This window comes from Lissotriton vulgaris, chromosome 6 (assembly GCF_964263255.1).
Source record: "Lissotriton vulgaris chromosome 6, aLisVul1.2, whole genome shotgun sequence".
In the NCBI taxonomy this organism is placed as follows: Eukaryota; Metazoa; Chordata; class Amphibia; order Caudata; family Salamandridae; genus Lissotriton; species Lissotriton vulgaris.
In genome coordinates, this window is record NC_141694.1 from 154,353,551 (window position 1) to 154,425,639 (window position 72,089).

Below are 72,089 nucleotides of genomic sequence, written 5' to 3' on the forward strand. Positions count from 1 at the left end.
AAGAGTTAAGCCAAGACAGGGCGGCCCCTGAGATTCCCATCCCCTTAAGCCTGCGAACCAGTATAGAATGGTTCACGGTGTCAAAGGCCGCGCTGAGATCCAGGAGGATCACTGCCACTGACCCTCCTTCATCCATGATCTTTCTGGGTTCTTCGACCACGGCCATATTGCAGTCTCAGTACTTTGGCCTGGTCTAAAGCCCATCTGAGAAGATTTAAGTAGGCCGTTAGATTCCAGATAATCGGAAATCTGGTGATTGATTATCTTTTCTGCCATTTTACTGACACCTGGCAGTAGAGAGATTGAGCGGAAGTTATTCAATTCTAGGGGGTCCAGATTGGGTTTCTTGATCAAGGCTCTGACAATAGCCTTTTTCCAACTCGGTGGCACCATGCCCTGAGAGAGCGAGGCGTTAATCAGGTGGACCATGTAAGGCAATATGGTTGGAGTGACTAGTTTTAAGATATTTAAAGGCAAGGGATCTAATGGGGATCTGCTTTTAATTGATTGGAGGACCGGTAGAAGCTTCTCAGGGGTGGTGAAAGCAAATCAAACTAATTTAGGCTTCTGGGCCTGAGGAGGAAGTCCAGACAGCTCTTGAAAATTGGGGGTCTCAGGGGGAGGGTCAAGGGTCTCGGAGGGGGAGGATGGAAGAGAAATAAGATTTTTTTACATTTTGGCATCAAAGAAGTCGGCAAGTTCATTGCAGCGGCTGGTCGAGGGGCCCACAGGAGGGGGAGGGTTAGGGATTTTTAAAAGTTTCTTTACAATTTGGAATGTCTCCCTAGACGAATTAGCGGAGGAACTGATTTTTTCGTCAAAATACGTGGACTTTGCAGTTTTGAGAGCTTTTTTGTAAATATGCATTACGCGTTTATATTCAATCTTTTTTAAAGGGTTGAAGTCCTTCCTCCATGCCCTTTCAGATTTTTTACAGAGTTTTTTTTGGAGGCGTACATCCGTAGTGAACCAGGGTGCAGAGTGTTTACTTCGAGGTTTACATGAGGGTTTTTTTGGCAAAGTAATATCCAGTGTTTTTCTTATCCACGTGGAAAACTCGGAATCAGGTATGAAGGTGTCTGAGTCGCATAGTGGAGGAGAACACTCTAGATTGTGCCTCCATACTTCCAGGTCCAGTTTAGCCCAAGGGCATGTTAGTTTGCTCGGGGGGTGGGGACTGTGGCGTGGGGAGGTCAGGATCTGCCATCTAAGTAATATCAGATGGTGGTATGACCAGGGTAACGGGGAAGGACTGGAGATGGAGAGATTGGGAACGGTAGAAAAAACAGGATCTAGAAGGTGACCCATCTTATGTGTGGGGAGGTGATTTTCCAAACACAATTGATGGGTTGCAAGATCTAAGATGAGGTCCAATGCTAGCTTGATTCCTTCTTGTCAAAGTGGAGATTGAGATCTCCTAAAATCATAAAGTTGGACTGAGTGGTCGCAAGCAGTGATGAATGCTCCACAAGTGAACTGCAAAATTGACCTACTGAGCCCGGAGGGCGATATAAAAGGAGCCCGAGAGGGATTTACATGGAGATACTTGAATAGTAAAAAGAGCGTTTTCACAATCTGAGAGGGGGCTACCTTGAAAGCGGCAGGAGAGAGACTCCCTGTAGATTATGGCAATTCCCCCACCCTCGCCTTTGCAGCGATCTAAGTGCTGTATGAGGAAGCCTGGTGGGAGAGACCTGACGATGTCTGGATCAGAGTCAGGTCCTAGCCAGGTTTCTGTCAGGAATAGAATCTCCAACTGGAGATCTTCTAGCAAACTATGAATTTCTTCAGCATGTTTAGAAAGTGACCTACAATTGAGTAAGGCCATACAAATAGTTGTAGTAGAAGAGGGCTAGCAGTATTAGTAATGAATTTAAAAGGACAGTGAGGACAGTAGGTAGAGAAACCGTCAAGTGAGATGGCATGAGAGCAGGGTGATACTATCTGTTTTCTCATAAGAAGCAGATCTTCTTTTGAGTAGACGAGAGGTGGATGGTAAGTGGCGACCATAGTGCTGGGCTCTGGGCATTGCCTAGCGCGGACGAGCGCAGACGGGCTTACCTCTGGCGAACCTCCGGCGCGCCATCGTCGCGTCCGCTGCGCTCGTCCGCTGCTCTTCCGAGGTTGGAGGGACATTTTGTAGTGCTGGGCCTAATCGCCCTGAGCACTAGCCTGCTGACTTGCGGTACGCCCAATATGGCGCCTGCCTGGAATGAATTGCACCTAGTCCTGCATTCCAGGGCCCTTAATCGGCCGATCAAAGGGCGTGGACTTTCAGGGCAGTTGAAGAAGTAGGTAGGGGCAGGGCGCGAATAATAGTTAAGGCGCAGTGACACAGCGCTCAACGATAATTGCAACAACACAATTTAGATTACCGATCTTTACTCACGGTGCTAATTAAAATGGGGTAAAGGATTGTTTTAAATTAACACACTCAAAGTGAGACGATCGACTAAATGGTGCAAAATAAATTCAATAGCATTCAGTGCAAACAGTAGCTTTCCCTGACTCCGGGCTTCCGCCTCAAGAGTCTTCTAACATGTTCCGGTGGATCCAAGGGTGGATCTAAAGTGGTGAAGACCTGAAAGCAGAGGGGACAATGTTCAAAGTCACTAGCCAGTGACTTCCGTGGAACCAGGTTGTAACCAGGCGATGTCGGGTGCAAACAGGCGATGAGGTGTAGCTTGTCTCTGCAGCCACGTGGACACTAAGAGGTCGAGGACGTCCAGGAGTCGATCACGAGCTGTCCCACAAAGGCTCTAGCTGATGGCGGTGTCGGCAACTTGATTGGAGCAAACAGGCCTTGGCTAATGCAAGCCACGCAGGAAGTGAAGAAAGCTTATCACTCGGACCAGCAAGGTCAGAGGGGGTGCTCCTGTTTACAGGAGTGAGGGCAAGTCTGAAGCAACCAGACCCGCAGTGTTGATTGTAGGTTTCGTTGCCAAGATGGCCGCTAGCCACGTGGCAAGTGGCCGGGATGGCGCGTCAAGTGGCAAAGTGCAAAAGGGCCCCACGCAGATCGTGGAGATACTGGGGGGCTGATCTTCAGTGCAAATGCTGCTCGGTGGTGGGGCTTCCCAAACCCCAAAGCACAGCGTCGAGAGTGCCTCGAATGCTGCGCAGTCAGCTTCTCGGGGGTCTTTCGAGATGTCCGGTCCCATGTCTCTCGGTGCTTCCACGGGTCTCTTCTTTGCAGAGACTGTGGAGCGGGCTCTGCGATGTCTGGGAGTCTGGGTCTCGTCGAGCTCTGGGCTCGGGCTCTGGCAGGAGGTGGCGGCAAAGCAGATGTCGAGTTGCTGGATGGTGCCTGTGTTCACAGGGTGGGCACTCCTAGGCCACAAGGGAGATACTCTTCAGTCTTCTGTGCAGCAGAATGTCGAAGTCCAGTCTACTTCTTTGTTTCAAGTTGATTTCAGGATGATCTGAGGTGCTATGGCACTGCTCCCATTTTTATTCCCAATCTGAGGGGTGGATCACCTGCTAGGTCCCTCCTCTGGGTGGGACCAGGAAGGGGGGCGGTTACACCCCCTTTCCTTTGTCCAGCTTCGTGCCAGGACTGGGGCTGGAAAGCCCCAGCACCGGTTTGGACTGGCTTATGCACGGGGACACCTTGTGTGCCCCAGGCATGTCTCAATCTATTCAACCCTGTCCTACCCAATACACAAAATCCTGTCTGGGGTGGTGCTCGCACCTTCCAAGGCAGAAAACCCTTTGTCCAAGCCTCCCTCGCTGAAAGGACTCCCAGCAGCAGGAGGTCAGACTTGTGTCTGTGGTGGCAGCATCCATTTTGTGATGCTGAGGCTCGAGTTTAACTTTAACTGGGGTTCAGGTTATGTACATGTCGTGTCCCTCTAGAAGAGTGGAATGCTATCCCCGTCGACAGGACTGTCGAGGGGTTAGTATTCCAAATCGTATGACACCTTACTGAACATGTTTTGATAAAGAAATACCAAAGTTACCATATAACCGTGAGGATTATAATGCACTTAAGAGTATATGGTATGGCAATATCCCGGAACAGCTAAGGAAGTTGTACACGACAGCTGCAGACGGGCTCAGCTCGTGCCAGAGCACCATCTCACATGAAACCAAGCACTCTGTTTCCAGGACTGCTGAGGCCTTCCATAGGAGTGGCTTATAGGTTAACATGTGTCCAGTTAGGGTTAGATATAGGGATACTATATCTAAGTAAGAGGTGATTACACCAACTTACCCCAGCTGAGTGATCAGCCAGTTGTGTCAAATATGGAGGCCAGGCCAGGGGTGGCACAATACATTCTGCAGCCCCTGGTAGGCCTTGGATACACCTATGCCCTGGGTACCTGGAGTACACTGTTACAGGGGCCTATAAGGTGAACCAGTTCCAATTCGTATTTACCTAAGGTACATGGAGTCCATTTTAAGGAGAGAGCAATTAGCCTGGGGCCCTGAATAGCAGGATCCCAGGCCAACTAAGTCAAAAACCAGCTAAATACCAGGCAAAAAGTTTGGGGGTAACCATAGTCAGATATCCACCTTCCTACACCAATTATCTGTGTATTTTTATTAACTGTTTTAGCTGAGCTAACAGTTCTGGACCTGTCATCTGTTCAATGTCAGTATGTGGTGTATAGCTGGCTAGTACTGGCCATGTTGCTCCTGGTCTACCTAGTGGACCGAGCCTGGTAATGTGATTTTGATGTTGTAGGACGCCTTTAAACCAGAGCTGATGCTCTTGGTAAGTTAATGGAATTTCGATGTCCTCGAAAGGAATGTATTCCACCGAAGGTTCCTCCACTTTGTAGTAGTGGAACTCATGTGTTACTGGATTTGCTGCTGGAAACAGAATCCATGAATAGAATACCTCTGTCTGCTGATATTCATGTGCCTCTATTACAAATATTACTTTACCACCTCTCGATGATACTCCATTCTTTATAAGTTTGTAAGTTATGGTTTTTCTTACATTTGCCAGGTTTAGTATAGCACCCGGGTCATTCTCATTAAAACCTGTAGTGTCTAGGTTTTGTTCAATTGCTGCTGCTGCAGCTCTAGCCAATTCTTCGTCACTATCCGTTATTTTGTTTACCGAAAGTTTGCAGAGCAAGTTTCAAGGAAACAAAGATAAGGTGCACAATATTTTTGGAACACTGTATCCTTCAACGTTGAACTAATCAAAAAACTAATACATAGGATTTTTTTCGTCCTACTTAGTTTTGGTGGATATTTTATCCTTTTACCCACTCCAGATGTCTATTGGAGTATATTTACGGGAAAAAAGGGTCTCTGTGCAAAGCACGACTGAGTTACTCTAGTATCTAGCGTTAAATGATCGCCTTACCAAAGGTTGGGCGCCATGTAGTGTAGTTCTTATATTCCCAATAGGCTCTGCGCATTAGAATAATATATCCTTTAGAATTGACGTAGGACTTATGTCTACTAGGTCTCTATCGAATATATAAGACTTAATTGTGAGTGCCAGCTAGCTCAGAGGTCACTAGAAACTGTATTGAATACATAAGAAGGGATTAGGTTCTGACAACCGCATAAACATGACAACTTTGTTTCCCAAGAATAAGAAATATATTTCTAGAGTCGCAGAAACAATAGATAGATATTTCACTCTGCCAATCGTGCATGCTTCGTTTCACCAGAGGTGCAGAGAAATATAAAGACGGACGTTTTCAATAAAAGTATTTATTGAACAGTCTTCTTTCTCATGCAAAAGAAATGAACTGCTACAATTTTAATACTGTTTGTAAAGTACAATGCGTACAGTACGAAGAGTATTATAAGATAATACTGTAAAAGCATGATATGGTTTCTAAGCCATATAACATACCATACATAAATAACAAAGCCTAAAAGTACTCAACTGGTGCTTCTAAAATACGCCTACCCCAGTGTACCTTACCTAGGTCTAGCACAAGGGAAGAAGTAAGTGAGGTGTAGCTTAGTTTTAGAATTCTTTGCCAAAAAATCTATCCAAGAATTCTCTAAGGGTCTAATCAGCTCCTTACCTTGGTTCAGAATGTAGGAGGTCTGGTATCTCTCTCTCTCAGGACTTGATTTCCCAACAACCCACAATGGTAGCTTGGAAACACTGGAGCTGGATTTCTCGGCAAGAGAAAAGACAGTGTCTCTCTCAGTGCGTCTGCTGGAGGATCGGCTTCCTTCAGCACTTGCTGCGACGAGCTGTGTCATGTAGGTATATAGTCGAACTGCTCCAAATCACCGTGTGTTTGCCTGGGCAAGTGTGGGCATATTTATACCTTGAAGGTGCTGAGTTTGACGTAAGGTTGGACATAATAACGTCATCAAAGACTCAGTTCTTTGAAAACTCCATGAGTTCTTGGACTAATCAATATTCAAGCAAGGGGAAGTCCCTGACTGCTGAAGGCAGGTTTTCTAAGGAATTGTTGTGGATTTTCGGAACTAGTGGATGTAGCCATGCCTTATTTGTATTGCATGGGCTAAGTCTAAATATGGTTATGATTTCTATGCCTATATAAGGATAGGGTGATGTATACCTATATATGGGCATGAATCGGGAATTTTACACTAGGGTCCTAAAATGCTCTACAACACTACAAGGAACTGGAATAAAGTTGACAAAACCCAACTCCTCAACACGCTGGCTAACTCAGTGCCACCTAACCTCCCCTCTATTAACCACAGCATAGGAAATCTCACTACATGGCTATTAGATGCGAGCAACAAGCATGCTCCCCTTAGGAAAACTCACCTTGCCCGTCGCCACAAAGCGCAGAGATGGTTCTCCGCTGACTTAAAAGCCCAAAAATTAGTGCTTAGGCAACTCGAGAGAAAGTGGCGATACAACTACCTATCCGAGGACAAAAAGTCCTCCCTAGACGCTATGAAAATCTACAAAAAAAGCTATTTTGACTACCAGAGCTACCTACTTCTCTTCTAAAATCCTGACCGCAACTAAGAGGTCTAAGGAGATTTTTTCAATTGTCAATGAGTTGTCTAATCCTGACAGAATCACAATCAAACCCACTCCTTCTCAAACCTCCCTCAACTCATTTTTTATCGACAAAATTGCAAAAATCAAGGCCAGCATTCCGACATGCCCTATATCGGAGGCTAGCCTTATTATATCTAAAAATACCAGCACCTTTACTAATTTTCAGACTTTTAGTAACCAAACACTCTTGGATCTCCTCTCCAAAGTTAGATCAGGCTTACCAAGGGACTGCTGTCCTCCCGGCATTTTAAGAGAAATACTCACTGCTCTTCCCAGCCCTGTTCTATCTCTCATAAATGAGTCGTTGTCCCAGTGCCTTGTCCCTGAAACCTTCAAGAAGGACATTGTTGTCCCCCTCCTGAAGAAACCAGGGGCAGACTTCTCAAATATTGATGAATTATCGTCCAATTTCTCTTCTCCCATACATGCCAAAGTCTTGGAAGCCTACACCACTAGATGCCTCTCCAGTAACATCTCCCTGTTGGTTTGCAATGCCCAGTATACAGTGCCTAAAATGTGGTATCCCACAGGGCTTCTCACTTTCCCCCCTTCTGTTTAACCTATACCTCCTCCCACTGATCCGGGCTCTGAGAGAGAAGGAAGTTTGCACCTTCAATTACGCTGATGACTTCCAGCTAATATTCTCCATCAGCAATTCTCCCGGCTCAGTCAGCCATTTTCAGTCAACTATGCTATTTATTAGTGGGTGAATGAATCACCTAAAACTTAACCCTTATAAAACCAAGCTAGTTCTAACTGGGGGCACTCATAACCATGGGGCTCACATGTTTGGCCAAAGGAGCTGGGCCAACCTCACTCCCCATCTGCCTCAGCCAAAAGCCTCTGGGTAAAAATAAATTACGACCTCACCATGAAGTCCCAAATTGGGTCAGTGATATCCACATGTTTCTTCCAGCTGAGGAAAATAAAAAAGATTAGACGTTATCTCACCCAGGATGCTTTGATCCAGGTGGTGCTGCCATGGTTATGTCCCATGTTGACTACGCCAAATCGCTGTATTTTGGCATCCCACTCTATCTAATCAAAGTCTTGCAACTGGTTCAGAACCAAGCAGCAAGACTGATTTTTCAACAGCCTAGGCATCATCATGTCCCCCCCCCCCCCCCCGATGAGGAAGCTGCACTGGCTCCCCATCTCACAGTGTTGTGCCTTCAAGATATACTGTCTCATCTTCAAATTCCTGAATGGAAGGAGCCCAAAATTCCTGGACAGCCTAATTCATAGGCACATACCCACGCGCAACTTGCGCATAGCCCTTAAGCACCTTTTGTCAACCCCTGACTTCAAACTAAAGTGCCTGGGTGGTGCCAGGTTTGCCGTTCTCGCTCCCAGACTGTGGAACTCTCTCCCTCTCAAAATTCGATCATGCAACAAACTCCTAATCTTCAGGAGGCTCCTCAAGACCTGGCTATTCAGACAAGCTTATGAGGAACCCCCTAGGGTCAGGCATCTCTCAGAGTAGCGCCATGAAACCAGCCCGGTGTACACGCGCTTTACAAAATCTTTTAACATAACATAACATAACTTAACATAGCATAACATGTTAAGCATTTCAACAAGATCACAAGCCTTGGTCACACAATGAGCTGCACTATTCCTCTCCCTTTGTTGGGAGTGCCAGTCACATGATATAATGAACATAAACAACATACTTTCCAAATCAACATTTGTTGCATTATCTTCACTATTCAAACATCATAAGTGATACAAGATTAGAATCTAGTATTTAACACCTACCAAAAACTTAAATAATAATGATAAAGTTAAAATCTAATATCTTTCACATTCTGTTCACTTTATTCTTTTCTCCATGTACTCATTATTCTTTTTTTCTGTTTTTTGTTTCTATTTGTTATTTTCTCTTTTTTGCTAATTCATTTTTCATTGTGTTTGCAGAACATAAAAGGTGATTTTGTGCATTCCAACATTTTAATACATGTGTGTTCAATGTTTCACCAAAGAAGGTTTACTAAAGTGCAACCAAGCTGTGCCCCTAATTCATTGATTGGTCCTGAATATTTTTGGCATTGCACCCCAAGCTTCCTCTTTCCGCTTCATTGCACAAATGTAAGGCAATTACAGACATTAGTACAGTAATACATGAGACAGGAGAGTCTTACTTTGCAAGAGGACAGAATATTTTTGCAACTAGTCCATTAGAGTCATAGCTTTCCAGTAACTTCATTTGAAGTGCAGAATGGGGTAATTGAAGTGCAAGTGCATTAATACTTGGCAATCACCCTGGGTGATGTGTTTACACGATCCGATTGCGGTAGTTGTTTTGCTAAAGTGCAGGTGCAATTGTGAATTTTGTATGAGCCTGTCTTAGCCTACTCGGGTTTCAGTCAATTATGATAAAGTGCTGATATATGTCCTATAGGCTCAAAGTGCAAGTGTGCAATGTCGCATGAACCTTTCTCTCTCGATTTCATTCTAAGTCAATTCCAATAAAATGCTGATGTCTACCTCTAGCTTCAGAGTGCAAGTGCTTTATTTATATTCTCGCGTAGACATAACACTCACTGGTTATAACTCCTAATGCCTGGCAGCTGATGTTCATTCCTTCCAACATTATCTAAAGTTTAGAAATGTCAATAATACCCACTCATACTTATAAACCTGGTAATTGGCACTGACCCTTTAATAAACCCTGTCACACACCCTCTTAATCTTCCTTCATATCGATCTTATTCTGCACAATGCCAAGAGTGGGAGGGCAGCGGGCACAGACCTAAGACAAATTAAAATATGTCTTTTAATTTCACACAATTCCTAAAAAGCATCGATTCATCAATCAATCAATCAATCAATCAATCATAACATTTATAGAGCGCACTACATACCTGTGAGGGTCTCAAAGCACTAAGGGGGGGGGGCTGCTTCTGTTTGAAGAGCCAGGTCTTGAGAAGTCTCATGAAGGTTAAAAGGTCTTCGGTCTGCCGTAGGCGGGTGGGGAGGGTGTTCCATGGTTTTGCGGCAAGGTGGGAGAAGGATCTGCCAGGGGGGGAGGCGGACGCTCTGTGTTCTGCCGGAGAGGAAGGAGGTGGTCCAGTTCAGGGCCTTTTCTTGGATTCCGGCTTTGTAGAGGCGTGTTTGTAGTGTGCGGTGGCAAACTGTGTCGAAGGTGGCTGGCAGGTCCAGGAACTTGAGGGCACAGGTTTCTCTGTTGTCGAGCAGGGTCCTGATGTTATCATGGCGGCAATGAGGGCAGTTTCGGTGTTGTGGTTGCTGCGGAGCCCGGACTGGGACGGGTCCAGGATGTTGTTCTCCTCGAGGAAGCTGGTCAGTTGTTGGTTGATGGCCTTTTTGATGACCTTCGCCGGGAACGGGAGCAGGGAGATGGGTCGGAGGTTCTTCAGGTTCTTGGGGTCCGCCTTGGGTTTCTTGAGTAAGGCGTTGATCTCTGTGTGCTTCCAGCTATCTGGGAAGGTCGCTGTCTAGAAGGAGATGTTGATGGTTTTCCGGAGGAGGGGTGCGATGGTGCTGTTGGCTTTGTTGTAGATGTGGTGTGGACAGGGGTCTTCCGGGGATCCAGAGTGGATGGTGTTCATGATCTTGATGGTGTCGTTGTAGGTGATGTTGATCTAGGCGAGCAGGGGGTTGGTGCGGGTGGTGGTCATGGGAGCGGGGGTTTCAGCGGTTGCCGGGATGGTGGCGGCATCGAAGCTGTCGTGGATGTCTGCGATCTTGCGATGGAAGAAGGTGGCCAGCGAGTCGCACAGGTCTTGTGAAGGTGGGATGTCATTGGAGTTGGAGCTGGGGTTGGAGGGTTCCTTCACATGTTGAAGAGCTCTTTGCTGTTGTGTGCATTGTTGTCTAGGTGGTCTTTGAAGGAGGTCCTTTTGGCGGATCTGATGAGGTGGTGGAGTCTGTGGGTGGCGTTCTTGTGGGCTGTGTAGCTTTCCGGGGTGTTCGTTCACAGATCCAGTTTTTTTCGAGTTTTCGGCAGGATCGCTTGGTGGCTTAGAGGTGTTTGGTGAACCAGCTGGCTCTCTTGCTGATGTGGTTGCTAGTGGGCTTCTTGAGCGGCGTGAGGGTGTTGGCGCAGTCAGTGATCCACTGTCTGAGGCTACGGGCCATGGCGTCGGGGTCAGTCGGGTCAGTGGGTGGGCTCTGGGCGAGGGCGGTGGTTAGCTGATCCTCGGTGACCTTGATCCAGCAGCAGCGGGACATCTGCTGGGTGCGGAGATGTGTGGTAGGTTTCCAGAAAGGTGAAGTGGATGCAGTGGTGGTCGGTCCAGTGAAGTTCAGAGGTGCGGTTGAACAAGACGTGAGAGCTTGCTGAGAAGATGGGGTCAAGCATGTGGCCCGCGGAGTGGGTGGGTGCTGTGACGAGTTGTCTGAGTCCAAGGTTGTCGATCAGGGTGGAGGAGTTGGGGACGTTGTTGTTCTCAAAGTGGAAGTTCAGGTCCCCGAGGAGGCTGTAGCCCATGGAGGCGAGGGCGTGTGTGCTGATGAAGTCGGCGATGGAGTCGCTGAACTGTGGTCAGGGTCCGGGGGGTCTGTAGACGAGGGTCCCTCTGAGGGTGGTATTGGGATCAGTGTGGATTTGGAAGTGTAGGTTTTTGGCGGTGCTCAGGGTGTCATCGGTGTCTGTAGAGATTTTGAGAGTGTTCCTGTGGATGATGGCAAATCCTCCTCCTACTCTGTTGGTGCTGTCCTTGCAGGTGATCTTGTAGCCTTCCGGGATGGCCATAGCGATGTCGGGTGCCAAGGAGGGGTTAGGCCAGGTCTGTACCAGGAAGGTGACGTCTGGGGCATTGAAGTTGAGTAGGTCCCAGAGTTCGACGGCGTGTTTGCGGGCGGAGCAGGTGTTGAGCAGGATGCATATGAGAAAGTCGGGCTGTTCGGTAGGCGGGCTGGTGAGCTGGATGCTGGTGAGGTTGCAGTTCCAGTAGGAGAAGGGTCCTTGGGTGCGTTTCGTGGCGGCTGGGCAGCAGGTGCATGATCGTCCAGCGTTGAGTGTGTGGAGGGTGCTGGAGTCATTGCGGAGGTGGGTGTTGTGGCACTTGCGGGGGCCAGGGGTCCTAGCGCTGGGCACGGTCCAGGCGCAGTCGGGCACTGGCGGGCTTGCCTTAGGCGTGCCCCACTGCGCAACCTCCATATAAGGGTAGGTGGGAGGGAGAAGAAGCTGGGAGGGGGAGTGGGGTGGCAAATGGGAGTGTGGGGAGCGGGCCGCAGGGACGCAACGGAGGGAAAACGGGCGAGGGGCCCAAGAGAAGACAAAAAAAGAGAGAAGAACAGCAGGATGGCACATAAGAGAAAAGTTGTGCACCACAAATAACAGGGAGGCACAGAAGAAAGAAGTTTGGGCACAAAACAGAACAGCAGATATGAGCAAAACAGAGTGCACGGTTTAGTCATGCAGCAACACAGTTAGGCAGTAACGGCAGAACAATGCGGGCTGCGAGGCGAGGCAGGCACAGGTGGAGCCATGCAGAAGCGAGGGGAGCGAACTGCCTGTGAGCAGGGTCAGAGGTTGCTCCTTTTACCGCTGCTCGCCCTCCATATAAGGGTAGGTGGGAAGAAGGCTCTTTCCTTATCTAACTGATGACTGACAGTACCTGCTAATACTTTCATTACAGATGGACATACAGGTCTTCCCCTGAGTTCAGACCTCGGGGAGTCTTAGTGTCAGGCATTAACATATAACGCATTTCAAGTTGTTTAAGCTTCATTTCACGATTCCACCCTCGTCTATTCTTCGGAACTGAGTCTATCACATAGTAATAGATCTCATTAAAATTCCCTCCATGGACCTCATTATTGTCTCTGGCCACATGGTAAGTTCTATCTTTGTTATTTACCGCCCTCAGGTGTTGGAGGATTCTAACGTGCACCATATGGATCGTGCTGCCCACCTACACCTTTGGGCAAGCGCACTGGAGAATGTATACCACCTGGTCACTCCTGCCATTAAAAAAACAAGGAATTCTCCCAGGTTTCTTCAACAATGGTGATTGAATTTCTTTTCTATTTCTACAGTGTTGGCGTGCCTTGCATTTCTGGTATTTTTTTAAGCCTGGATTGGCTTTAAGCCACCCCTCTGTCTCAACAACCTGTGGGCCATTTACCGATTGCTGCCTCATGGATTTTGCCCTTCTGAAAGATAGGAGAGGCCTACTTGAGACCAAGTTACCAAGTGTGGGATCTTGTTTAACTAGATGCCAATGCCTATTTTTGCAATCTCTCACTTTTGAATGATAGGCATTATATCCCATTATCATTCTAGTTTCTTCCTTCTTCATGCCAGCCTGTCTATCTCCCGTCCAGTCCTTGAACAGGATTGAGTCTCTAGGGAGTCCCTTCACCTTACTAAGTGCCTGATTTAAAACCTGCTGGCTATATCCTCTCTCTCTGAATCTATGAGTCAGTTCAGTCTGAGCTTCTTTTATGGAGCACAGCTCACTACAGTTCCTCTTCATGCAAGGCTGTTCTGCATAAAATACTGTACTTTAGTTTTTGTGGATGGAAGCTGTTTGAATGCAAGATTTTGTTCCTGGCAGTGGGTTTTCTGAAAGTGCATGTGGGCATCGAGCGCCTTGTTCAAAAAACCTCTAAGTCTAAGAAATGTACTCGAGATTCACTGATGGTACTAATGAATCTCAAGTTCAGAAGATTTACATTCAAAGCAGAAATAAAGGCATTGGCTCTCTCCATGGAGCCCCCCAAATTATAAACACATCGTCTATAAAACGACACCAGACCACAATGTTTCCTTCCATTCTGTTGCAATTTCGACCTTAAGCACCTGCTCCTCCCACCAGCCCATGTGAAGGTTCGCATAACTCGAGGCAAAGCAGGTGCCCTTGGCCGTGCCCTTAAGCTGCCTGTAAATGTCCCTCCCAAACAGGAAAAAGTTGTTTCAAGGCAGTTTTGCCGTTGTTAGCAACATCTCAGAATGCTGATGCAAATGTATTGGTCTGGTGCCCCGGAAGTGACTCAGAGCTGTAGCAGGAATTTCTGCTCATATACAGAACTGCAAAAAACACATTTGATGGACAGAATGTAGAACAATGTCATACATTCACCCCAGTACAAGGATCTGGGCCTAAATCCATCTTTTTTTGCACTCCACACCACCCTGGGTTAGACACTGGCTATATGCAAATCAGCTCTGACCCTGTGCCTCATGGGAACAGTCCAGCCCGAACTACCCAGCCATGTCTTTCCCAGACCGGAATCAAGCATCCAAGGACCGGTTTCTGGCTATCAGCCTTCATTAGCCTGGATAGCTTGACTCCAGTGGTGTGGAGAGCCTAGGACTCACGTCTGAGTATACCCAGCACACTCGGGGTGAAAATTGCAAAAAACACATTTGATGGACAGAATGTAGAACAATGTCATACATTCACCCAGTACAAGGATCTGGGCCTCAATCCATCTTTTTTTGTACTCCACACCACCCTGGGTTAGACACTGGCTATATGCAAATCAGCTCTGACCCTGTGCCTCATGGAAGAGAATAGTCATGTTTCATGTTTATTTATTTGTTTGATTAATTAAAATCCTACAAAATATGGATAGAAAATGTATACACTACTTAAATATTAATGCATTGCTTATATACAAATACTTCTCATAAAACAATAAAAAGTACTCTGACCCATAAAATTATTCCATTAAGCAACTTGAGAGTGGTTACACAAAATCAAACACAAGCGTCCTACTTTTTCTTGGCTAATATAAGAAATTTCACAAATGCTGAGTTAATTGTTAGGTCTTTGGGATCTAAGCTTGCCATAAGAGCCTGTCTACAGGTTCTTATACCACGTTCATTAAATATTTTCTTAAGTACCTATTTTCTTTCGACTTCCAGGTTCGGCCAAAGGCACATTAGGTGTATGATGTTTTCTTGACCAGATTTACAAAGCGTACACGCCCGAATTCTTCAGGTCTTTTCCATGGTGCCAAATGACATGAGCCTGGAAAGATACCAAACCTAGCATTCATAAAGATTTGTTTATTTTTTTTGGTCCAAGATGTTTCCAAATAGGTTTGGATCTTCTTTTTCTTAAAACCATTTACTATTGGCCACGCATGGTGTCTTTTAGTGAAATTATCTTGTCCTTTATCAAAGAGAGATAATCCGTGATTTTGTTTACTGTCTTCTTGAAGCTCTCCTGTTTGACTGTGTTGTTCCAAATAGAGGCTAAACCATAGTCCTTGATTGCGGAGTTTAAATAGGCGGCAATAGTTAGGGAATGGTTGGTGCTTACTTCTTGCCAAAGAAGGCGGGACATTTCGTTGTCATAATCATTTTTTATTCTGTTCCACACCTTCATTATGTTTCCTTTTCTTGCACAAGATTGGTCATTCAGACCAAATTCCAACCTTACTTGTGATTGTGAGGCATTCTTAGGGAGTGAAAATAAATGGCGATAGGTTTTTGCTACCGAAATATTTATAATTTCTGCATCACTCACATTGAGCACCTCACTCCCATATGTTAAGGAAGGCAATAGTTTAGCTGATAATGATTTTAATAGAGGGCGATAAGACAAATCTCCAATGGATTTCTGGATAGATCTAAATGCGGAGGTAATGGAATTTGCTTTCCTTGTAATTTCATTTTTCTGATTAACGAATTTTCCATTATCACAGAAAGTTACTCCCAAGTATTCATAATCCTTTACTTGTTCCAGTTTTTTACCTTCCAAAAACCAGGTATGCGCATGCTTTAATCGAACATTTTTGGTGATTACCATCATTTTAGTCTTGGCGCCGTTAATGTGCATACCGTTTACCTTGGAGTATTTGGATATGCGTCGATCAGTCGTTGCATCCCCACCTTTTTATAGCTCATTAGAACAACATAATCCGCGTATAGCAGGTTTGATATCGGAGTTTGAGCCAGCCTTGGTGGGTGGGCGTTGATATCATTAAGGTCAGAAGTGAGATCAGATAAAAATAAGTTAAAAAGTAGGGGAGCTAACACACAGCCCTGTTTAAGCCCATTCGATGTTGGAATAATTTTAGTTACAGTTGAGCCATTACCCATCCTCACTCTAACCCAGGTATCAGAATGCAAAAGTTTAATCATTTTTAAAAGCTTGACTGTAATTCCTTGTTTTGCAAGCTTGGTCCAAAGAAGCTCGCGATCAACACAGTTGAAGGCAGATTTAAAATCTACAAAGCACAAATATAAAGGTAGATTTGCAATTATTGCCTTTTCAATTAATATTGCTAAGATTAAAAGATTTGTTGTTGTACCAAGGCCTTTGACAAAGCCTGTTTGGTTTGGGGGTATTACCTGCACTTCTTTTGCCTACTCAGTTAAATTCATTAAAAGAATATTGGCAAACAACTTTGCATCTGAATCCTGTAAGGTAATTAGACGGTAATTTTCTGGCTGTTGCCAGTTGCCTTTTTTAAATATTGGGATTATAAGCGAACCTGTCCACGAGGTTGGTACTTCCCCTCTCTTGACCACATCATTAAAAACAGCTGTAAGATGATCTGACCAGAAGTCGGGCGATTCTTTAAATAATGCAAAGGGAATGCCATTCGGCCCAGGGGCACCATCTTTTTGTTTTTTTATCAATCTTGCCACTTGGCTGGGTGTTATAGTCACGTCTTTCACTCCTTCTTTGCAATTTTTTGTTAGAGAACTTTCGACTTTAGGTTGTATCAAAGACCGTTGGTTTGGATTGAGATGAGTTTGTAGAAAAGTTACCCATTTTTCTTCGATAAACTTGATCCAATTCCCAGATTCTTTGGTCTAGATAAGCCATTAATAGGTCTCCAGAACTCCCTTGAATTTTCCATTGAGCTTGCATGAAATATCTTTGTCCATAGGTCCTGTCTTGCTTTATTCTTTTCATTCCATATCAGTTTCCCTAGTTTACAATTGATATCCGCCAATTTGGCTCGTATATCTTTGTTAGACGGAGTCTTCTTTAGGTGTCTTCTCAGTCTGTTTCGTTGACTTCTAAGTTTCCTTATAGCATAAGGTAAAAAGATAATATTAACTGCATCTTCCCCTATTTTGCAATATGAACTTTTCCTTTCTTCGGCGATTACAGATGGTATGTTTTCAGTGACTACTTTGTGTGTAAAGTTTTCCCATTGTTCAATGGGATTTAAACTTTTTTCGACCATGCATTCCATCACCAGCTGTTTTGCCCTTGCAGTGATCTTGTCCGTGTCTACAGTTTTCCATGTTAGTTTTGTATAATTAACAGAACAGATTTCTCCAGGTATTGTCAGGAAAGATTTAGATTTTGGACATATTATGTTGATGTCGATAATTTGCTGGCTGTGGTCACTTTCCATCACCTTGATTAAGGAATAGGATATCACCTTATGAAATATAGATAAAGACGTCAGGGTGTAATCAATTCGGGAAGAGCAATTTTTTTAATGAAATGAGCAGGCCGGTGGAGAATCAGTAGGAAATCTGCCATTCAATATTCTTAAACCTAACGCTTCCATATCCCTCACCAACTTTATCACAGTTTTATTAGATCGACTAATGTGATTAGGGTCCATTATTGGGTCAGGGATTGCCCATTGTTGATTTTGAGATTGCACAAATTCGCTCCGTGCTAGGGGTGTTAGCAAATTGGCGTTAAAATCTCCAGTAACAATATAGTCGGCTAGAGGCTCATCCAATATTTGCTGTAGTAATAGTTTATTTAAGGCACTGATCAGCGTATTCTTTAAAGACCTGTTCGGAGGTAAGTATACATTTACTAGTGTCAATACTTTATACGGAATATTTCTACCAGGTTTATAATGGATTTTTACTGCCAGAAAGTTGGGATTGTTCGTGAAAATTAGCTCATGTTTCGCTTTAAGGTCATTTGAAACGAAAATTGCTAATCCTCCACAGGGCCGGCCAAATTTCTGATGTTTTACAGCAGATTCAAAGTAACCCATATGATGTTTTAACATAAAGGGGTCTATTGCCCATGTTTCCTGCAATAGAATTATGTGAGTTTCCGTTGGGATACTTTGAATTTTTGCTTCCTTCCACTGACCGGAAATACCATTAATATTCCATGAGCATAACTTCAAGTTGGACACTACCCCGTAGTATTCTTGTGATTGAATTTGGGGTACGTTTTGTCAATGGTCCTTGGAGCCATGAAGGGATACCTTAATCCAGGAGTCATTTACTTCATTTCTGTCTGCTTTCTTCGTTATTACTGAAGAAGATTCCACTTCACGGTTTATTGACCCCTGGGGATTTTTTAATACGGAAAACACTGCTTTAGGTTCATCGGGCAGAGATTTTTTTGAATTACTTTCAGTATGTAGGAGAGGTGTTGGATAAACATTTGGAACGACTTGACTTATTATTATGCCCCAATCATGGAAACAACTGTGCTCCTTCATCATGGATTCTGCAATTGGGCCTATGGGTACTGTTATCAGAGTTATTGGCAAAGGGCCTTCAGAATTTGATTGAAAACCTACTGTTTCGATATCTTCTGTTGAAATATTATTTAGGCTTGGTAAGTTTTTCATAAGCCGGAGGATATTTCCTCGATTTAGAATGTCATGTGGACCTCTGGATTCATATACTGGTTTGAGGGCTATTTGTGTGCTCCCTTTGTTATTTGTACTTGTTACCCCAGTATTTTTCCTCGTTCTGCTGTTTTCCATGCAGGTGATCTGTCGGTTCTTGCCTCTTTTTACAATAACTAAGTTTTCTTGTGCTTTAATATAATTCAGATCTTTAAGCATTTCATCTTGTTTGGTGCGGTTTATCATTAGACCTTTACTTCCCATTTCCTTAACTACTGGCAAAACATCATGTATTTGACAGGATCTTAATAGATTGGATGGGTTGTTTTCTTTGCATTCAATTTGAATTTGGACAAGTTGACTCGAGTGGCTATGGGCGTCATTCTCCTTTGGGACTAAGGTTCCTAAGTCTCTTATGGGATTGACCCTATTATCTTTACTCATACTCTGGGTTTGATCGTGATCAATTCCAAAAAGGGTACAATCATTTATTATGCATCCATTTGAATTAATTTTATTTATTGTTGTTTGCACCTCCTGTAGTGACTTAAGTTTATCCTCACATACTCTAGAGAGTAGATCAGTGGTTATTTTGTCTTCATGCTCTCTTTGTTTTACCCTAGGAGCAAATGATTTTGCGAAAATGTCGTAATATGCGGTCACTTCGACTGTGTTCTTTGAGGTGTTAGCATGTGTCGACCTTGGATCCCCTCTATTTAAAGTTATTTGATCGACATTTGTGCTGTTAATAGTCATTATGTTCTCTTCTACGTTAATAGTAGTTTCTTTAGTTTCTTGCGTCCTAAACTCTCCTTCATTTGCTGATACTTTGTGTTCGGTTTTTTTGTTTGGATTCAAAGAAGGTCTGCTAATAGAGGGATCAGAAATTACAGTTTGTCCTTTGTTGGTTTTGGCTAATTCTATTTCGATAGATAGCCTATTTTCCTTGTTTTCCCTATTTCTTGCTTTCCTCAATTTCTTTTTTTGTCTTTTAGTTAGTTCAAAAGCTCCTATAACCTCTTCTCCGGTATGTTGGACACTTGACAAAACTCTGGGGCTGGGACTCACGTCTGAGCATACCCAGCCCACTCGGGGTGAAAATTGCAAAAACACAGTTGATGGACAGAATGTAGAACAATGTCATACATTCACCCCAGTACAAGGATCTGGGCCTAAATCCATCGTTTTTTTGCTCTCCACACCACCCTGGGTTAGACACTGGCTATATGCAAATCAGCTCTAACCCTGTGCCTCATGGGAACAGTCCAGTCCGAACTACCAAGCCATGTCTTTCCCAGACCGGAATCAAGCATCTAAGGACCGGTTTCTGGCTATCAGCCTTCATTCAGCCTGGATAGCTTGACTCCAGTGGTGTGGAGAGGCTGGGACTCACGTCTGAGCATACCCAGCCCACTCTGGGTGAAAATTGCAAAAACACAGTTGATGGACAGAATGTAGAACAATGTCATACATTCACCCCAGTACAAGGATCTGGGCCTAAATCCATCGTTTTTTTGCACTCCACACCACCCTGGGTTAGACACTGGCTATATGCAAATCAGCTCTGACCCTGTGCCTCATGGGAACAGTCCAGTCCGAACTACCAAGCCATGTCTTTCCCAGACCGAAATCAAGCATCCAAGGACCAGTTTCTGGCTCGCAGCCTTCATTCAGCCTGGATAGCTTGACTCCAGTGGTGTGGAGAGTCTGGGTCTCACGTCTGAGCATACCCAGCCCACTCGGGGTGAAAATTGCAAAAACACAATTGATGGACAGAATGTAGAACAATGTCATACATTCACCCCAGTACAAGGATCTGGGCCTACATCCATCGTTTTTTTGCACTCCACACCACCCTGGGTTAGACACTGGCTAATGCAAATCAGCTCTGACCCTGTGCCTCATGGGAACAGTCCAGTCCGAACTACCAAGCCATGTCTTTCCCAGACCGGAATCAAGCATCCAAGGACCGGTTTCTGGCTATCAGCCTTCATTCAGCCTGGATAGCTTGACTCCAGTGGTGTGGAGAGCCTGGGACTCACGTCTGAGCATACCAAGCCCACTCGGGGTGAAAATTGCAAAAACACAGTTGATGGACAGAATGTAGAACAATGTCATACATTCACCCCAGTACAAGGATCTGGGCCTAAACCCATCGATTTTTGCACTCCACACCACCCTGGGTTAGACACTGGCTATATGCAAATCAGCTCTGACCCTGTGCCTCATGGGAACAGTCCAGTCCGAACTACCAAGCCATGTCTTTCCCAGACCGAAATCAAGCATCCAAGGACCGGTTTCTGGCTATCAGCCTTCATTCAGCCTGGATAGCTTGACTCCAGTGGTGTGGAGAGTCTGGGACTCACGTCTGAGCATACCCAGCCCACTCGGGGTGAAAATTGCAAAAACACAATTGATGGACAGAATGTAGAACAATGTCATACATTCACCCCAGTACAAGGATCTGGGCCTAAATCCATAATGTTTTTGCACTCCACACCTCCCTGGGTTAGACACCGGCTATATGCAAATCAGCTCTGACCCTGTGCCTCATGGGAACAGTCCAGTCCGAACTACCAAGCCATGTCTTTCCCAGACCGAAATCAAGCATCCAAGGACCGTTTTCTGGCTATCAGCCTTCATTCAGCCTGGATAGCTTTACTCCAGTGGTGTGGAGAGCCTGGGACTCACGTCTGAGCATACCCAGCCCACTCGGGTGAAAATTGCAAAAACACAATTGATGGACAGAATGTAGAACAATGTCATACATTCACCCCAGTACAAGGATCTGGGCCTAAATCCATCGTTTTTTTGCACTCCACACCACCCTGGGTTAGACACTGGCTATATGCAAATCAGCTCTGACCCTGTGCCTCATGGGAACAGTCCAGTCCGAACTACCTAGCCATGTCTTTCCCAGACCGGAATCAAGCATCCAAGGACTGGTTTCTGGCTATCAGCCTTCATTCAGCCTGGATAGCTTGACTCCAGTGGTGTGGAGAGCCTGGGACTCACGTCTGAGCATACCCAGCCCACTCGGGGTGAAAATTGCAAAAACACAGTTCATGGACAGAATGTAGAACAATGTCATACATTCACCCCAGTACAAGGATCTGGGCCTAAATCCATAGTTTTTGCACTCCACACCACCCTGGGTTAGACACTGGCTATATGCAAATCAGCTCTGACCCTGTGCCTCATGGGAACAGTCCAGTCCGAACTACCAAGCCATGTCTTTCCCAGACCGGAATCAAGCATCCAAGGACCAGTTTCTGGCTATCAGCCTTCATTCAGCCTGGATAGCTTGACTCCAGTGGCGTGGAGAGCCTGGGACTCACGTCTGAGCATACCCAGCCCACTCGGGGTGAAAATTGCAAAAACGCAGTTGATGGACAGAATGTAGAACAATGTCATACATTCACCCCAGTACAAGGATCCGGGCCTAAATCCATCGTTTTTTTGGACTCCACACCACCCTGGGTCAGACACTGGCTATATGCAAATCAGCTCTGACCCTGTGCCTCATGGGAACAGTCCAGTCCGAACTACCAAGCCATGTCTTTCCCAGACCGGAATCAAGCATCCAAGGACTGGTTTTTGGCTATCAGCCTTCATTCAGCCTGGATAGCTTGACTCCAGTGGTGTGGAGAGCCTGGGACTCACGTCTGAGCATACCCAGCCCACTCGGGGTGAAAATTGCAAAAACACAGTTGATGGACAGAATGTAGAACAATGTCATACATTCATCCCAGTACAAGGATCTGGGCCCAAATCCATCGTTTGTTTGCACTCCACACCACCCTGGGTTAAACATTGGCTATATGCAAATCAGCTCTGACCCTGTGCCTCATGGGAACAGTCCAGTCCGAACTACCAAGCCATGTCTTTCCCAGACCGGAATCAATGGGGTGAATGTATGACATTGTTCTACATTCTGTCCATCAAATGTGTTTTTTGCAATTTTCACCCCGAGTGTGCTGGGTATACTCAGACGTGAGTCCCAGGCTCTCCACACCACTGGAGTCAAGCTACCCAGGCTGATGAAGGCTGATAGCCAGAAACCGGTCCTTGGATGCTTGATTCCGGTCTGGGAAAGACATGGCTAGGTAGTTCGGACTGGACTGTTCCCATGAGGCACAGGGTCAGAGCTGATTTGCATACAGCCAGTGTCTAACCCAGGGTGGTGTGGAGTGCAAAAAAACAATGGATTTAGGCCCAGATCCTTGTACTGGGGTGAATGTATGACATTGTTCTACATTCTGTCCATCAACTGTGTTTTTGCAATTTTCACCCCGAGTGGGCTGGGTATGCTCAGACGTGAGTCCCAGGCAATCCACACCACTGGAGTCAAGCTATCCAGGCTGAATGAAGGCTGATAGCCAGAAACCGGTCCTTGGATGCTTGATTTCGGTCTGGGAAAGACATGGCTTGGTAGTTCGGACTGGACTGTTCCCATGAGGCACAGGGTCAGAGCAGATTTGCATATAGCCAGTGTGAGAAGTTGGCCTGATATGTAGTGTTTCCAATTCTGGAACCACTGGGTATCAGTCCAAACAAACCCCAAAGATGTCAGGTTGTAAGTCAACCTTGTAGACAAGCTATCCTAGTGGTAGCATGGACTAAGCAGCCTTAAAGGCTTAACTTAAGAGGTCGTGTTAAGCGAGCTGTTTTACCACATACAATCCTGTAATCAAATGAAAGGACACCACACAAGTATATATTATAAAAATATATGTATTTATTTCTAAATTACTCCCCAGTACTCTTTATGAGGAAAGGGGCACAAGCGTTAAATCAAAAGCACTGTTACACATATAAAGTTGCACGTTTATGGATGAGGGCGGGTGGCCACTCAGACCATATATTAAAAAAGTGGTATAAGTAACACTTTACGAACAATGGTTAGGCCTAGGGCCTAGAGATTCGCTGGGAGCAGTCAGGACAAGCAATGAAGAAGTCGGGAGTAGCCCACAGGAGACGGGTGCAGCACGGAAAGTGCGGCGCGCACCAATGCACTGTCAATGGTGCGTAAAAGTCAATTAAAGTGAATTAAAAGATACTTCCGCTGAACCTAGGAACACAAAACTTTAGACACAGACCCTAGAGGTGTGTACCAGTGTAAAGACACCGGCGTTGCAAAGTTACCTCACCCACAGGCCGTGGGTGCACAGGGTCGAAGTGGCGTCGGGTTCTGTCACGCAGGTTCTTGGTGCTTGGAGCTGTTGCAGCTGCAGGCGCTGTGAAGCAGAAGTGTCCGGTGCGATCCAAGGGTGGATCGAAGTAGAAAAGTACCTGAAAGCAGAGGGGACAGAGTCTGGGTCACTCAGCAGTGACCAGGGTGGAACCAGGACGGAACCAGGCAATGTCGGGCGCAATCAGGCGGTTGTCGATAGGCTTCTCTCCGCTGTCACGTGGGCTCTGGGGCATCTGCGACGTCCAGGAGCAGGTCACGATCTGTCCCACGTAGGCTCTCGCCGTCAGCACCGTCGGCTTCAAGATTGTAGCAAACAGCACTTGGCAAAAGCAATCCACGCGGAACCGGGAGATTGCTTATCACTCGAACCAGGAGGGTCAGAGTGGGTGCTCCTTTTCACAGGAGCTGGTGCAGATCTGGAGCAACCAGAAAAGCAAGTCGGATTTCAAAGTTCGTCGGCACAGGGGCCACAAGCCAGCTGGCAAGTGACCGGGCCAACGCGTCGAGCGCACACAAGCAGAAGGGCCCCACGCAGCACTCGTCGAGTGTGGAGGGGTGAGCTTTGGTGCAAGTGGAGCTCGGGGCTGGGGCTTCTCAAACCCCGGTGTACAGCTTCGAGGGTCACTCGTGGGCCGCACGGTCAGCGTCTCGTGGCCTTTTCAAGATGGCGTGCCCCACGCTTCCGGTCGCCTCCACGGGTCTCAGCTCTGCAGGGACTGTGGATCGGGCAGGTAGAAGGCAGGCAAGCTTGATCTCGTCGATCTCTGTCGCTCGAGTTCCGGCGGGAACTGCAACAAAGCAAGGGTCGAGGGCTGGATGGTGCCTGTTTGCACAGGGTGGTCACTCCTTGACCACAAGGGAGATTCTTCAGTCTTCTCACGTCGTGTAGAAAGTCGAAGGGTCCAGATTTCGTTTCTTATGTTTCTTCAGGATGATCTGAGGTCCGTTGGGACTGCTCCCCCTCTTATTCGAATCTGGGGGGTTGGACATCCTGCTAGGTCCCCTCCTATGGGTGGGACCCAGGAAGGGGGTGGTTACACCCCTCTCCTTTGATCCTGGCCGCGCTGGGACAGGGGCTGGGAGGCCCCAGAACCGGTTTGGCCGGATCCTGCAAGGGGCAGCCTTGTGCTCCCCAGGCAGTGTCTGGTTTCATTGAAACCTCCCTACTCCAATCCACTATCTCCTGTCTGGGGTGGTTTGACACCGCCCTGTGACAGGAAACTCTTTGTCCAGGCCTCCTCTGCCGGGTTTCGGTCAGCAGCAGGAGGTCAGACCCGTGTCTGTGGCAGGGGCATCCATTTTGTGGATCTGAGGCTCATTTTAAATCAACCGCGTTTCAGCAAAGTAACATGTCTTCTCCCTCTAGAAGGGTGGAATGCTACCCCCGTCGCCAGAACTGGCGAGGGGGTAGTATTCCAATTCGTATGACACCTTACACGACATGTTTTGATAAAGCCAAACCAAAGTTGCTATATAACCGCGAGGATTATAATGCGCTTAAGAGTATATGGTATGGCATTATCCCGGATCAGCTTAGGGAGTTGTTCCCGACAGCTGCAGACAGGCTCAGCTCATGCCAGAGCACCATCTCACATAAAACCACGCACTCTGCCTCCAGGATTGATGAGGCCTTCCATAGGAGTGGCTTACAGGCTATATATGTGTCCAGATATAGGTTTAGATATAGGTATACTATATCTAAGCAAGGGGTGATTACACCCACTTGCCCCAGCTGAGTGATCAGCCAGTTGTGTCAATTTAAGAACCAGCCAGGGGTGGCAAAAGCTATGCTTCAGCCCCTGGTAGGCCTTGGTGGCACCTATGCCCTGGGCACCTATAGTGCATGGTACAGGGGCTGACAAGGAGTCCATTTCCAATTGTGGTATGTACCTATAGCACATGTATTATAAATTTAGAGAGAGAACAGCAGGCTGGGGGTATGATTAGCAGGCCCACAGCCTCAGTAAGTCGAAAACCAGTGAAGCAAAAAGCAAAAATTGGGGTGACCATAGGATAGCAGACCCTACTCTCCTACATAACCCCCCCCCAAACGCAGGGACATTAAACTTAACCTTGACCAGATAAGTCTTCATGTTCTAAGTGGAAGTACCTGGAGAGACCATCTGCATTACCATGGTCAGTCCCTGGGCGGTGCTCCACTGTAAAGTCCATCCCCTGTAGGGAAATGGACCACCTGAGCAGTTTGGGATTTTCACCCTTCATCTGATTTAGCCACAAGAGGGGCTTATGGTCTGTCTGAATTAGGAAGTGAGTGCCAAACAAGTATGGCCTCAACTTCTTCAGGGCCCAAACCACAGCAAAGGCCTCCCTCTCAATAGCTGACCAACGTTTCTCCCTGGGGGTCAGCCTTCTGCTAATAAAAGCAATGGGCTGGTCTTGACCATCTTGATTAAGTTGTGAAAGCACAGCTCCCACCCCCAACTCAGAAGCATCTGTCTGTACAATGAACTGTTTGGAGTAGTCAGGACTCTTCAGGATAGGTGCAGAGCACATGGCCTTCTTCAGGTCATCAAATGCCTTTTGACAGCTAACTGTCCACTGAACCTTTTTGGGCATCTTCTTGGATGTCAAGTCATTCAATGGTGTCACAATGGACCCATAGTTCTTTACAAATTTTCTGTAATACCCAGTCAGGCCCAAGAAGGCTCTGACTTGTGTCTGGGTAGTTGGAGGAGTCCAGTCCTGTATGGTCTGGATCTTGCTCTCCAGTGGTTGAACTTGACCCCCACCTACTAGGTGGCCCAAGTACACAACCTTGCTCTGCCCTATCTGGCACTTAGTAGCCTTGATAGTCAGGCCTGCCTTTTGCAGGGCCTCCAGAACCTTCTTCAGGTGGATCAGGTGATCCTCCCAGGTGGAGCTAAAGACAGCAATATCATCTAGATATGCTGCACAAAAGTCATCCAGCCCAGCAAGGACTTGGTTCACCAACCTTTGGAAAGTGGCAGGTGCATTCTTCAAGCCAAAGGGCATCACCACAAACTGATAATGCCCACTAGGGGTTGAGAATGCTGTTTTGGCTTTTGACTCTTCAGCTAGTCTGATTTGCCAGTAGCCAGCTGTCAAATCAAATGTGCTCAGAAACTTGGCAGAAGCCAATTTATCAATGAGCTCATCTGCTCTTGGAATGGGATGAGCATCTGTCCTAGTGACAGCATTGAGACCTCTGTAGTCCACACAAAACCTCATTTCTCTCTTCCCATCTTTGGTATGAGGTTTTGGCACAAGGACCACTGGGCTAGCCCATGGGCTCTCTGATGGCTCAATCACTCCAAGCTCCAACATCTTTTGCACCTCAGCCTTTATACAATCCCTGACGTGGTCAGGTTGCCTGTAGATCTTATTCTTCACAGGCAGATTGTCACCAGTATCCACCTCATGGGTGCACCAGTTAGTCTGACTGGGTGTGAGTGAAAACAATTGTCTGTGGGCCTGCAACACCTGTCTGCAGTCCACCTGTTGCTGCTCAGTGAGGCTGCCTGCCAAGGCTACTCCATCAACTGAACCATCATCAGGGTTCTGGGAAAGCAGGTCTGGGAGAGGGTCACTCTCTTCCTCCTGTTCCCCATCTGTGGCCATGAGGAGACTCATGTCCTCCCTGTCAACAAATGCTTTCAAACGATTGACATGGAGCACCCTGTGGGGGCTCCTAGGGGTGCCAAAGTCAACCAAGTAGGTGACTTCTCCCTTCTTTTCAATGATAGGGTAGGGTCCAGTCCATTGGTCCTGGAGAGCTGCTGGCCCCACTGGGTCCAACACCCACACCTTCTGCCCTGGCTGGTACTCAACCAGAACAGCCTTTTGGTCATGCCAGGCTTTCTGTAATTCCTGACTTGCCTCAAGGTTTTTGGATGCTCTCTCCATGTATTCAGCCATCCTGGAGCGGAGACCAAGTACATAGTCCACAATGTCTAGTTTAGGCTTTTTGAGAGGTAACTCCCATCCTTCCTTCACCAAACTCAATGGACCTCTTACAGGGTGGCCAAACAAAAGTTCAAAAGGGCTGTAGCCAACCCCCTTCTGAGGGACCTCTCTGTAAGCAAAGAGCAAGCAGGGTAAAAGGATGTCCCATTTCCGCCTAAGCTTCTCTGGTAAACCTTTTATCATTCCCTTTAGGGTCTTGTTGAACCTTTCCACAAGCCCATTGCACTGTGGATGGTAGGGTGTGGTAAACTTATAGTTTACTCCACACTCTTTCCACATTGCTTTTAAGTATCCAGACATGAAGTTGGTACCTCTGTCTGAAAGAACCTCCTTTGGAAAGCCCACTCTTGAGAAAACTGCAATGAGGGCTTTTGCCACCACAGGAGCTGTGGTGGTCCTCAGGGGAATTGCTTCTGGGTACCTGGTGGCATGATCCACTACCACCAGTATAAATCTGTGCCCAGATGCTGTTTGAGGATCCATGGGACCCACAATGTCTATTCCAACTCTTTCAAAGGGTACCCCCACCACAGGTAGTGGTATCAGGGGGGCCTTTGTTGTGCCACCTGACTTACCACTGGCTTGGCAAGTGACACAGGAGCGACAAAACTCCTTGACATTTTCTGACATGTGAGGCCAGTGAAAGTGTGGAACAAGCCTGTCCCAAGTCTTATTCTGGCCTAAGTGTCCTGCAAGGGGAATATCATGGGCCAAGGTAAGAAGGAAGCCCCTAAACTTCAAAGGTATAACCAACCTCCTGGTTGTGCCAGGCTTGGGGTCTCTAGCCTCTGAATAAAGGAGTCCTTCATCCCAATACACTTTATGGGTACCTTGAGCATTCCCTGCAGCCTCAGCAGCAGCTTGCTGTCTGAGGGGTTCAAGTGAAGGGCAATCTAATTGGGCCTGCCCCAGGTCTGCCCTTGAGGGTCCCCCTGTCCCCAGAAACTCAACATGATCAGGTTCAAGCTCCTCTGAGACAGTCTCCTCTTGGACTGCAGAATCAGTTTCCTGTGAAACTTGATCCTCAACCTGGGGCAAGTGGGAAGGCACAGCCTTAACCCTCTTGCTCCTTCTCTTGGGTTGTGGTTGGTCTATTGTTTCAAGATCCACCACTGGTTCAGGAAGGCACTTCTTAGCCTGAGACCTTGTCACTGCAAGGACATGAGCTGAAATCCCTAGCATTTCTGCATGAGTCCTGTACTCCACTTCTGACCAAACTGAGCTTTCAAGATCATTGCCTAACAGACAGTCTACTGGGAGGTCTGCACTCACAACAACTTTCTTTAGGCCATCTACCCCTCCCCAGGAGAAGTTCACAACAGCCACACTATGGGAAGTAGTGGAGTTGCTTGCATTGGTCACTAGGTAACTTTCACCTAGTACAATTTGTCCAGGGTCCACAAAGCCAGGTGCCACCATTGTGACACTGGCACAAGTGTCCCTGTAGGCCTGAGCCAGTTTCTCATTAATTAAGGGAGTCTGCCTATATTTGCCCAGGTTACTGGGGCTTACTGCAGTGGGCAAAGATAAGTCCACATCATATAGGAGAACTGCCTGTGTGGGGATTCTGACTAGGCCAGATTCCACCTCAGTACCCAGGGTCAACCCTACTAAACCCTTTGGCTGTGTACCACCACTGCTGACTGTACTAGGGGGTGCAGTTGCTTTAGGAGCTGCAGTGGTGGGGACTGGATTTTTCTTAGTGCATTCACTGCCCCAGTGTGAAACTGATTTGCAGGTATTACACCAAGGTTTCTTTGGGCCATCGTTCTTCTTTTTCTTGTTTCCATTTTGGGAACCCCCCTCCTTATTGCTAGTTTGGGGGCCTGAAGACTTCTGGTCCTTTTCTTTATCTTTCTGATTCCCACCCTTCTGGTCTGTTTTCTTCTGGTCACCTTGGTTCTGGTTTTTCTGCTTAATCCTTGTTCTGACCCATTTGTCTGCCTTCTTTCCCAATTCTTGGGGAGAGGTCAAATCAGAGTCAACAAGGTATTGATGCAACAGCTGGTTCTGACAGTTATTAAGGATCTGTTCTCTCATCATAAGATTGTACAATCCTGTATAGTCTGAAACTTTACTTCCCTGCAGCCAACCCTCCAGAGCCTTAGTGGCACAATCTACAAAATCAGTCCAGTCCTGAGTCTGTGCTTTTTGGGTGTCTCTGAACAACAACCTGTATTGCTCAGTGGTTAGGCCAAACCCTTCAATAAGAGCACTCTTCAGAACAGAGTAGTTTTTGGCATCCTCAGGTCTAACAGTGAGGAGCCTGTCCCTCCCTTTCTCAGAAAAGGAGTACCATAAAATTGCTGCCCACTGGTCCTCAGGGACCTGCTGTACCATGCAGGCCCTCTCAAGAGCAGTCATCCATTTGTGGATATCATCCCCTTCCTTGTAGGGGGGCACAATTTTTGTCAGGTTTCTATTGTCATAGGCCCTGTCTTTTTCTTTAGGAACTTTGCTGCCACCAGTGGCATCTAAGCCACACAATTTTCTCTCTCTTGCTAAAGCAAGTTTAGCTTGAGCCAAGGCTACCTCTTCCCTTTCTATTTGGAGTTGGACAGCCCTCATCCTGGCCCTATGCTCTTTTCTCTGGGAGGAAGTCATTCCTCTTTGAGATTCTCTTGAGGCACTAGAAAGGTGAGAGTCCCTTGACAGAGATCTCTCCCTTCTATTACCTGGGAGAATTTGGTTATGAGATCTGGAGTGGTGCTGGCCCCCTCCATTCCCATGTAGGTCCAAGTTGGCCTGGTTAAGCCTGGCAACCTGCACCTGGTTTCCCCCCTGATCCTGATCTTCAGGCTCATCTAAATCAGAGCCTTCTTCTTCTTCTTCCTCCTCCACTACATCATCTTGAAGATCCTCATTCTCAGGGGAGTTTATCCCTTCCTCTGTTTCTAAGGGAGTCTGACTCACCTTATCTAGGTCATCCTTTTCTAGGAGAGCTACTAGGGAAGGAATGGTAGGGCCTCTGCCCTTTTTTAGCCCCCTGGCTGTGCACAAGGCACTCAGGTCTTTGTGGCTAAGGTTGTCATATCTGGATGTTGTCCCTATAGGATCAACTATTACAGGAGCAGAGCCTGAAGCTCTACCTGTATCAGACATGACTGCTAGTGAGGTGTAAGTGGTGCACTTACCTACACTAAGTGGTTTCCTACTGTACCTTGCTAGTGAGTTGTAGTCAGGGTGTGCTAATCCCTTTAATCTACAACTACTAAGTTCAGTAGAACTTAATATGCTAAGCTTTTGATTTATATGTACCTAGAGGTACTTGATGTGATCTTTCAATTTGATAAAGATTGCAATGGTAAAACAAACAGCAAGCTCAAATCCGCACCGCTGCACACCAATGTGAGAAGTTGGCCTGATATGTAGTGTTTCCAATTCTGGAACCACTGGGTATCAGTCCAAACAAACCCCAAAGATGTCAGGTTGTAAGTCAACCTTGTAGACAAGCTATCCTAGTGGTAGCATGGACTAAGCAGCCTTAAAGGCTTAACTTAAGAGGTCGTGTTAAGCGAGCTGTTTTACCACATACAATCCTGTAATCAAATGAAAGGACACCACACAAGTATATATTATAAAAATATATGTATTTATTTCTAAATTACTCCCCAGTACTCTTTATGAGGAAAGGGGCACAAGCGTTAAATCAAAAGCACTGTTACACATATAAAGTTGCACGTTTATGGATGAGGGCGGGTGGCCACTCAGACCATATATTAAAAAAGTGGTATAAGTAACACTTTACGAACAATGGTTAGGCCTAGGGCCTAGAGATTCGCTGGGAGCAGTCAGGACAAGCAATGAAGAAGTCGGGAGTAGCCCACAGGAGACGGGTGCAGCACGGAAAGTGCGGCGCGCACCAATGCACTGTCAATGGTGCGTAAAAGTCAATTAAAGTGAATTAAAAGATACTTCCGCTGAACCTAGGAACACAAAACTTTAGACACAGACCCTAGAGGTGTGTACCAGTGTAAAGACACCGGCGTTGCAAAGTTACCTCACCCACAGGCCGTGGGTGCACAGGGTCGAAGTGGCGTCGGGTTCTGTCACGCAGGTTCTTGGTGCTTGGAGCTGTTGCAGCTGCAGGCGCTGTGAAGCAGAAGTGTCCGGTGCGATCCAAGGGTGGATCGAAGTAGAAAAGTACCTGAAAGCAGAGGGGACAGAGTCTGGGTCACTCAGCAGTGACCAGGGTGGAACCAGGACGGAACCAGGCAATGTCGGGCGCAATCAGGCGGTTGTCGATAGGCTTCTCTCCGCTGTCATGTGGGCTCTGGGGCATCTGCGACGTCCAGGAGCAGGTCACGATCTGTCCCACGTAGGCTCTCGCCGTCAGCACCGTCGGCTTCAAGATTGTAGCAAACAGCACTTGGCAAAAGCAATCCACGCGGAACCGGGAGATTGCTTATCACTCGAACCAGGAGGGTCAGAGTGGGTGCTCCTTTTCACAGGAGCTGGTGCAGATCTGGAGCAACCAGAAAAGCAAGTCGGATTTCAAAGTTCGTCGGCACAGGGGCCACAAGCCAGCTGGCAAGTGACCGGGCCAACGCGTCGAGCGCACACAAGCAGAAGGGCCCCACGCAGCACTCGTCGAGTGTGGAGGGGTGAGCTTTGGTGCAAGTGGAGCTCGGGGCTGGGGCTTCTCAAACCCCGGTGTACAGCTTCGAGGGTCACTCGTGGGCCGCACGGTCAGCGTCTCGTGGCCTTTTCAAGATGGCGTGCCCCACGCTTCCGGTCGCCTCCACGGGTCTCAGCTCTGCAGGGACTGTGGATCGGGCAGGTAGAAGGCAGGCAAGCTTGATCTCGTCGATCTCTGTCGCTCGAGTTCCGGCGGGAACTGCAACAAAGCAAGGGTCGAGGGCTGGATGGTGCCTGTTTGCACAGGGTGGTCACTCCTTGACCACAAGGGAGATTCTTCAGTCTTCTCACGTCGTGTAGAAAGTCGAAGGGTCCAGATTTCGTTTCTTATGTTTCTTCAGGATGATCTGAGGTCCGTTGGGACTGCTCCCCCTCTTATTCGAATCTGGGGGGTTGGACATCCTGCTAGGTCCCCTCCTATGGGCGGGACCCAGGAAGGGGGTGGTTACACCCCTCTCCTTTGATCCTGGCCGCGCTGGGACAGGGGCTGGGAGGCCCCAGAACCGGTTTGGCCGGATCCTGCAAGGGGCAGCCTTGTGCTCCCCAGGCAGTGTCTGGTTTCATTGAAACCTCCCTACTCCAATCCACTATCTCCTGTCTGGGGTGGTTTGACACCGCCCTGTGACAGGAAACTCTTTGTCCAGGCCTCCTCTGCCGGGTTTCGGTCAGCAGCAGGAGGTCAGACCCGTGTCTGTGGCAGGGGCATCCATTTTGTGGATCTGAGGCTCATTTTAAATCAACCGCGTTTCAGCAAAGTAACATGTCTTCTCCCTCTAGAAGGGTGGAATGCTACCCCCGTCGCCAGAACTGGCGAGGGGGTAGTATTCCAATTCGTATGACACCTTACACGACATGTTTTGATAAAGCCAAACCAAAGTTGCTATATAACCGCGAGGATTATAATGCGCTTAAGAGTATATGGTATGGCATTATCCCGGATCAGCTTAGGGAGTTGTTCCCGACAGCTGCAGACAGGCTCAGCTCATGCCAGAGCACCATCTCACATAAAACCACGCACTCTGCCTCCAGGATTGATGAGGCCTTCCATAGGAGTGGCTTACAGGCTATATATGTGTCCAGATATAGGTTTAGATATAGGTATACTATATCTAAGCAAGGGGTGATTACACCCACTTGCCCCAGCTGAGTGATCAGCCAGTTGTGTCAATTTAAGAACCAGCCAGGGGTGGCAAAAGCTATGCTTCAGCCCCTGGTAGGCCTTGGTGGCACCTATGCCCTGGGCACCTATAGTGCATGGTACAGGGGCTGACAAGGAGTCCATTTCCAATTGTGGTATGTACCTATAGCACATGTATTATAAATTTAGAGAGAGAACAGCAGGCTGGGGGTATGATTAGCAGGCCCACAGCCTCAGTAAGTCGAAAACCAGTGAAGCAAAAAGCAAAAATTGGGGTGACCATAGGATAGCAGACCCTACTCTCCTACAGCCAGTCTTTAACCCAGGGTGGTGTGGAGTGCAAAAAAACGATGGATTTAGGCCTAGATCCTTGTACTGGGGTGAATGTATGACATTGTTCTACATTCTGTCCATCAACTGTGTTTTTGCAATTTTCACCCCGAGTGGGCTGGGTATGCTCAGATGTGAGTCCCAGGCTCTCCACACCACTGGAGTCAAGCTATCCAGGCTGAATGAAGGCTGATAGCCAGAAACCGGTCCTTGGATGCTTGATTCCGGTCTGGGAAAGACATGGCTTGGTAGTTCGGACTGGACTGTTCCCATGAGGCACAGGGTCAGAGCTGATTTGCATATAGCCAGTGTCTAACCCAGGGTGGTGTGGAGTGCAAAAAAACGATAGATGTAGGCCCAGATCCTTGTACTGGGGTGAATATGACATTGTTGTACATTCTGTCCATCAACTGTGTTTTTACAATTTTCACCCCGAGTGGGCTGGGTATGCTCAGACGTGAGTCCCAGGCTCTCCACACCACTGGAGTCAAGCTATCCAGGCTGAATGAAGGCTGATAGCCAGAAACCGGTCCTTGGATGCTTGATTCCCGTCTGGGAAAGACATGGCTTGGTAGTTCGGACTGGACTGTTCCCAAGAGGCACAGGGTCAGAGCAGATTTGCATGCAGCCAGTGTCTAACCCAGGGTGGTGTGGAGTGCAAAAAAACGATGGATTTAGGCCCAGATCCTTGTACTGGGGTGAATGTATGACATTGTTCTACATTCTGTTCATCAACTGTGTTTTTGCAATTTTCACCCCGAGTGGGCTGGGTATGCTCAGACGTGAGTCCCAGGCTCTCCACACCACTGGAGTCAAGCTATCCAGGCTGAATGAAGGCTGATAGCCAGAAACCGGTACTTGGATGCTTGATTCCGGTCTGGGAAAGACATGGCTTGGTAGTTCGGACTGGACTGTTCCCATGAGGCACAGGGTCAGAGCTGATTTGCATATAGCTATTGTCTAACCCAGGGTGGTGTGGAGTGCAAAAAAACTATGGATTTAGGCCCAGATTCTTGTACTGGGGTGAATGTATGACATTGTTCTACATTCTGTCCATCAACTGTGTTTTTGCAATTTTCACCCCGAGTGGGCTGGGTATGCTCAGACGTGAGTCCCAGACTCTCCACACCACTGGAGTCAAGCTATCCAGGCTGAATGAAGGCTGATAGCCAGAAACCAGTCCTTGGATGCTTGATTCCGGTCTGGGAAAGACATGGCTTGGTAGTTCGGACTGGACTGTTCCCATGAGCCACAGGGTCAGAGCTGATTTGCATATTGCCAGTGTCTAACCCAGGGTGGTGTGGAGTGCAAAAAAACGATGGATTTAGGCCCAGATCCTTGTACTGGGGTGAATGTATGACATTGTTCTACATTCTGTCCATCAACTGTGTTTTTGCAATGTTCACCCTGAGTGGGCTGGGTATGCTCAGATGTGAGTCCCAGGCTCTCCACACCACTGGATTCAAGCTATCCAGGCTGAATGAAGGCTGATAGCCAGAAACCTGTCCTTGGATGCTTGATTCCGGTCTGGGAAAGACATGGCTTGGTAGTTCGGACTGGACTGATCCCATGAGGCACAGGGTCAGAGCTGATTTGCATATAGCCAGTGTCTAAACCAGGGTGGTGTGGAGTGCAAAAAAACGATGGATTTAGGCCCAGATCCTTGTACTGGGGTGAATGTATGACATTGTTCTACATTCTGTCCATCAACTGTGTTTTTGCAATTTTCACCCCGAGTGGGCTGGGTATGCTCAGACGTGAGTCCCAGGCTCTCCACACCACTGGAGTCAAGCTATCCAGGCTGAATGAAGGCTGATAGCCAGAAACCGTTCCTTGGATGCTTGATTCCGGTCTGGGAAAGACATGGCTTGGTAGTTCGGACTGGACTGTTCCCATGAGGCACAGGGTCAGAGCTGATTTGCATATAGCCAGTGTCTAACCCAGGGTGGTGTGGAGTGCAAAAAACGATGGATTTAGTCCCAGATCCTTGTACTGGGGTGAATGTATGACATTGTTCTACATTCTGTCCATCAACTGTGTTTTTGCAATTTTCACCCCGAGTGGGCTGGGTATGCTCAGATGTGAGTCCCAGGCTCTCCACACCACTGGAGTCAAGCTATCCAGGCTGAATGAAGGCTGATAGCCAGAAACCGGTCCTTGGATGCTTGATTCCTGTCTGGGAAAGACATGGCTTGGTAGTTGGAACTGGACAGTTCCCATGAGGCACAGGGTCAGAGCTGATTTGCATATAGCCAGTGTCTAACCCAGGGTGGCGTGGAGTGCAAAAAAACGATGAATTTAGGCCCAGATCCTTGTACTGGGGTGAATGTATGACATTGTTCTACATTCTGTCCATCAACTGTGTTTTTGCAATTTTCACCCCGAGTGGGCTGGGTATGCTCAGACGTGAGTCCCAGGCTCTCCACACCACTGGAGTCAAGCTATCCAGGCTGAATGAAGGCTGATAGCCAGAAACCGGTCCTTGGATGCTTGATTCCGGTCTGGGAAAGACATGGCTTGGTAGTTCAGACTGGACTGTTCCCATGAGGCACAGGGTCAGAGCTGATTTGCATATAGCCAGTGTCTAACCCAGGGTGGTGTGGAGTGCAAAAAACGATGGATGTAGGCCCAGATCCTTGTACTGGGGTGAATATGACATTGTTGTACATTCTGTCCATCAACTGTGTTTTTGCAATTTTCACCCCGAGTGGGCTGGGTATGCTCAGACGTGAGTCCCAGGCTCTCCACACCACTGGAGTCAAGCTATCCAGGCTGAATGAAGGCTGATAGCCAGAAACCGGTCCTTGGATGCTTGATTCCCGTCTGGGAAAGACATGGCTTGGTAGTTCGGACTGGACTGTTCCCAAGAGGCACAGGGTCAGAGCAGATTTGCATGCACCAAGTGTCTAACCCAGGGTGGTGTGGAGTGCAAAAAAACGATGGATTTAGGCCCAGATCCTTGTACTGGGGTGAATGTATGACATTGTTCTACATTCTGTCCATCAACTGTGTTTTTGCAATTTTCACCCCGAGTGGGCTGGGTATGCTCAGACGTGAGTCCCAGGCTCTCCACACCACTGGAGTCAAGCTATCCAGGCTGAATGAAGGCTGATAGCCAGAAACCGGTACTTGGATGCTTGATTCCGGTCTGGGAAAGACATGGCTTGGTAGTTCGGACTGGACTGTTCCCATGAGGCACAGGGTCAGAGCTGATTTGCATATAGCTATTGTCTAACCCAGGGTGGTGTGGAGTGCAAAAAAACTATGGATTTAGGCCCAGATTCTTGTACTGGGGTGAATGTATGACATTGTTCTACATTCTGTCCATCAACTGTGTTTTTGCAATTTTCACCCCGAGTGGGCTGGGTATGCTCAGACGTGAGTCCCAGACTCTCCACACCACTGGAGTCAAGCTATCCAGGCTGAATGAAGGCTGATAGCCAGAAACCAGTCCTTGGATGCTTGATTCCGGTCTGGGAAAGACATGGCTTGGTAGTTCGGACTGGACTGTTCCCATGAGCCACAGGGTCAGAGCTGATTTGCATATTGCCAGTGTCTAACCCAGGGTGGTGTGGAGTGCAAAAAAACGATGGATTTAGGCCCAGATCCTTGTACTGGGGTGAATGTATGACATTGCTCTACATTCTGTCCATCAACTGTGTTTTTGCAATGTTCACCCTGAGTGGGCTGGGTATGCTCAGATGTGAGTCCCAGGCTCTCCACACCACTGGATTCAAGCTATCCAGGCTGAATGAAGGCTGATAGCCAGAAACCTGTCCTTGGATGCTTGATTCCGGTCTGGGAAAGACATGGCTTGGTAGTTCGGACTGGACTGATCCCATGAGGCACAGGGTCAGAGCTGATTTGCATATAGCCAGTGTCTAAACCAGGGTGGTGTGGAGTGCAAAAAAACGATGGATTTAGGCCCAGATCCTTGTACTGGGGTGAATGTATGACATTGTTCTACATTCTGTCCATCAACTGTGTTTTTGCAATTTTCACCCCGAGTGGGCTGGGTATGCTCAGACGTGAGTCCCAGGCTCTCCACACCACTGGAGTCAAGCTATCCAGGCTGAATGAAGGCTGATAGCCAGAAACCGTTCCTTGGATGCTTGATTCCGGTCTGGGAAAGACATGGCTTGGTAGTTCGGACTGGACTGTTCCCATGAGGCACAGGGTCAGAGCTGATTTGCATATAGCCAGTGTCTAACCCAGGGTGGTGTGGAGTGCAAAAAACGATGGATTTAGTCCCAGATCCTTGTACTGGGGTGAATGTATGACATTGTTCTACATTCTGTCCATCAACTGTGTTTTTGCAATTTTCACCCCGAGTGGGCTGGGTATGCTCAGATGTGAGTCCCAGGCTCTCCACACCACTGGAGTCAAGCTATCCAGGCTGAATGAAGGCTGATAGCCAGAAACCGGTCCTTGGATGCTTGATTCCTGTCTGGGAAAGACATGGCTTGGTAGTTGGAACTGGACAGTTCCCATGAGGCACAGGGTCAGAGCTGATTTCCATATAGCCAGTGTCTAACCCAGGGTGGCGTGGAGTGCAAAAAAACGATGAATTTAGGCCCAGATCCTTGTACTGGGGTGAATGTATGACATTGTTCTACATTCTGTCCATCAACTGTGTTTTTGCAATTTTCACCCCGAGTGGGCTGGGTATGCTCAGACGTGAGTCCCAGGCTCTCCACACCACTGGAGTCAAGCTATCCAGGCTGAATGAAGGCTGATAGCCAGAAACCGGTCCTTGGATGCTTGATTCCGGTCTGGGAAAGACATGGCTTGGTAGTTCAGACTGGACTGTTCCCATGAGGCACAGGGTCAGAGCTGATTTGCATATAGCCAGTGTCTAACCCAGGGTGGTGTGGAGTGCAAAAAACGATGGATGTAGGCCCAGATCCTTGTACTGGGGTGAATATGACATTGTTGTACATTCTGTCCATCAACTGTGTTTTTGCAATTTTCACCCCGAGTGGGCTGGGTATGCTCAGACGTGAGTCCCAGGCTCTCCACACCACTGGAGTCAAGCTATCCAGGCTGAATGAAGGCTGATAGCCAGAAACCGGTCCTTGGATGCTTGATTCCCGTCTGGGAAAGACATGGCTTGGTAGTTCGGACTGGACTGTTCCCAAGAGGCACAGGGTCAGAGCAGATTTGCATGCAGCCAGTGTCTAACCCAGGGTGGTGTGGAGTGCAAAAAAACGATGGATTTAGGCCCAGATCCTTGTACTGGGGTGAATGTATGACATTGTTCTACATTCTGTCCATCAACTGTGTTTTTGCAATTTTCACCCCGAGTGGGCTGGGTATGCTCAGACGTGAGTCCCAGGCTCTCCACACCACTGGAGTCAAGCTATCCAGGCTGAATGAAGGCTGATAGCCAGAAACCGGTACTTGGATGCTTGATTCCGGTCTGGGAAAGACATGGCTTGGTAGTTCGGACTGGACTGTTCCCATGAGGCACAGGGTCAGAGCTGATTTGCATATAGCTATTGTCTAACCCAGGGTGGTGTGGAGTGCAAAAAAACTATGGATTTAGGCCCAGATTCTTGTACTGGGGTGAATGTATGACATTGTTCTACATTCTGTCCATCAACTGTGTTTTTGCAATTTTCACCCCGAGTGGGCTGGGTATGCTCAGACGTGAGTCCCAGACTCTCCACACCACTGGAGTCAAGCTATCCAGGCTGAATGAAGGCTGATAGCCAGAAACCAGTCCTTGGATGCTTGATTCCGGTCTGGGAAAGACATGGCTTGGTAGTTCGGACTGGACTGTTCCCATGAGCCACAGGGTCAGAGCTGATTTGCATATTGCCAGTGTCTAACCCAGGGTGGTGTGGAGTGCAAAAAAACGATGGATTTAGGCCCAGATCCTTGTACTGGGGTGAATGTATGACATTGTTCTACATTCTGTCCATCAACTGTGTTTTTGCAATGTTCACCCTGAGTGGGCTGGGTATGCTCAGATGTGAGTCCCAGGCTCTCCACACCACTGGATTCAAGCTATCCAGGCTGATAGCCAGAAACCTGTCCTTGGATGCTTGATTCCGGTCTGGGAAAGACATGGCTTGGTAGTTCGGACTGGACTGATCCCATGAGGCACAGGGTCAGAGCTGATTTGCATATAGCCAGTGTCTAAACCAGGGTGGTGTGGAGTGCAAAAAAACGATGGATTTAGGCCCAGATCCTTGTACTGGGGTGAATGTATGACATTGTTCTACATTCTGTCCATCAACTGTGTTTTTGCAATTTTCACCCCGAGTGGGCTGGGTATGCTCAGACGTGAGTCCCAGGCTCTCCACACCACTGGAGTCAAGCTATCCAGGCTGAATGAAGGCTGATAGCCAGAAACCGATCCTTGGATGCTTGATTCCGGTCTGGGAAAGACATGGCTTGGTAGTTCGGACTGGACTGTTCCCATGAGGCACAGGGTCAGAGCTGATTTGCATATAGCCAGTGTCTAACCCAGGGTGGTGTGGAGTGCAAAAAACGATGGATTTAGTCCCAGATCCTTGTACTGGGGTGAATGTATGACATTGTTCTACATTCTGTCCATCAACTGTGTTTTTGCAATTTTCACCCCGAGTGGGCTGGGTATGCTCAGATGTGAGTCCCAGGCTCTCCACACCACTGGAGTCAAGCTATCCAGGCTGAATGAAGGCTGATAGCCAGAAACCGGTCCTTGGATGCTTGATTCCTGTCTGGGAAAGACATGGCTTGGTAGTTGGAACTGGACAGTTCCCATGAGGCACAGGGTTAGAGCTGATTTGCATATAGCCAGTGACTAACCCAGGGTGGCGTGGAGTGCAAAAAAACGATGAATTTAGGCCCAGATCCTTGTACTGGGGTGAATGTATGACATTGTTCTACATTCTGTCCATCAACTGTGTTTTTGCAATTTTCACCCCGAGTGGGCTGGGTATGCTCAGACGTGAGTCCCAGGCTCTCCACACCACTGGAGTCAAGCTATCCAGGCTGAATGAAGGCTGATACCCAGAAACCGGTCCTTGGATGCCTGATTCCGGTCTGGGAAAGACATGGCTTGGTAGTTCAGACTGGACTGTTCCCATGAGGCACAGGGTCAGAGCTGATTTGCATATAGCCAGTGTCTAACCCAGGGTGGTGTGGAGTGCAAAAAACGATGGATGTAGGCCCAGATCCTTGTACTGGGGTGAATATGACATTGTTCTACATTCTGTCCATCAACTGTGTTTTTGCAATTTTCACCCCGAGTGGGCTGGGTATGCTCAGACGTGAGTCCCAGGCTCTCCACACCACTGGAGTCAAGCTATCCAGGCTGAATGAAGGCTGATAGCCAGAAACCGGTCCTTGGATGCTTGATTCCGGTCTGGGAAAGACATGGCTAGGTAGTTCGGACTGGACTGTTCCCATGAGGCACAGGGTCAGAGCTGATTTGCATACAGCCAGTGTCTAACCCAGGGTGGTGTGGAGTGCAAAAAAACAATGGATTTAGGCCCAGATCCTTGTACTGGGGTGAATGTATGACATTGTTCTACATTCTGTCCATCAACTGTGTTTTTGCAATTTTCACCCCGAGTGGGCTGGGTATGCTCAGACGTGAGTCCCAGGCTCTCCACACCACTGGAGTCAAGCTATCCAGGCTGAATGAAGGCTGATAGCCAGAAACCGGTCCTTGGATGCTTGATTCTGGTCTGGGAAAGACATGGCTTGGTAGTTTGGACTGGACTGTTCCCATGAGGCACAGGGTCAGAGCTGATTTGCATATAGCCAGTGTCTAACCCAGGGTGGTGTGGAGTGCAAAGAACGATGGATTTAGGCCCAGATCCTTGTACTGGGGTGAATGTATGACATTGTTCTACATTCTGCCCATCAACTGTGTTTTTGCAATTTTCACCCCGAGTGGGCTGGGTATGCTCAGACGTGAGTCCCAGGCTCTCCACACCACTGGAGTCAAGCTATCCAGGCTGAATGAAGGCTGATAGCCAGAAACCAGTCCTTGGATGCTTGATTCTGGTCTGGGAAAGACATGGCTTGGTAGTTTGGACTGGACTGTTCCCATGAGGCACAGGGTCAGAGCTGATTTGCATATAGCCAGTGTCTAACCCAGGGTGGTGTGGAGTGCAAAAAACGATGGATTTAGGCCCAGATCCTTGTACTGGGGTGAATGTATGACATTGTTCTACATTCTGTCCATCAACTGTGTTTTTGCAATTTTCACCCCGAGTGGGCTGGGTATGCTCAGACGTGAGTCCCAGGCTCTCCACACCACTGGAGTCAAGCTATCCAGGCTGAATGAAGGCTGATAGCCAGAAACCGGTCCTTGGATGCTTGATTTCGGTCTGGGAAAGACATGGCTTGGTAGTTCGGACTGGACTGTTCCCATGAGGCACAGGGTCAGAGCTGATTTGCATATAGCCAGTCTCTAACCCAGGGTGGTGTGGAGTGCAAAAAAACGATGGATGTAGGCCCAGATCCTTGTACTGGGGTGAATATGACATTGTTCTACATTCTGTCCATCAACTGTGTTTTTGCAATTTTCACCCCGAGTTGGCTGGGTATGCTCAGACGTGAGTCCCAGGCTCTCCACACCACTGGAGTCAAGCTATCCAGGCTGAATGAAGGCTGATAGCCAGAAACCGGTCCTTGGATGCTTGATTCCGGTCTGGGAAAGACATGGCTTGGTAGTTCGGACTGGACTGTTCCCATGAGGCACAGGGTCAGAGCTGATTTGCATACAGCCAGTGTCTAACCCAGGGTGGTGTGGAGTGCAAAAAAACAATGGATTTAGGCCCAGATCCTTGTACTGGGGTGAATGTATGACATTGTTCTACATTCTGTCCATCAACTGTGTTTTTGCAATTTTCACCCCGAGTGGGCTGGGTATGCTCAGACGTGAGTCCCAGGCTCTCCACACCACTGGAGTCAAGCTATCCAGGCTGAATGAAGGCTGATAGCCAGAAACCGGTCCTTGGATGCTTGATTCCGGTCTGTGAAAGACATGGCTTGGTAGTTCGGACTGGACTGTTCCCAAGAGGCACAGGGTCAGAGCTGATTTGCATATAGCCAGTGTCTAACCCAGGGTGGTGTGGAGTGCAAAAAAACAATGGATTTAGGCCCAGATCCTTGTACTGGGGTGAATGTATGACATTGTTCTACATTCTGTCCATCAACTGTGTTTTTGCAATTTTCACCCCGAGTGGGCTGGGTATGCTCAGACGTGAGTCCCAGGCTCTCCACACCACTGGAGTCAAGCTATCCAGGCTGAATGAAGGCTGATAGCCAGAAACCGGTCCTTGGATGCTTGATTCTGGTCTGGGAAAGACATGGCTTGGTAGTTTGGACTGGACTGTTCCCATGAGGCACAGGGTCAGAGCTGATTTGCATATAGCCAGTGTCTAACCCAGGGTGGTGTGGAGTGCAAAGAACGATGGATTTAGGCCCAGATCCTTGTACTGGGGTGAATGTATGACATTGTTCTACATTCTGCCCATCAACTGTGTTTTTGCAATTTTCACCCCGAGTGGGCTGGGTATGCTCAGACGTGAGTCCCAGGCTCTCCACACCACTGGAGTCAAGCTATCCAGGCTGAATGAAGGCTGATAGCCAGAAACCAGTCCTTGGATGCTTGATTCTGGTCTGGGAAAGACATGGCTTGGTAGTTTGGACTGGACTGTTCCCATGAGGCACAGGGTCAGAGCTGATTTGCATATAGCCAGTGTCTAACCTAGGGTGGTGTGGAGTGCAAAAAACGATGGATTTAGGCCCAGATCCTTGTACTGGGGTGAATGTATGACATTGTTCTACATTCTGTCCATCAACTGTGTTTTTGCAATTTTCACCCCGAGTGGGCTGGGTATGCTCAGACGTGAGTCCCAGGCTCTCCACACCACTGGAGTCAAGCTATCCAGGCTGAATGAAGGCTGATAGCCAGAAACCGGTCCTTGGATGCTTGATTTCGGTCTGGGAAAGACATGGCTTGGTAGTTCGGACTGGACTGTTCCCATGAGGCACAGGGTCAGAGCTGATTTGCATATAGCCAGTGTCTAACCCAGGGTGGTGTGGAGTGCAAAAAAGACGATGGATGTAGGCCCAGATCCTTGTACTGGGGTGAATATGACATTGTTCTACATTCTGTCCATCAACTGTGTTTTTGCAATTTTCACCCTGAGTGGGCTGGGTATGCTCAGACGTGAGTCCCAGGCACTCCACACCACTGGAGTCAAGCTATCCAGGCTGAATGAAGGCTGATAGCCAGAAACCGGTCCTTGGATGCTTGATTCCGGTCTGGGAAAGACATGGCTTGGTAGTGCGGACTGGACTGTTCCCATGATGCACAGGGTCAGAGCTGATTTGCATACAGCCAGTGTCTAACCCAGGGTGGTGTGGAGTGCAAAAAAACGATGGATTTAGGCCCAGATCCTTGTACTGGGGTGAATGTATGACATTGTTCTACATTCTGTCCATCAACTGTGTTTTTGCAATTTTCACCCAGAGTGGGCTGGGTATGCTCAGACGTGAGTCCCAGGCTCTCCACACCACTGGAGTCAAGCTATCCAGGCTGAATGAAGGCTGATAGCCAGAAACCGGTCCTTGGATGCTTGATTCCGGTCTGGGAAAGACATGGCTTGGTAGTTCGGACTGGACTGTTCCCATGAGGCACAGGGTCAGAGCTGATTTGCATACAGCCAGTGTCTAACCCAGGGTGGTGTGGAGTGCAAAAAAACAATGGATTTAGGCCCAGATCCTTGTACTGGGGTGAATGTATGACATTGTTCTACATTCTGTCCATCAACTGTGTTTTTGCAATTTTCACCCCGAGTGGGCTGGGTATGCTCAGACGTGAGTCCCAGGCTCTCCACACCACTGGAGTCAAGCTATCCAGGCTGAATGAAGGCTGATAGCCAGAAACCGGTCCTTGGATGCTTGATTCTGGTCTGGGAAAGACATGGCTTGGTAGTTTGGACTGGACTGTTCCCATGAGGCACAGGGTCAGAGCTGATTTGCATATAGCCAGTGTCTAACCCAGGGTGGTGTGGAGTGCAAAGAACGATGGATTTAGGCCCAGATCCTTGTACTGGGGTGAATGTATGACATTGTTCTACGTTCTGTCCATCAACTGTGTTTTTGCAATTTTCACCCCGAGTGGGCTGGGTATGCTCAGACGTGAGTCCCAGGCTCTCCACACCACTGGAGTCAAGCTATCCATGCTGAATGAAGGCTGATAGCCAGAAACCGGTCCTTGGATGCTTGATTTCGGTCTGGGAAAGACATGGCTTGGTAGTTCGGACTGGACTGTTCCCATGAGGCACAGGGTCAGAGCTGATTTGCATACAGCCAGTGTCTAACCCAGGGTGGTGTGGAGTGCAAAAAAACGATGGATTTAGGCCCAGATCCTTGTACTGGGGTGAATGTATGACATTGTTCTACATTCTGTCCATCAACTGTGTTTTTGCAATTTTCACCCAGAGTGGGCTGGGTATGCTCAGACGTGAGTCCCAGGCTCTCCACACCACTGGAGTCAAGCTATCCAGGCTGAATGAAGGCTGATAGCCAGAAACCGGTCCTTGGATGCTTGATTCCGGTCTGGGAAAGACATGGCTTGGTAGTTCGGACTGGACTGTTCCCATGAGGCACAGGGTCAGAGCTGATTTGCATACAGCCAGTGTCTAACCCAGGGTGGTGTGGAGTGCAAAAAAACAATGGAATTAGGCCCAGATCCTTGTACTGGGGTGAATGTATGACATTGTTCTACATTCTGTCCATCAACTGTGTTTTTGCAATTTTCACCCCGAGTGGGCTGGGTATGCTCAGACGTGAGTCCCAGGCTCTCCACACCACTGGAGTCAAGCTATCCAGGCTGAATGAAGGCTGATAGCCAGAAACCGGTCCTTGGATGCTTGATTCTGGTCTGGGAAAGACATGGCTTGGTAGTTTGGACTGGACTGTTCCCATGAGGCACAGGGTCAGAGCTGATTTGCATATAGCCAGTGTCTAACCCAGGGTGGTGTGGAGTGCAAAGAACGATGGATTTAGGCCCAGATCCTTGTACTGGGGTGAATGTATGACATTGTTCTACGTTCTGTCCATCAACTGTGTTTTTGCAATTTTCACCCCGAGTGGGCTGGGTATGCTCAGACGTGAGTCCCGGGCTCTCCACACCACTGGAGTCAAGCTATCCATGCTGAATGAAGGCTGATAGCCAGAAACCGGTCCTTGGATGCTTGATTTCGGTCTGGGAAAGACATGGCTTGGTAGTTCGGACTGGACTGTTCCCATGAGGCACAGGGTCAGAGCTGATTTGCATACAGCCAGTGTCTAACCCAGGGTGGTGTGGAGTGCAAAAAAACAATGGATTTAGGTCCAGATCCTTGTACTGGGGTGAATGTATGACATTGTTCTACATTCTGTGCATCAAATGTGTTTTTGCAATTTTCACCCCGAGTGGGCTGGGTATGCTCAGACGTGAGTCCCAGGCTCTCCACACCACTGGAGTCAAGCTATCCAGGCTGAATGAAGGCTGATAGCCAGAAACCGGTCCTTGGATGCTTGATTCTGGTCTGGGAAAGACATGGCTTGGTAGTTCGGACTGGACTGTTCCCATGAGGCACAGGGTCAGAGCTGATTTGCATATAGCCAGTGTCTAACCCAGGGTGGTGTGGAGTGCAAAAAACGATGGATTTAGGCCCAGATCCTTGTACTGGGGTGAATGTATGACATTGTTCTACATTCTGTCCATCAACTGTGTTTTTACAATTTTCACCCCGAGTTGGCTGGGTATGCTCAGACGTGAGTCCCAGGCTCTCCACACCACTGGAGTCAAGCTATCCAGGCTGAATGAAGGCTGATAGCCAGAAACCGGTCCTTGGATGCTTGATTTCGGTCTGGGAAAGACATGGCTTGGTAGTTCGGACTGGACTGTTCCCATGAGGCACAGGGTCAGAGCTGATTTGCATATAGCCAGTCTCTAACCCAGGGTGGTGTGGAGTGCAAAAAAACGATGGATTTAGGCCCAGATCCTTGTACTGGGGTGAATGTATGACATTGTTCTACATTCTGTCTGTGAGAAGTTGGCCTGATAGGTAGTGTTTCCAATTCTGGAACCACTGGTTATCAGTCCAAACAAACCCCAAAGATGTCAGGTTGTAAGTCAACCTTGTAGACAAGCTATCCTAGTGGTAGCATGGACTAAGCAGCCTTAAAGGCTTAACTTAAGAGGTCGTGTTAAGCGAGCTGTTTTACCACATACAATCCTGTAATCAAATGAAAGGACACCACACAAGTATATATTATAAAAATATATGTATTTATTTCTAAATTACTCCCCAGTACTCTTTATGAGGAAAGGGGCACAAGCGTTAAATCAAAAGCACTGTTACACATATAAAGTTGCACGTTTATGGATGAGGGCGGGTGGCCACTCAGACCATATATCAAAAAAGTGGTATAAGTAACACTTTACGAACAATGGTTAGGCCTAGGGCCTAGAGATTCGCTGGGAGCAGTCAGGACAAGCAATGAAGAAGTCGGGAGTAGCCCACAGGAGACGGGTGCAGCACGGAAAGTGCAGCGCGCACCAATGCACTGTCAATGGTGCGTAAAAGTCAATTAAAGTGAATAAAAAGATACTTCCGCTGAACCTAGGAACACAAAACTTTAGACACAGACCCTAGAGGTGTGTACCAGTGTAAAGACACCGGCGTTGCAAAGTTACCTCACCCACAGGCCGTGGGTGCACAGGGTCGAAGTGGCGTCGGGTTCTGTCACGCAGGTTCTTGGTGCTTGGAGCTGTTGCAGCTGCAGGCGCTGTGAAGCAGAAGTGTCCGGTGCGATCCAAGGGTGGATCGATGTAGAAAAGTACCTGAAAGCAGAGGGGACAGAGTCTGGGTCACTCAGCAGTGACCAGGGTGGAACCAGGACGGAACCAGGCAATGTCGGGCGCAATCAGGCAGTTGTCGATAGGCTTCTCTCCGCTGTCACGTGGGCTCTGGGGCATCTGCGACGTCCAGGAGCGGGTCACGATCTGTCCCACGTAGGCTCTCGCCGTCAGCACCGTCGGCTTGAAGATTGTAGCAAACAGCACTTGGCAAAAGCAATCCACGCGGAACCGGGAGATTGCTTATCACTCGAACCAGGAGGGTCAGAGTGGGTGCTCCTTTTTACAGGAGCTGGTGCAGATCTGGAGCAACCAGAAAAGCAAGTCGGATTTCAAAGTTCGTCGGCACAGGGGCCACAAGCCAGCTGGCAAGTGACCGGACCAACGCGTCGAGCGCACACAAGCAGAAGGGCCCCACGCAGCACTCAGCGAGTGTGGAGGGGTGAGCTTTGGTGCAAGTGGAGCTCGGGGCTGGGGCTTCTCAAACCCCGGTGTACAGCTTCGAGGGTCACTCGTGGGCCGCACGGTCAGCGTCTCGTGGCCTTTTCAAGATGGCGTGCCCCACGCTTCCGGTCGCCTCCACGGGTCTCAGCTCTGCAGGGACTGTGGATCGGGCAGGTAGAAGGCAGGCAAGCTTGATCTCGTCGATCTCTGTCGCTCGAGTTCCGGCGGGAACTGCAACAAAGCAAGGGTCGAGGGCTGGATGGTGCCTGTTTGCACAGGGTGGTCACTCCTTGACCACAAGGGAGATTCTTCAGTCTTCTCACGTCGTGTAGAAAGTCGAAGGGTCCAGATTTCGTTTCTTATGTTTCTTCAGGATGATCTGAGGTCCGTTGGGACTGCTCCCCCTCTTATTCGAATCTCGGGGGTTGGACATCCTGCTAGGTCCCCTCCTATGGGTGGGACCCAGGAAGGGGGTGGTTACACCCCTCTCCTTTGATCCTGGCCGCGCTGGGACAGGGGCTGGGAGGCCCCAGAACCGGTTTGGCCGGATCCTGCAAGGGGCAGCCTTGTGCTCCCCAGGCAGTGTCTGGTTTCATTGAAACCTCCCTACTCCAATCCACTATCTCCTGTCTGGGGTGGTTTGACACCGCCCTGTGACAGGAAACTCTTTGTCCAGGCCTCCTCTGCCGGGTTTCGGTCAGCAGCAGGAGGTCAGACCCGTGTCTGTGGCAGGGGCATCCATTTTGTGGATCTGAGGCTCATTTTAAATCAACCGCGTTTCAGTAAAGTAACATGTCTTCTCCCTCTAGAAGGGTGGAATGCTACCCCCGTCGCCAGAACTGGCGAGGGGGTAGTATTCCAATTCGTATGACACCTTACACGACATGTTTTGATAAAGCCAAACCAAAGTTGCTATATAACCGCGAGGATTATAAGGCGCTTAAGAGTATATGGTATGGCATTATCCCGGATCAGCTTAGGGAGTTGTTCCCGACAGCTGCAGACAGGCTCAGCTCATGCCAGAGCACCATCTCACATAAAACCACGCACTCTGCCTCCAGGATTGATGAGGCCTTCCATAGGAGTGGCTTACAGGCTATATATGTGTCCAGATATAGGTTTAGATATAGGTATACTATATCTAAGCAAGGGGTGATTACACCCACTTGCCCCAGCTGAGTGATCAGCCAGTTGTGTCAATTTAGATAGCCAGCCAGGGGTGGCAAAAGTTATGCTGCAGCCCCTGGTAGGCCTTGGATGCACCTATGCCCTGGGCACATATAGTGCTCTGTACAGGGGCTGATAAGGTGACCCAAGCCAATCTAGTTATGCACCTAGGGTACATGGAATCCATTTTACAGAGAGAGCAGATAGCCTGGGGCCCTGATTAGCAGGGAACCAGGCCAACTAAGTCGAAAACCAGCTAAACACAGGGCAAAAAATCTGGGGTAACCATAGTCAGGTAGCCACCTTCCTACATAACCCCCCCCCAAACGAAAGGAGATAAGGCTATCCTTGGCCAGGTAAGCCTATATTGCCTGAGTGGCCATATAAGGAAGTACCTGCACTAGCATGGGTACCCCCTGTCTCATGGTCCACTAAGCAGTCCCTCACCCTAGGGGTATTAGAGGGTCTCCACCATAGGGAATCACTACCTTGGGTGTGTTTATGCAAAGTTAAAGGCTGGTTTGGATATGGAGTATTGAAGTGAGGCTCCACTATTTTTGGGCTCAACTTCCTCCAATTATCTTCCACCATGTGGGCCTTTCTTTCTTCAACTGAGTTGCACTGAGCTCTCAGGGTCAACCTCTGGCTACCTAAAGCTGGAGGCTGGGTCCCTCTGTTTGGCTTGCTGGAGGGACAGTTCAGGTTTGGGCCCTTTGGGTCCCAGGTTTGGCTGTGCCCAACAGAATCCATCTGTGGGAGGTCCCTAACTGTTTTTAAGGGGGCTCCCTCAGGAGTTTTTAAAGTTTTCACCTTACTAGGCCTACTAGTTTTGGTGCCCCTAATCTGGTGATGGGGGTGCTTTATTTGACAGGGGGCCCTCTGGGTCTCACTGTCCTTCTTGTCCTCTGCAGCCCTGGGCTGACTGAGGCAAGGTAGAGAGGGGCAGGTTACCTGCTCCAGACTGGATCCCACCTGAGAAGGGTCCACTGCCATCAGAGGCTCTGTCAGGCCAGGCCTAACAACCTCTGGGGCAGTTCCTTCATCAGGGGTAAGATCAGTTCCCTGAGGAGGCTGATCCTGTCCTACTGTCTGGTGAGGGGGAGATTTCTCTTCCTCCTCCATGCTCTCAGTTTGGGTGGAGTGATCCATCATTTCAGGCTTCACAACACACATATCTGTTTGAGTTTGGGCTGTGGCCATCACAGCCCCACCAACCTTTTCAGGAGGAGACTCAGTTTGGGTTTCTGCTGTTATCATAACAGCTTTGCTATTCTGTCTTGGAAGAGCTTCTGGTAAAGATGGGGCAGAGAGTTGCTCAGCCCTACCAACCTTTTCAGGAAGGACATCTTGAATTGGGGCCATAGCCAGTACAGTCCCACTAACCTTTCCATTGGAATTTACCATTCTAGAATGGATTTCCTGTTCAACCTCAGCCCAGGCTGAGATTTCCAAATCATTACCTAGTAGGCAGTCTACAGGCAAGTTTGGTGACACTGCCACTCTCTTTGGGCCAATGACACCTCCCCAGCTGAGACTTACTACTGCCATGGGATGATTTGTTTGGATACCATCAATGTTTGTTACCTGGTATGTGGCACCTGGTAAAAGTTGCTTAGAGGGGACTATACAGTCAGCCACCATGGTGATGCTAGCCCCTGTGTCTCTAAAAGCTTCAACCTTCAAACCATTGATGATTGGTTCTTGTCTATATTTGCTCAAGGTATTTGGGCAAACAGAGAAGTTGGCAAACCCCATGCCAGTCTCAAAAACAAGATCATTTGGGGATGGAGACCTGGATAGGCCAGGGTCCCCTTGGGCTCCAAAAGTAAACCCACCCAGATTCCTGGGTGTGCTCCCACTTCCTGGGGGATTACTGCTGACAGTAACAGGAGGTGTTGGAGCTGGCTTTGGAGGTATGTTTTCTTTATTGCTATTCTTGGGACAACAGCTGTCTGTTTTGTAATGCCCAACCTGTTTACAGGCATGGCAATAAGGCTTTTTCTCTGTTGAAGAAGTGTCTTGGGACCCACCCCCCTTCTTGGAGTTTTGGGGCCCTGGGGAAGTGTTTTCTTTACTTTTATCCCCACCCTTATCTTGAGGCTTGGTAGACTCCTTCTTCTGGTTATTGTCCTGATTCTTAGGCCTAATCCTGGTTCTGACCCATTTATCTGCCCTCTTTCCCAATTCTTGGGGAGAGGTCAAATCTGAGTCCACCAGGTGCTGGTGTAAGAGCTGGTTCTGACAATTACTAAGGATCTGCTCCCTCATAATCAAATTATACAATCCTGTAAAGTCATGTACTTTGCTGCCATTCAGCCAACCCTCCAGAGCCTTAGTTGCACAATCAACAAAATCAGTCCAGTCCTGAGTCTGTGTCTTCTGGGTATCTCTGAACTTTAACCTGTACTGTTCAGTGGTTAAGCCAAACCCATCTATCAGAACACTCTTCAGGACTTTGTAATTGCTGGCATCCTCATGTCTGACAGTGAGGAGCCTGTCCCTCCCTTTCTCTGAAAAGGAGTACCATAAGATTGCTGCCCACTGTTCCTCAGGAACCTGCTGTACCATGCAGGCTCTCTCCAGAGCAGTCATCCATTTGTGGATGTCATCCCCTTCCTGATAGGGGGGCACAATCTTTGTCAGGTTTCTACTATCATAGGACCTGTCTTTAGGAATTTTGCTGCCACCAGTGGCATCTAAGCCACTTAATTTCTGTTCCCTAGCCAAGGTAAGTTTAGCTTGAGCTAAGGTCAGTTTAGCTTGAGCCAGAGCTACCTCCTCCCTCTCTATCTGGAGTTGGACAGCCCTCATTCTAGCCCTATGCTCTTTTCTCTGGGAGGAAGTCATTCCTCTTTGAGATTCTCTTGAGGCACTAGAAAGGTGAGAGTCCCTTGACAGAGATCTCTCCCTTCTATTACCTGGGAGAATTTGGTTATGAGATCTGGAGTGGTGCTGGCCCCCTCCATTCCCATGTAGGTCCAAGTTGGCCTGGTTAAGCCTGGCAACCTGTACCTGGTTTCCCACCTGATCCTGATCTTCAGGCTCTTCTACATCAGAGCCTTCCTCTTCTTCTTCTTCCTCCACTACATCATCTTGAAGATCCTCATTCTCAGGGGAGTGTATCCCTTCCTCTGTTTCTAAGGGAGTCTGACTCACCTTATCTAGGTCATCCTTTTCTATGAGAGCTACTAGGGAAGGAATGGTAGGGCCTCTGCCCTTTTTTAGCCCCCTGGCTGTGCACAAGGCACTCAGGTCTTTGTGGCTAAGGTTGTCATATCTGGATGTTGTCCCTATAGGATCAACTTCTACAGGAGCAGAGCCTGAGGCTCTACCTGTATCAGACATGACTGCTAGTGAGGTGTAAGTGGTGCACTTACCTACACTAAGTGGTTTCCTACTGTACCTTGCTAGTGAGTTGTAGTCAGGGTGTGCTAATCCCTTTAATCTACAACTACTAAGTTCAGTAGAACTTAATATGCTAAGCTTTTGATTTATATGTACCTAGAGGTACTTGATGTGATCTTTCAATTTGATAAAGATTGCAATGGTAAAACAAACAGCAAGCTCAAATCCGCACCGCTGCACACCAATGTGAGAAGTTGGCCTGATAGGTAGTGTTTCCAATTCTGGAACCACTGGTTATCAGTCCAAACAAACCCCAAAGATGTCAGGTTGTAAGTCAACCTTGTAGACAAGCTATCCTAGTGGTAGCATGGACTAAGCAGCCTTAAAGGCTTAACTTAAGAGGTCGTGTTAAGCGAGCTGTTTTACCACATACAATCCTGTAATCAAATGAAAGGACACCACACAAGTATATATTATAAAAATATATGTATTTATTTCTAAATTACTCCCCAGTACTCTTTATGAGGAAAGGGGCACAAGCGTTAAATCAAAAGCACTGTTACACATATAAAGTTGCACGTTTATGGATGAGGGCGGGTGGCCACTCAGACCATATATCAAAAAAGTGGTATAAGTAACACTTTACGAACAATGGTTAGGCCTAGGGCCTAGAGATTCGCTGGGAGCAGTCAGGACAAGCAATGAAGAAGTCGGGAGTAGCCCACAGGAGACGGGTGCAGCACGGAAAGTGCAGCGCGCACCAATGCACTGTCAATGGTGCGTAAAAGTCAATTAAAGTGAATAAAAAGATACTTCCGCTGAACCTAGGAACACAAAACTTTAGACACAGACCCTAGAGGTGTGTACCAGTGTAAAGACACCGGCGTTGCAAAGTTACCTCACCCACAGGCCGTGGGTGCACAGGGTCGAAGTGGCGTCGGGTTCTGTCACGCAGGTTCTTGGTGCTTGGAGCTGTTGCAGCTGCAGGCGCTGTGAAGCAGAAGTGTCCGGTGCGATCCAAGGGTGGATCGATGTAGAAAAGTACCTGAAAGCAGAGGGGACAGAGTCTGGGTCACTCAGCAGTGACCAGGGTGGAACCAGGACGGAACCAGGCAATGTCGGGCGCAATCAGGCAGTTGTCGATAGGCTTCTCTCCGCTGTCACGTGGGCTCTGGGGCATCTGCGACGTCCAGGAGCGGGTCAGGATCTGTCCCACGTAGGCTCTCGCCGTCAGCACCGTCGGCTTGAAGATTGTAGCAAACAGCACTTGGCAAAAGCAATCCACGCGGAACCGGGAGATTGCTTATCACTCGAACCAGGAGGGTCAGAGTGGGTGCTCCTTTTTACAGGAGCTGGTGCAGATCTGGAGCAACCAGAAAAGCAAGTCGGATTTCAAAGTTCGTCGGCACAGGGGCCACAAGCCAGCTGGCAAGTGACCGGACCAACGCGTCGAGCGCACACAAGCAGAAGGGCCCCACGCAGCACTCAGCGAGTGTGGAGGGGTGAGCTTTGGTGCAAGTGGAGCTCGGGGCTGGGGCTTCTCAAACCCCGGTGTACAGCTTCGAGGGTCACTCGTGGGCCGCACGGTCAGCGTCTCGTGGCCTTTTCAAGATGGCGTGCCCCACGCTTCCGGTCGCCTCCACGGGTCTCAGCTCTGCAGGGACTGTGGATCGGGCAGGTAGAAGGCAGGCAAGCTTGATCTCGTCGATCTCTGTCGCTCGAGTTCCGGCGGGAACTGCAACAAAGCAAGGGTCGAGGGCTGGATGGTGCCTGTTTGCACAGGGTGGTCACTCCTTGACCACAAGGGAGATTCTTCAGTCTTCTCACGTCGTGTAGAAAGTCGAAGGGTCCAGATTTCGTTTCTTATGTTTCTTCAGGATGATCTGAGGTCCGTTGGGACTGCTCCCCCTCTTATTCGAATCTCGGGGGTTGGACATCCTGCTAGGTCCCCTCCTATGGGTGGGACCCAGGAAGGGGGTGGTTACACCCCTCTCCTTTGATCCTGGCCGCGCTGGGACAGGGGCTGGGAGGCCCCAGAACCGGTTTGGCCGGATCCTGCAAGGGGCAGCCTTGTGCTCCCCAGGCAGTGTCTGGTTTCATTGAAACCTCCCTACTCCAATCCACTATCTCCTGTCTGGGGTGGTTTGACACCGCCCTGTGACAGGAAACTCTTTGTCCAGGCCTCCTCTGCCGGGTTTCGGTCAGCAGCAGGAGGTCAGACCCGTGTCTGTGGCAGGGGCATCCATTTTGTGGATCTGAGGCTCATTTTAAATCAACCGCGTTTCAGTAAAGTAACATGTCTTCTCCCTCTAGAAGGGTGGAATGCTACCCCCGTCGCCAGAACTGGCGAGGGGGTAGTATTCCAATTCGTATGACACCTTACACGACATGTTTTGATAAAGCCAAACCAAAGTTGCTATATAACCGCGAGGATTATAAGGCGCTTAAGAGTATATGGTATGGCATTATCCCGGATCAGCTTAGGGAGTTGTTCCCGACAGCTGCAGACAGGCTCAGCTCATGCCAGAGCACCATCTCACATAAAACCACGCACTCTGCCTCCAGGATTGATGAGGCCTTCCATAGGAGTGGCTTACAGGCTATATATGTGTCCAGATATAGGTTTAGATATAGGTATACTATATCTAAGCAAGGGGTGATTACACCCACTTGCCCCAGCTGAGTGATCAGCCAGTTGTGTCAATTTAGATAGCCAGCCAGGGGTGGCAAAAGTTATGCTGCAGCCCCTGGTAGGCCTTGGATGCACCTATGCCCTGGGCACCTATAGTGCTCTGTACAGGGGCTGATAAGGTGACCCAAGCCAATCTAGTTATGCACCTAGGGTACATGGAATCCATTTTACAGAGAGAGCAGATAGCCTGGGGCCCTGATTAGCAGGGAACCAGGCCAACTAAGTCGAAAACCAGCTAAACACAGGGCAAAAAATCTGGGGTAACCATAGTCAGGTAGCCACCTTCCTACACTGTCCATCAAGTGTGTTTTTGCAATTTTCACCCCGAGTGGGCTGGGTATGCTCAGATGTGAGTCCCAGGCTCTCCACACCACTGGAGTCAAGCTATCCAGGCTGAATGAAGGCTGATAGCCAGAACCCGGTCCTTGGATGCTTGATTCCGGTCTGGGAAAGACATGGCTTGGTAGTTCGGACTGGACTGTTCCCATGAGGCACAGGGTCAGAGCTGATTTGCATATAGCCAGTGTCTAACCCAGGGTGGTGTGGAGTGCAAAAAAACGATGGATGTAGGCCCAGATCCTTGTACTGGGGTGAATATGACATTGTTCTACATTCTGTCCATCAACTGTGTTTTTGCAATTTTCACCCCAAGTTGGCTAGGTATGCTCAGACGTGAGTCCCAGGCTCTCCACACCACTGGAGTCAAGCTATCCAGGCTGAATGAAGGCTGATAGCCAGAAACCGGTCCTTGGATGCTTGATTCCGGTCTGGGAAAGACATGGCTTGGTAGTTCGGACTGGACTGTTCCCATGAGGCACAGGGTCAGAGCTGATTTGCATACAGCCAGTGTCTAACCCAGGGTGGTGTGGAGTGCAAAAAAACAATGGATTTAGGCCCAGATCCTTGTACTGGGGTGAATGTATGACATTGTTCTACATTCTGTCCATCAACTGTGTTTTTGCAATTTTCACCCCGAGTGGGCTGGGTATGCTCAGACGTGAGTCCCAGGCTCTCCACACCACTGGAGTCAAGCTATCCAGGCTGAATGAAGGCTGATTGCCAGAAACCGGTCCTTGGATGCTTGATTCCGGTCTGTGAAAGACATGGCTTGGTAGTTCGGACTGGACTGTTCCCATGAGGCACAGGGTCAGAGCTGATTTGCATATAGCCAGTGTCTAACCCAGGGTGGTGTGGAGTGCAAAAAAGACGATGGATGTAGGCCCAGATCCTTGTACTGGGGTGAATATGACATTGTTCTACATTCTGTCCATCAACTGTGTTTTTGCAATTTTCACCCCGAGTGGGCTGGGTATGCTCAGACGTGAGTCCCAGGCTCTCCACACCACTGGAGTCAAGCTATCCAGGCTGAATGAAGGCTGATAGCCAGAAACCGGTCCTTGGATGCTTGATTCCGGTCTGGGAAAGACATGGCTTGGTAGTTCGGACTGGACTGTTCCCATGAGGCACAGGGTCAGAGCTGATTTGCATATAGCCAGTGTCTAACCCAGGGTGGTGTGGAGTGCAAAAATCGATGGGTTTAGGCCCAGATCCTTGTACTGGGGTGAATGTATGACATTGTTCTACATTCTGTCCATCAACTGTGTTTTTGCAATTTTCACCCCGAGTGGGCTTGGTATGCTCAGACGTGAGTCCCAGGCTCTCCACACCACTGGAGTCAAGCTATCCAGGCTGAATGAAGGCTGATAGCCAGAAACCGGTCCTTGGATGCTTGATTCCGGTCTGGGAAAGACATGGCTTGGTAGTTCGGACTGGACTGTTCCCATGAGGCACAGGGTCAGAGCTGATTTGCATTAGCCAGTGTCTAACCCAGGGTGGTGTGGAGTGCAAAAAAACGATGGATTTAGGCCCAGATCCTTGTACTGGGGTGAATGTATGACATTGTTCTACATTCTGTCCATCAATTGTGTTTTTGCAATTTTCACCCCGAGTGGGCTGGGTATGCTCAGACGTGAGACCCAGACTCTCCACACCACTGGAGTCAAGCTATCCAGGCTGAATGAAGGCTGCTAGCCAGAAACTGGTCCTTGGATGCTTGATTTCGGTCTGGGAAAGACATGGCTTGGTAGTTCGGACTGGACTGTTCCCATGAGGCACAGGGTTAGAGCTGATTTGCATATAGCCAGTGTCTAACCCAGGGAAGTGTGGAGAGCAAAAAAACGATGGATTTAGGCCCAGATCCTTGTACTGGGGTGAATGTATGACATTGTTCTACATTCTGTCCATCAACTGTGTTTTTGCAATTTTCACCCCGAGTGGGCTGGGTATGCTCAGACGTGAGTCCCAGGCTCTCCACACCACTGGAGTCAAGCTATCCAGGCTGAATGAAGGCTGATAGCCAGAAACCGGTACTTGGATGCTTGATTCCGGTCTGGGAAAGACATGGCTTGGTAGTTCGGACTGGACTGTTCCCATGAGGCACAGGGTCAGAGCTGATTTGCATATAGCCAGTGTCTAACCCAGGGTGGTGTGGAGTGCAAAAAAACGATGGATTTAGGCCCAGATCCTTGTACTGGTTTGAATGTATGACATTGTTCTACATTCTGTCCATCAACTGTGTTTTTGCAATTTTCACCCCAAGTGGGCTGGGTATGCTCAGACGTGAGTCCCAGGCTCTCCACACCTCTGGAGTCAAGCTATCCAGGCTGAATGAAGGCTGATAGCCAGAAACCGGTCCTTGGATGCTTGATTCCGGTCTGGGAAAGACATGGCTTGGTAGTTCGGACTGGACTGTTCCCATGAGGCACAGGGTCAGAGCTGATTTGCATATAGCCAGTGTCTAACCCAGGGTGGTGTGGAGTGCAAAAAACGATGGATGTAGGCCCAGATCCTTGTACTGGGGTGAATATGACATTGTTCTACATTCTGTCCATCAACTGTGTTTTTGCAATTTTCACCCCGAGTGGGCTGGGTATGCTCAGACGTGAGTCCCAGGCTCTCCACACCACCGGAGTCAAGCTATCCAGGCTGAATGAAGGCTGATAGCCAGAAACCGGTCCTTGGATGCTTGATTCCGGTCTGGGAAAGACATGGCTTGGTAGTTCGGACTGGACTGTTCCCATGAGGCACAGGGTCAGAGCTGATTTGCATATAGCCAGTGTCTAACCCAGGGTGGTGTGGAGTGCAAAAAAAAGATGGATTTAGGCCCAGATCCTTGTACTGGGGTGAATGTATGACATTGTTCTACATTCTGTACATCAACTGTGTTTTTGCAATTTTCACCCCGAGTGGGCTGGGTATGCTCAGACCTGAGTCCCAGGCTCTCTACACCACTGGAGTCAAGCTATCCAGGCTGAATGAAGGCTGATAGTCAGAAATCAGTCCTTGGATGCTTGATTTCGGTCTGGGAAAGACATGGCTTGGTAGTTCGGACTGGACTGTTCCCATGAGGCACAGGGTCAGAGCTGATTTGCATATAGCCAGTCTCTAACCCAGGGTGGTGTGGAGTGCAAAAAAACGATGGATGTAGGCCCAGATCCTTGTACTGGGGTGAATATGACATTGTTGTACATTCTGTCCATCAACTGTGTTTTTGCAATTTTCACCCCGAGTGGGCTGGGTATGCTCAGACGTGAGTCCCAGGCTCTCCACACCACTGGAGTCAAGCTATCCAGGCTGAATGAAGGCTGATAGCCAGAAACCGGTCCTTGGATGCTTGATTCCGGTCTGGGAAAGACATGGCTTGGTAGTTCGGACTGGACTGTTCCCATGTGGCACAGGGTCAGAGCTGATTTGCATACTGTAGGAGAGTAGGGTCTGCTATCCTATGGTCACCCCAATTTTTGCTTTTTGCTTCACTGGTTTTCGACTTACTGAGGCTGTGGGCCTGCTAATCAGACCCCCAGCCTGCTGTTCTCTCTCTAAATTTATAATACATGTGCTATAGGTACATACCACAATTGGAAATGGACTCCTTGTCAGCCCCTGTACCATGCACTATAGGTGCCCAGGGCATAGGTGCCACCAAGGCCTACCAAGGGCTGAAGCATAGCTTTTGCCACCCCTGGCTGGTTCTTAAATTGACACAACTGGCTGATCACTCAGCTGGGGCAAGTGGGTGTAATCACCCCTTGCTTAGATATAGTATACCTATATCTAAACCTATATCTGGACACATATATAGCCTGTAAGCCACTCCTATGGAAGGCCTCATCAATCCTGGAGGCAGAGTGCGTGGTTTTATGTGAGATGGTGCTCTGGCATGAGCTGAGCCTGTCTGCAGCTGTCGGGAACAACTCCCTAAGCTGATCCGGGATAATGCCATACCATATACTCTTAAGCGCATTATAATCCTCGCGGTTATATAGCAACTTTGGTTTGGCTTTATCAAAACATGTCGTGTAAGGTGTCATACGAATTGGAATACTATCCCCTCGCCAGTTCTGGCGACGGGGATAGCATTCCACCCTTCTAGAGGGAGAAGACATGTTACTTTACTGAAACGCGGTTGATTTAAAATGAGCCTCAGATCCACAAAATGGATGCCCCTGCCACAGACACGGGTCTGACCTCCTGCTGCTGACCGAAACCCGGCAGAGGAGGCCTGGACAAAGAGTTTCCTGTCACAGGGCGGTGTCAAACCACCCCAGACAGGAGATAGTGGATTGGAGTAGGGAGGTTTCAATAGAAACCAGACACTGCCTGGGGAGCACAAGGCTGCCCCTTGCAGGATCCGGCCAAACCGGTTCTGGGGCCTCCCAGCCCCTGTCCCAGCGCGGCCAGGATCAAAGGAGAGGGGTGTAACCACCCCCTTCCTGGGTCCCACCCATAGGAGGGGACCTAGCAGGATGTCCAACCCCCTAGATTCGAATAAGAGGGGGAGCAGTCCCAACGGACCTCAGATCATCCTGAAGAAACATAAGAAACGAAATCTGGACCCTTCGACTTTCTACACGACGTGAGAAGACTGAAGAATCTCCCTTGTGGTCAAGGAGTGACCACCCTGTGCAAACAGGCACCATCCAGCCCTCGACCCTTGCTTTGTTGCAGTTCCCGCCGGAACTCGAGCGACAGAGATCGACGAGATCAAGCTTGCCTGCCTTCTACCTGCCCGATCCACAGTCCCTGCAGAGCTGAGACCCGTGGAGGCGACCGGAAGCGTGGGGCACGCCATCTTGAAAAGGCCACGAGACGCTGACCGTGCGGCCCACGAGTGACCCTCGAAGCTGTACACCGGGGTTTGAGAAGCCCCAGCCCCGAGCTCCACTTGCACCAAAGCTCACCCCTCCACACTCGACGAGTGCTGCGTGGGGCCCTTCTGCTTGTGTGCGCTCGACGCGTTGGCCCGGTCACTTGCCAGCTGGCTTGTGGCCCCTGTGCCGACGAACTTCGAAATACGACTTGCTTTTCTGGTTGCTCCAGATCTGCACCAGCTCCTGTGAAAAGGAGCACCCACTCTGACCCTCCTGGTTCGAGTGATAAGCAATCTCCCGGTTCCGCGTGGATTGCTTTTGCCAAGTGCTGTTTGCTACAATCTTCAAGCCGACGGTGCTGACGGCGAGAGCCTACGTGGGACAGATCGTGACCTGCTCCTGGACGTCGCAGATGCCCCCGAGCCCACGTGACAGCGGAGAGAAGCCTATCGACAACCGCCTGATTGCGCCCGACATTGCCTGGTTCCGTCCTGGTTCCACCCTGGTCACTGCTGAGTGACCCAGACTCTGTCCCCTCTGCTTTCAGGTACTTTTCTACATCGATCCACCCTTGGATCGCACCGGACACTTCTGCTTCACAGCGCCTGCAGCTGCAACAGCTCCAAGCACCCAGAACCTGCGTGACAGAACCCGACGCCACTTCAACCCTGTGCACCCACGGCCTGTGGGTGAGGTAACTTTGCAACGCCGGTGTCTTTACACTGGTACACACCTCTAGGGTCTGTGTCTAAAGTTTTGTGTGCCTAGGTTCAGCGGAAGTATCTTTTTATTCACAGTAACTGACTTTTACGCACCATTGACAGTGCATTGGTGCGCGCTGCACTTTCCGTGCTGCATCCGTCTCCTGTGGGCTACTCCCGACTTCTTCATTGCTTGTCCTGACTGCTCCCAGCGAATCTCTAGGCCCTAGGCCTAACCATTGTTCGTAAAGTGTTACTTATACCACTTTTTTGATATATGGTCTGAGTGGCCCCCCGCCCTCAGCCATAATTGTGCCAACTTTATATGTGTAACAGTGCTTTTGATTTAACGCTTGTGCCCCTTTCCTCATAAAGAGTACTGGGGAGTAATTTAGTAATAAATACATATATTTTTATAATATATACTTGTGTGGTGTCCTTTCATTTGATTACAGGATTGTATGTGGTAAAACAAGCTCGCTTAACACGACCTCTTAAGTTAAGCCTTTAAGGCTGCTTAGTCCATGCTACCACTAGGATAGCTTGTCTACAAGGTTGACTTACAACCTGACATCTTTGGGGTTTGTTTGGACTGATAACCAGTGGTTCCAGAATTGGAAACACTACCTATCAGGCCAACTTCTCACATTGGTGTGCAGCGGTGCGGATTTGAGCTTGCTGTTTGTTTTACCATTGCAATCTTTATCAAATTGAAAGATCACATCAAGTACCTCTAGGTACATATAAATCAAAAGCTTAGCATATTAAGTTCTACTGAACTTAGTAGTTGTAGATTAAAGGGACTAGCACACCCTGACTACAACTCACTAGCAAGGTACAGTAGGAAACCACTTAGTGTAGGTAAGTGCACCACTTACACCTCACTAGCAGTCATGTCTGATACAGAAAGAGCCTCAGGCTCTGCTCCTGTAATAGTTGATCCTATAGGGACAACATCCAGATATGACAACCTTAGCCACAAAGACCTGAGTGCCTTGTGCACAGCCAGGGGGCTAAAAAAGGGCAGAGGCCCTACCATTCCTTCCCTAATAGCTCTCCTAGCAAAGGATGACCTAGATAAGGAGAGTCAGACTCCCTTAGACACAGAGGAAGGGATAAACTCCCCTGAGAATGAGGATCTTCAAGAAGGAGTAGAGGAGGAAGAGGAAGACCCAGAGGAAGGCTCTGATGTAGATGAGCCTGAAGATCAGGATCAGGTGGGAAACCAGGTACAGGTTGCCAGGCTTAACCAGGCCAACTTGGACCTACATGGGAATGGAGGGGGCCAGCACCACTCCAGATCTCATAACCAAATTCTCCCAGGTAATAGAAGGGAGAGATCTCTGTCAAGGGACTCTCACCTTTCTAGTGCCTCAAGAGAATCTCAAAGAGGAATGACTTCCTCCCAGAGAAAAGAGCATAGGGCCAGGATGAGGGCTGTCCAACTCCAAATAGAAAGGGAAGAGGTAGCCTTGGCTCAAGCTAAACTTGCTTTAGCAAGAGAGAAAAAATTGTGTGGCTTAGATGCCACTGGTGGCAGCAAAGTTCCTAAAGAAAAAGACAGGGCCTATGACAATAGAAACCTGACAAAAATTGTGCCCCCCTACAAGGAAGGGGATGATATCCACAAATGGATGACTGCTCTTGAGAGGGCCTGCATGGTACAGCAGGTCCCTGAGGATCAGTGGGCAGCAATTTTATGGTACTCCTTTTCTGAGAAAGGGAGGGACAGGCTCCTCACTGTTAGACCTGAGGATGCCAAAAACTACTCTGTTCTGAAGAGTGCTCTTATTGAAGGGTTTGGCCTAACCACTGAGCAATACAGGTTGTTGTTCAGAGACACCCAAAAAGCACAGACTCAGGACTGGACTGATTTTGTAGATTGTGCCACTAAGGCTCTGGAGGGTTGGCTGCAGGGAAGTAAAGTTTCAGACTATACAGGATTGTACAATCTTATGATGAGAGAACAGATCCTTAATAACTGTCAGAACCAGCTGTTGCATCAATACCTTGTTGACTCTGATTTGACCTCTCCCCAAGAATTGGGAAAGAAGGCAGACAAATGGGTCAGAACAAGGATTAAGCAGAAAAACCAGAACCAAGGTGACCAGAAGAAAACAGACCAGAAGGGTGGGAATCAGAAAGATAAAGAAAAGGACCAGAAGTCTTCAGGCCCCCAAACTAGCAATAAGGAGGGGGGTTCCCAAAATGGAAACAAGAAAAAGAAGAATGATGGCCCAAAGAAACCTTGGTGTAATACCTGCAAATCAGTTTCACACTGGGGCAGTGAATGCACTAAGAAAAATCCAGTCCCCACCACTGCAGCTCCTAAAGCAACTGCACCCCCTAGTACAGTCAGCAGTGGTGGTACACAGCCAAAGGGTTTAGTAGGGTTGACCCTGGGTACTGAGGTGGAATCTGGCCTAGTCAGAATCCCCACACAGGCAGTTCTCCTATATGATGTGGACATATCTTTGCCCACTGCAGTAAGCCCCAGTAACCTGGGCAAATATAGGCAGACTCCCTTAATTAATGAGAAACTGGCTCAGGCCTACAGGGACACTTGTGCCAGTGTCACAATGGTGGCACCTGGTTTTGTGGACCCTGGACAAATTGTACTAGGTGAAAGTTACCTAGTGACCAATGCAAGCAACTCCACTACTTCCCATAGTGTGGCTGTTGTGAACTTCTCCTGGGGAGGGGTAGATGGCCTAAAGAAAGTTGTTGTGAGTGCAGACCTCCCAGTAGACTGTCTGTTAGGCAATGATCTTGAAAGCTCAGTTTGGTCAGAAGTGGAGTACAGGACTCATGCAGAAATGCTAGGGATTTCAGCTCATGTCCTTGCAGTGACAAGGTCTCAGGCTAAGAAGTGCCTTCCTGAACCAGTGGTGGATCTTGAAACAATAGACCAACCACAACCCAAGAGAAGGAGCAAGAGGGTTAAGGCTGTGCCTTCCCACTTGCCCCAGGTTGAGGATCAGGTTTCACAGGAAACTGATTCTGCAGTCCAAGAGGAGACTGTCTCTGAGGAGCTTGAGCCTGATCAGGTTGAGTTTCTGGGGACAGGGGGACCCTCAAGGGCAGACCTGGGGCAGGCCCAATTAGATTGCCCTTCACTTGAACCCCTCAGACAGCAAGCTGCTGCTGAGGCTGCAGGGAATGCTCAAGGTACCCATAAGGTGTATTGGGATGAAGGACTCCTTTATTCAGAGGCTAGAGACCCCAAGCCTGGCACCACCAGGAGGTTGGTTATACCTTTGAAGTTTAGGGGCTTCCTTCTTACCTTGGCCCATGATATTCCCCTTGCAGGACACTTAGGCCAGAATAAGACTTGGGACAGGCTTGTTCCACACTTTCACTGGCCTCACATGTCAGAAAATGTCAAGGAGTTTTGTCGCTCCTGTGTCACTTGCCAAGCCAGTGGTAAGTCAGGTGGCACAACAAAGGCCCCCCTGATACCACTACCTGTGGTGGGGGTACCCTTTGAAAGAGTTGGAATAGACATTGTGGGTCCCATGGATCCTCAAACAGCATCTGGGCACAGATTTATACTGGTGGTAGTGGATCATGCCACCAGGTACCCAGAAGCAATTCCCCTGAGGACCACCACAGCTCCTGTGGTGGCAAAAGCCCTCATTGCAGTTTTCTCAAGAGTGGGCTTTCCAAAGGAGGTTCTTTCAGACAGAGGTACCAACTTCATGTCTGGATACTTAAAAGCAATGTGGAAAGAGTGTGGAGTAAACTATAAGTTTACCACACCCTACCATCCACAGTGCAATGGGCTTGTGGAAAGGTTCAACAAGACCCTAAAGGGAATGATAAAAGGTTTACCAGAGAAGCTTAGGCGGAAATGGGACATCCTTTTACCCTGCTTGCTCTTTGCTTACAGAGAGGTCCCACAGAAGGGGGTTGGCTACAGCCCTTTTGAACTTTTGTTTGGCCACCCTGTAAGAGGTCCATTGAGTTTGGTGAAGGAAGGATGGGAGTTACCTCTCAAAAAGCCTAAACTAGACATTGTGGATTATGTACTTGGTCTCCGCTCCAGGATGGCTGAATACATGGAGAGAGCATCCAAAAACCTGGAGGCCAGTCAGGAATTACAGAAAGCCTGGCATGACCAAAAGGCTGTTCTGGTTGAGTACCAGCCAGGGCAGAAGGTGTGGGTGTTGGACCCAGTGGGGCCAGCAGCTCTCCAGGACCAATGGACTGGACCCTACCCTATCATTGAAAAGAAGGGAGAAGTCACCTACCTGGTTGACTTTGGCACCCCTAGGAGCCCCCACAGGGTGCTCCATGTCAATCGTTTGAAAGCATTTGTTGACAGGGAGGACATGAGTCTCCTCATGGCCACAGATGGGGAACAGGAGGAAGAGAGTGACCCTCTCCCAGACCTGCTTTCCCAGAACCCTGATGATGGTTCAGTTGATGGAGTAGCCTTGGCAGGCAGCCTCACTGAGCAGCAACAGGTGGACTGCAAACAGGTGTTGCAGGCCCACAGACAATTGTTTTCACTCACACCCAGTCAGACTAACTGGTGCACCCATGAGGTGGACACTGGTGACAATCTGCCTGTGAAGAATAAAATCTACAGGCAACCTGACCATGTCAGGGATTGTATAAAGGCTGAGGTGCAAAAGATGTTGGAGCTTGGAGTGATTGAGCCATCAGAGAGCCCATGGGCTAGCCCAGTGGTCCTTGTGCCAAAACCTCATACCAAAGATGGGAAGAGAGAAATGAGGTTTTGTGTGGACTACAGAGGTCTCAATGCTGTCACTAGGACAGATGCTCATCCCATTCCAAGAGCAGATGAGCTCATTGATAAATTGGCTTCTGCCAAGTTTCTGAGCACATTTGATTTGACAGCTGGCTACTGGCAAATCAGACTAGCTGAAGAGTCAAAAGCCAAAACAGCATTCTCTACCCCTAGTGGGCATTATCAGTTTGTGGTAATGCCCTTTGGTTTGAAGAATGCACCTGCCACTTTCCAAAGGTTGGTGAACCAAGTCCTTGCTGGGTTGGATGACTTTTGCGCAGCATATCTAGATGATATTGCTGTCTTTAGCTCCACCTGGGAGGATCACCTGATCCACCTGAAGAAGGTTCTGGAGGCCCTGCAAAAGGCAGGCCTGACTATCAAGGCTACTAAGTGCCAGATAGGGCAGAGCAAGGTTGTGTACTTGGGCCACCTAGTAGGTGGGGGTCAAGTTCAACCACTGGAGAGCAAGATCCAGACCATACAGGACTGGACTCCTCCAACTACCCAGACACAAGTCAGAGCCTTCTTGGGCCTGACTGGGTATTACAGAAAATTTGTAAAGAACTATGGGTCCATTGTGACACCATTAAATGACTTGACATCCAAGAAGATGCCCAAAAAGGTTCAGTGGACAGTTAGCTGTCAAAAGGCATTTGATGACCTGAAGAAGGCCATGTGCTCTGCACCTATCCTGAAGAGTCCTGACTACTCCAAACAGTTCATTGTACAGACAGATGCTTCTGAGTTGGGGGTGGGAGCTGTGCTTTCACAACTTAATCAAGATGGTCAAGACCAGCCCATTGCTTTTATAAGCAGAAGGCTGACCCCCAGGGAGAAACGTTGGTCAGCTATTGAGAGGGAGGCCTTTGCTGTGGTTTGGGCCCTGAAGAAGTTGAGGCCATACTTGTTTGGTACTCACTTCCTAATTCAGACAGACCATAAGCCCCTCTTGTGGCTAAATCAGATGAAGGGTGAAAATCCCAAACTGCTCAGGTGGTCCATTTCCCTACAGGGGATGGACTTTACAGTGGAGCACCGCCCAGGGACTGACCATGGTAATGCAGATGGTCTCTCCAGGTACTTCCACTTAGAACATGAAGACTTATCTGGTCAAGGTTAAGTTTAATGTCCCTGCGTTTGGGGGGGGGTTATGTAGGAGAGTAGGGTCTGCTATCCTATGGTCACCCCAATTTTTGCTTTTTGCTTCACTGGTTTTCGACTTACTGAGGCTGTGGGCCTGCTAATCAGACCCCCAGCCTGCTGTTCTCTCTCTAAATTTATAATACATGTGCTATAGGTACATACCACAATTGGAAATGGACTCCTTGTCAGCCCCTGTACCATGCACTATAGGTGCCCAGGGCATAGGTGCCACCAAGGCCTACCAAGGGCTGAAGCATAGCTTTTGCCACCCCTGGCTGGTTCTTAAATTGACACAACTGGCTGATCACTCAGCTGGGGCAAGTGGGTGTAATCACCCCTTGCTTAGATATAGTATACCTATATCTAAACCTATATCTGGACACATATATAGCCTGTAAGCCACTCCTATGGAAGGCCTCATCAATCCTGGAGGCAGAGTGCGTGGTTTTATGTGAGATGGTGCTCTGGCATGAGCTGAGCCTGTCTGCAGCTGTCGGGAACAACTCCCTAAGCTGATCCGGGATAATGCCATACCATATACTCTTAAGCGCATTATAATCCTCGCGGTTATATAGCAACTTTGGTTTGGCTTTATCAAAACATGTCGTGTAAGGTGTCATACGAATTGGAATACTATCCCCTCGCCAGTTCTGGCGACGGGGATAGCATTCCACCCTTCTAGAGGGAGAAGACATGTTACTTTACTGAAACGCGGTTGATTTAAAATGAGCCTCAGATCCACAAAATGGATGCCCCTGCCACAGACACGGGTCTGACCTCCTGCTGCTGACCGAAACCCGGCAGAGGAGGCCTGGACAAAGAGTTTCCTGTCACAGGGCGGTGTCAAACCACCCCAGACAGGAGATAGTGGATTGGAGTAGGGAGGTTTCAATAGAAACCAGACACTGCCTGGGGAGCACAAGGCTGCCCCTTGCAGGATCCGGCCAAACCGGTTCTGGGGCCTCCCAGCCCCTGTCCCAGCGCGGCCAGGATCAAAGGAGAGGGGTGTAACCACCCCCTTCCTGGGTCCCACCCATAGGAGGGGACCTAGCAGGATGTCCAACCCCCTAGATTCGAATAAGAGGGGGAGCAGTCCCAACGGACCTCAGATCATCCTGAAGAAACATAAGAAACGAAATCTGGACCCTTCGACTTTCTACACGACGTGAGAAGACTGAAGAATCTCCCTTGTGGTCAAGGAGTGACCACCCTGTGCAAACAGGCACCATCCAGCCCTCGACCCTTGCTTTGTTGCAGTTCCCGCCGGAACTCGAGCGACAGAGATCGACGAGATCAAGCTTGCCTGCCTTCTACCTGCCCGATCCACAGTCCCTGCAGAGCTGAGACCCGTGGAGGCGACCGGAAGCGTGGGGCACGCCATCTTGAAAAGGCCACGAGACGCTGACCGTGCGGCCCACGAGTGACCCTCGAAGCTGTACACCGGGGTTTGAGAAGCCCCAGCCCCGAGCTCCACTTGCACCAAAGCTCACCCCTCCACACTCGACGAGTGCTGCGTGGGGCCCTTCTGCTTGTGTGCGCTCGACGCGTTGGCCCGGTCACTTGCCAGCTGGCTTGTGGCCCCTGTGCCGACGAACTTCGAAATACGACTTGCTTTTCTGGTTGCTCCAGATCTGCACCAGCTCCTGTGAAAAGGAGCACCCACTCTGACCCTCCTGGTTCGAGTGATAAGCAATCTCCCGGTTCCGCGTGGATTGCTTTTGCCAAGTGCTGTTTGCTACAATCTTCAAGCCGACGGTGCTGACGGCGAGAGCCTACGTGGGACAGATCGTGACCTGCTCCTGGACGTCGCAGATGCCCCCGAGCCCACGTGACAGCGGAGAGAAGCCTATCGACAACCGCCTGATTGCGCCCGACATTGCCTGGTTCCGTCCTGGTTCCACCCTGGTCACTGCTGAGTGACCCAGACTCTGTCCCCTCTGCTTTCAGGTACTTTTCTACATCGATCCACCCTTGGATCGCACCGGACACTTCTGCTTCACAGCGCCTGCAGCTGCAACAGCTCCAAGCACCCAGAACCTGCGTGACAGAACCCGACGCCACTTCAACCCTGTGCACCCACGGCCTGTGGGTGAGGTAACTTTGCAACGCCGGTGTCTTTACACTGGTACACACCTCTAGGGTCTGTGTCTAAAGTTTTGTGTGCCTAGGTTCAGCGGAAGTATCTTTTTATTCACAGTAACTGACTTTTACGCACCATTGACAGTGCAATGGTGCGCGCTGCACTTTCCGTGCTGCATCCGTCTCCTGTGGGCTACTCCCGACTTCTTCATTGCTTGTCCTGACTGCTCCCAGCGAATCTCTAGGCCCTAGGCCTAACCATTGTTCGTAAAGTGTTACTTATACCACTTTTTTGATATATGGTCTGAGTGGCCCCCCGCCCTCAGCCATAATTGTGCCAACTTTATATGTGTAACAGTGCTTTTGATTTAACGCTTGTGCCCCTTTCCTCATAAAGAGTACTGGGGAGTAATTTAGTAATAAATACATATATTTTTATAATATATACTTGTGTGGTGTCCTTTCATTTGATTACAGGATTGTATGTGGTAAAACAAGCTCGCTTAACACGACCTCTTAAGTTAAGCCTTTAAGGCTGCTTAGTCCATGCTACCACTAGGATAGCTTGTCTACAAGGTTGACTTACAACCTGACATCTTTGGGGTTTGTTTGGACTGATAACCAGTGGTTCCAGAATTGGAAACACTACCTATCAGGCCAACTTCTCACACATACAGCCAGTGTCTAACCCAGGGTGGTGTGGAGTGCAAAAAAACAATGGATTTAGGCCCAGATCCTTGTACTGGGGTGAATGTATGACATTGTTCTACATTCTGTCCATCAACTGTGTTTTTGCAATTTTCACCCCGAGTGGGCTGGGTATGCTCAGACGTGAGTCCCAGGCTCTCCACACCACTGGAGTCAAGCTATCCAGGCTGAATGAAGGCTGATAGCCAGAAACCGGTCCTTGTTGCTTGATTCCGGTCTGGGAAAGACATGGCTTGGTAGTTCGGACTGGACTGTTCCCATGAGGCACAGGGTCAGAGCTGATTTGCATATAGCCAGTGTCTAACCCAGGGTGGTGTGGAGTGCAAAAAACGATGGATGTAGGCCCAGATCCTTGTACTGGGGTGAATATGACATTGTTCTACATTCTGTCCATCAACTGTGTTTTTGCAATTTTCACCCCGAGTGGGCTGGGTATGCTCAGACGTGAGTCCCAGGCTCTCCACACCACTGGAGTCAAGCTATCCAGTCTGAATGAAGGCTGATAGCCAGAAACCGGTCCTTGGATACTTGATTTCGGTCTGGGAAAGACATGGCTTGGTAGTTCGGACTGGACTGTTCCCATGAGGCACAGGGTCAGAGCTGATTTGCATACAGCCAGTGTCTAACCCAGGGTGGTGTGGAGTGCAAAAAAACAATGGATTTAGGCCCAGATCCTTGTACTGGGGTGAATGTATGACATTGTTCTACATTCTGTGCATCAAATGTGTTTTTGCAATTTTCACCCCGAGTGGGCTGGGTATGCTCAGACGTGAGTCCCAGGCTCTCCACACCACTGGAGTCAAGCTATCCAGGCTGAATGAAGGCTGATAGCCAGAAACCGGTCCTTGGATGCTTGATTCTGGTCTGGGAAAGACATGGCTTGGTAGTTTGGACTGGACTGTTCCCATGAGGCACAGGGTCAGAGCTGATTTGCATATAGCCAGTGTCTAACCCAGGGTGGTGTGGAGTGCAAAAAACAATGGATTTAGGCCCAGATCCTTGTACTGGGGTGAATGTATGACATTGTTCTACATTCTGTCCATCAACTGTGTTTTTACAATTTTCACCCCGAGTTGGCTGGGTATGCTCAGACGTGAGTCCCAGGCTCTCCACACCACTGGAGTCAAGCTATCCAGGCTGAATGAAGGCTGATAGCCAGAAACCGGTCCTTGGATGCTTGATTTCGTTCTGGGAAAGACATGGCTTGGTAGTTCGGACTGGACTGTTCCCATGAGGCACAGGGTCAGAGCTGATTTGCATATAGCCAGTCTCTAACCCAGGGTGGTGTGGAGTGCAAAAAAACGATGGATTTAGGCCCAGATCCTTGTACTGGGGTGAATGTATGACATTGTTCTACATTCTGTCCATCAACTGTGTTTTTGCAATTTTCACCCCGAGTGGGCTGGGTATGCTCAGATGTGAGTCCCAGGCTCTCCACACCACTGGAGTCAAGCTACCCAGGCTGAATGAAGGCTGATAGCCAGAACCCGGTCCTTGGATGCTTGATTCCGGTCTGGGAAAGACATGGCTTGGTAGTTCGGACTGGACTGTTCCCATGAGGCACAGGGTCAGAGCTGATTTGCATATAGCCAGTGTCTAACCCAGGGTGGTGTGGAGTGCAAAAAAACGATGGATGTAGGCCCAGATCCTTGTACTGGGGTGAATATGACATTGTTCTACATTCTGTCCATCAACTGTGTTTTTGCAATTTTCACCCCGAGTTGGCTAGGTATGCTCAGACGTGAGTCCCAGGCTCTCCACACCACTGGAGTCAAGCTATCCAGGCTGAATGAAGGCTGATAGCCAGAAACCGGTCCTTGGATGCTTGATTCCGGTCTGGGAAAGACATGGCTTGGTAGTTCGGACTGGACTGTTCCCATGAGGCACAGGGTCAGAGCTGATTTGCATACAGCCAGTGTCTAACCCAGGGTGGTGTGGAGTGCAAAAAAACAATGGATTTAGGCCCAGATCCTTGTACTGGGGTGAATGTATGACATTGTTCTACATTCTGTCCATCAACTGTGTTTTTGCAATTTTCACCCCGAGTGGGCTGGGTATGCTCAGACGTGAGTCCCAGGCTCTCCACACCACTGGAGTCAAGCTATCCAGGCTGAATGAAGGCTGATTGCCAGAAACCGGTCCTTGGATGCTTGATTCCGGTCTGTGAAAGACATGGCTTGGTAGTTCGGACTGGACTGTTCCCATGAGGCACAGGGTCAGAGCTGATTTGCATATAGCCAGTGTCTAACCCAGGGTGGTGTGGAGTGCAAAAAAGACGATGGATGTAGGCCCAGATCCTTGTACTGGGGTGAATATGACATTGTTCTACATTCTGTCC